This window comes from Scyliorhinus canicula, chromosome 12 (assembly GCF_902713615.1).
Source record: "Scyliorhinus canicula chromosome 12, sScyCan1.1, whole genome shotgun sequence".
Lineage (NCBI taxonomy): Eukaryota > Metazoa > Chordata > Chondrichthyes > Carcharhiniformes > Scyliorhinidae > Scyliorhinus > Scyliorhinus canicula.
The window spans coordinates 128,046,752-128,118,840 of NC_052157.1; the positions used below are offsets into that span (position 1 = coordinate 128,046,752).

General features: G+C 49.7%; 1 long non-coding RNA gene across 1 annotated transcript; it reads right to left on the bottom strand.

Moving 5' to 3' along the window:
* Positions 1-11,873: 11,873 nt before the first annotated feature.
* LOC119974449 lies at positions 11,874-18,351 on the bottom strand. Its single transcript, XR_005462505.1, has 3 exons — positions 18,163-18,351; positions 15,333-15,434; positions 11,874-12,151 (listed from the first exon to the last, which is right to left on the bottom strand). It is a non-coding gene; the product is annotated as an uncharacterized LOC119974449 (long non-coding RNA).
* Positions 18,352-72,089: the final 53,738 nt, after the last annotated feature.

Here is a 72,089-nt window from a genome sequence, read left to right on the forward strand (position 1 = left end):
TACACCTTGTTAAGGCAGCACGTGGTCCAGTGGTTAGCACTGGGACTGCGACGCTGAGGACCCGGGTTTGAATCCCGGCCGTGGGTCACTGACCGTGAGGAGTTCGCACATTCTCCCCTTGACTGCGTGGGTCTCACCCCACAACCCAAAAGATGTACAGATTAGGTGGATTGGCCACGCTACATTGCCCCTTAATTGGAAAACAAATAATTGGGTACTCTAAATTTATATTTTAAAAAATACACCTTGTTGCGTTCTGCTCAGAGGTCCCCGTCCTTAACACTTTGGACTGTCAGTTTAGACCCTTCAATCACTGCAAGCAGCTGCTGTCAATCTTCCTGTACCATCTTTTCATCACTTTTATCAAATTAACCTGTAATCTCCCTTGTTCATGTGTCATTCTCCCACATTCCTCGCTGAACCAGGATATCCAAAACTGTACATATCAGAGTGCAGCTCCTCATCCAGCCACCCCTCTGGTGCTGTGCTCCTTAGTAACTCTGGAAATATTTGCCTCATTTATCCGCTTGTGCTGTAAACTTAGTTCAACTCAATCCCAGCACTGATTGCCCACTCAGGTCACTCTGCTCGTCTAAATCTCTCCATGCAAATTACCCTCAATGTTTGATTCTCATAACTTAAGTAGCCTCTTATTTGTAGCTGAAAGCTTTTTCCACTCACCTGATGCTTCATCTGAAATCTCACTTGGGAGTGCGATGAAAAGCAGGCATTTGAGCTATTTTCAGGAAAAGATACATTAAAAAGACACATCTGCATCATAAGGACAATCTATCATGCTGGAGGCATATATGGATATATCAATGCATTAACAATCCTGCTGTTTTGCTGAAGGGGTGCTTCTATAACTATGATGATACTGCACTTCACCGTGTGTCACTGATGGCCTTTGCATGCTGTTTTTTTTCTTCACCTTTGCAGGTCTCTTCTGCCGATCATTTCACACCAGATGAGCAAAATCCGCGAAAACATTTTGCTGACAAAAGAGGGAGAGGACCTTCCTGAGCAGGCTGTGTAATCGTAGTGTGGCTAATTCGTGAGCTTCCCCTGGTGAAGAAGGCAAGACCTTCAGACATTACATTCTGAAATCAGCCATTTCGTTCTGCAGCAAGTGTTGTGATCAAGATAGGGAGCAGCTTTCAAGAAGGCCGGGCAACTGAACGGAGCCACAATGTTATCGCGGCATCGCAGGAATAAAAACTTGAATGGAGATTATTATGTTCGAAAAAAAAGGAGGACAATGTGGATAAGTCTCAATTGAAGCCTTCAGTTAAAAACGAAGCAAGAACACTCAACCTGGAGCATTGCAAATCTTTCTCTATTTATAATCGTTTCCCTGAGTGTGCTTCAGTGGGCTTGTCCCTCTAAATCTAATTCTGTTTTCTGTATGCTCCTTTGACTTATACTTGATTGGTTTTCCACTTAAAATGACTCGCTGCAGGCAACAAATAAATCTTACCTTCCCTTGTCTAGAAAATACCCGCAATTGGTGGGTTATTCACAGCAAAATAATAAGAAAAAAATAAAGAACCTGAATCGCAAGTTCACATTCCACACTTGAATGAATCATTTATGATTACAGCTGTGAGGCTTTTTTAATATTAATCCGATACGTTTTATTTTGTCTATCTATATTAATTTTGTTCTTGTATTTCCAATTCCCATCATTCATTACTTAAGCAGAATATATTTTGGTATATACTTAACATAGGTTTCACTGATCAAACTGAATTTACTCAATGTTTGTAAATTAATCTGATCGAGGTGTAATGAAATCTCTTCCAGTTAAAAATGTTGTTCCTGCCATTCAAACTGTTTATGATCTAATAATGTGTGGCATGTTCAATATGTCTTTCCAGCACATTCTGTGACATGGGCAATATGTCCAAATTGCAACAATTTCAGGTTATGTACAATATATTTACATTCAAACATGAAGTGGCAGATATAAATATATATAATGTAGGGTGCAAAAACAGTCCATTTGACCCAGCTGGTCCACGTCAGTGCTTACAGCACAGTGCTTAGGGCAGCAAGGTAGCATAGTGGTTAGCACTGTGCCTTCACAGCGCCAGGGTCCCAGGTTTGATTCCCTGCTGGATCACTGTCTGTGCGGAATTGCCTTTGGTGTCCAAAAAGGTTAGGAGGGGTTATTGGATTACGGGGATAGTGTGGAAATGAAGGCTTAAGTGGGTCGGTGCCGACTCGATGGGCCAAATGGCCTCCTTCTGCACTGTATGTTCTGTGTTCTATGTACGCTCAAAGCGGTGCATGGCAGGGAAACCCCCCGTCCCGATCCTGGCTATCAACTGGTTAGTTGGCTCAGGCTGAGACTCCAACCCAGCTGAGAGGAAGTCCTGCCTTCGAGAGGGGGAGGCCGATGGAGGAACAAGCAATGACTTCACTGCTGGAGGCGAGCCCATTGGGCACACACAAACAGAGGGGGAGGCCGACGGAGGAACAAGCATGGACTTCACTGCTGGAGGCGAGCCCATTGGGCACACACAAACAGAGGAGAGGCCGGTGGAGGAACAAGCATGGACTTCACTGCTGGGAGCGAGCCCATTGGGCACACACAAACAGAGGGGGAGGCCGGTGGAGGAACAAGCATGGACTTCACTGCTGGGGGCGAGCCCATTGGGCACACACAAACAGGGGGGGAGGCCGGCGGAGGAACAAGCATGGACTTCACTGCTGGGGGCGAGCCCATTGGGCACACACAAACAGGGGGGCGGGCTGGAGAGGTGACATTGGGCTGGTGGGTTGGTGGCATGGGGGAAGCGGTGGGATCGGGTCAGAGATGGAGGTGGTGTGTTGGGTCCCCTAGCTGGTCGCGTGTATGGGGGGGGGGGGGGGGGGGGGGTCCTGTGCGTTGCTAGGCCGTGATTTTTTGAATAGTTACTCTGGAGTTAGAATTGTTTTTTTCCTCTTTCAGACTAAATATCAGGGAAAAACTGGCAAATTCTTCTCACATTCGCGATTCACATTGCTTCTGTTGGATGGTTCCCATCCCAGGGCAATTATCCAGAGGAAGATGGCATTTCTGGGCAATTGCCGGGCAAACCCTCATGTGGGAACCTCCTCAAGGCATTCCCCAGCACATCATTGGGGTGTCCTCTAAACGTGACGCTGAGGGATCAGAAAAAGAGTTTGGTCAAAAATGCACTGTGTAAAAGGAAGCGAGAAATGTGAGAAGGTGTCTTGATTGTATGCCAGATCCATGGCGCCAAATAACCTCAGATGTATAGGCCGGGATTCTCCGACTGCCGCCGAGTCGGAGAATCCCCAGGAGGGGGCGCAAGAATCGTGCCCCGACGCCGGCTTCCTCATTGTCCGGCGCCGAATCTCGGGTGCCCGTGGGATTCCCGCCGCGACGGTCGGGGGTCATTGACAGCCCCCCCCCCCCCCCCCCCCCCCCCCCCGGTGATTCTCCGGGGCCGAGTGGCCGACGAGTTTGGCCGAGTCCCGCCGGCATGGGTTACTCAGGTCCCACACGGCGGGATCTGGAAGGGGAGTGTGTGGGGGCTGACCTGGAGGGGGGGTGACGGGGGGATCCGACCCGGGGGGGGGAGGGGGGCACGGTGACCTGGCCCGCGATCGGGGCCTACCAATCGGCAGACGGGCTGGATCTGTGGGGGCCTATTGTACTCCACGCCAGGCCCCTGTAGGGCTCCGCCATATTGCCCGGGAGCCGTCGCGGGGAAGGGAACCCCCGCGCAGGCACGGAAATCCGCCGGCCATTCCGCGTATGGGCAAACTTGTGCGGGCCGTACCACGCCGGCTGGAGCTGTGGGGACCACTACAACGCCAACCTAGCCCCCTAGGAAGGGGAGCATGCCCCATTATCAGGGACCGTTGACACCGGAATGGTTGGCGCCGCTTATCATACCGGCGTGGGGACATGATCCCATTATTAGAGAATGCCGCCCATAGTATTGGAATATGGTGAATGGTCAGGGGAACCTCTCTGGTTTTGATAAATCGGTATATCATTCTCTTTTTCTGAGGACAAGAATAGTAGCATAGGACAGAGCAAATAAGACCTTGTCATAGCACCATAATTAGCAATGGGGGTGTGGCAGAGGGGTGAAAATACCACTTCACTTTGCGTGAGTGTGGAAAACTGGCCAATGAGGATCAGAGGGCAGCAGAGCAGAGCTACTGATCAGCTGTTCTGGGGAAATTTGCATACGTGCAGTGCGGTCAGCCTAAGTTGAAGGTGGTTTGTGGAAGGGCTGTTGGCAACTGACAGTTAAACCCGAAACACTTCGAGAGTGTTTCCCACCCTACCTCCTCCTCTAACCAACCCCCCCACCCCACGGTGGTTGGGAAGCGGGAGCAGGGGCCTGTCGTGAACGTGAGTGAGTGCCTTTAAATTTGCTTAACTTTCAGCGGGAGCAGGGTTTGAGCTAATATCAGGTAAGCTCTTCCTTTCTTTTTCTTTTTCTTGTTTTTTTTTTAAATCTAGAGGTGATGTCAGGGAAGGCAGTACAATGCTCCTCCTGCAGAATGTTTGAGGTGAGGGACGCCGTCAGTGTCCCTGCTGATTTCATCTGTGGGAAGTGCACCCAACTCCAGCTCCTCAAAAACCGTGTTAGGGACCTGGAGCTTGAGCTGGATGAACTTCGGATCATTCGGGAGGCAGAGGGGGTCATAGATAGGAGCTTCAGGGAAGTAGTTACACCAAAGACTGGAGATAGATGGGTAACTGTAAGAGGGACTGGGAAGAAGCAGTCAGTGCAGGGACCCCCTGCGGTCGTTCCCCTGAGTAACAAGTATACCGTTTTGGATACTTGTGGGGGGGACGACTTACCAGGGGTAAGCCATGGGGTACGGGCCTCTGGCACGGAGTCTGTCCCTGTTGCTCAGAAGGGAAGGGGGGAAAGGAGTAGAACACTAGTAATTGGGGACTCAATAGTCAGGGGCACAGATAGGAGATTTTGTGGGAGCGAGAGAGACTCACGTTTGGTATGTTGCCTCCCAGGTGCAAGGGTAAGTGATGTCTCGGATCGTGTTTTCCGGGTCCTTAAGGGGGAGGGGGAGCAGCCCCAAGTCGTAGTCCACATTGGCACTAACGACATAGGTAGGAAAGGGGACAAGGATGTCAGGCAGGCCTTTAGGGAGCTAGGATGGAAGCTCAGAGCGAGAACAAACAGAGTTGTTATCTCTGGGTTGTTGCCCGTGCCACGTGATAGTGAGATGAGGAATAGGGAGAGAGAGCAATTAAACACGTGGCTACAGGGATGGTGTAGGCGGGAGGGATTCAGATTTCTGGATAACTGGGGCTCTTTCTGGGGAAGGTGGGACCTCTATAGACAGGATGGTCTACATCTGAACCTGAGAGGCACCAATATCCTGGGGGGGAGATTTGTTAGTGCTCTTTGGGGGGGTTTAAACTAATTCAGCAGGGGCATGGGAACCTGGATTGTAGTTTTGGGGTACGGGAGATTGGGAGTATAGAGGTCAGGAGCACAGATTTGACTTCGCAGGAGGGTGCCAGTGTTCAGGTAGGTGGTTTGAAGTGTGTCTACTTCAATGCCAGGAGTATACGAAATAAGGTAGGGGAACTGGCAGCATGGGTTGGTACCTGGGACTTCGATGTTGTGGCCATTTCAGAGACATGGATAGAGCAGGGACAGGAATGGTTGTTGCAGGTTCCGGGGTTTAGGTGTTTTAGTAAGCTCAGAGAAGGGGGCAAAAGAGGGGGAGGTGTGGCGCTGCTAGTCAAGGACAGTATTACGGTGGCGGAAAGGATGCTAGATGGGGACTCTTCTTCTGAGGTAGTATGGGCTGAGGTTAGAAACAGGAAAGGAGAAGTCACCCTGTTGGGAGTTTTCTATAGGCCACCTAATAGTTCTAGGGATGTAGAGGAAAGGATGGCGAAGATGATTCTGGAAAAGAGCGAAAGTAACAGGGTAGTTGTTATGGGAGACTTTAACTTTCCAAATATTGACTGGAAAAGATATAGTTCGAGTACATTAGATGGGTCATTCTTTGTACAATGTGTGCAGGAGGGTTTCCTGACACAATATGTTGACAGGCCAACAAGAGGCGAGGCCACATTGGATTTGGTTTTGGGTAATGAACCAGGCCAGGTGTTAGATCTGGAGGTAGGTGAGCACTTTGGAAACAGTGACCACAATTCGGTGACCTTTACGTTAGTGATGGAAAGGGATAAGTATACCCCGCAGGGCAAGAGTTATAGCTGGGGGAAGGGCAATTATGATGCCATTAGACATGACTTAGGATGTGTTGGTTGGAGAAGTAGGCTGCAAGGGTTGGGCACACTGGATATGTGGAGCTTGTTCAAGGAACAGCTATTGCATGTTCTTGATAAGTACGTACCAGTCAGGCAGGGAGGAAGGGGTCGAGCGAGGGAACCGTGGTTTACCAAAGAAGTGGAATCTCTTGTTAAGAGGAAGAAGGAGGCCTATGTGAAGATGAGGCATGAAGTTTCAGTTGGGGCGTCTGATAGTTACAAGGAAGCGAGGAAGGATCTAAAGAGAGAGCTGAGACGAGCAAGGAGGGGACATGAGAAGTCTTTGGCAGGTAGGATCAAGGAAAACCCAAAAGCTTTCTATAGGTATGTCAGGAATAAAAGAATGACTAGGGTAAGAGTAGGGCCAGTCAAGGACAGTGGTGGGAAGTTGTGTGTGGAGGCTGAGGAGATAAGCAAGATACTAAATGAATACTTTTCGTCAGTATTCACTCAAGAAAAAGATAATATTGTGGAGGAGAATGCTGAGACCCAGGCTATTAGAATAGATGGCATTGAGGTGCGTAGGGAAGAAGTGTTGGCAATTCTGGACAAGGTGAAAATAGATAAGTCCCCGGGGCCGGATGGGATTTATCCTAGGATTCTCTGGGAAGCCAGGGAAGAGATTGCTGAGCCTTTGGCTTTGATTTTTAGGTCATCATTGGCTACAGGAATAGTGCCAGAGGACTGGAGGATAGCAAATGTGGTCCCTTTGTTCAAGAAGGGGAGTAGAGATAACCCAGGTAACTATAGGCCGGTGAGCCTAACGTCTGTGGTGGGTAAGGTCTTGGAGAGGATTATAAAAGATACGATTTACAATCATCTAGATAGGAATAATATGATTAGGGATAGTCAGCATGGTTTTGTGAAGGGTAGGTCATGCCTCACAAACCTTATCGAGTTCTTTGAGAAGGTGACTGAACAGGTAGACGAGGGTAGAGCAGTTGATGTGGTGTATATGGATTTCAGTAAAGCGTTTGATAAGGTTCCCCACGGTCGGCTATTGCAGAAAATACGGAGGCTGGGGATTGAGGGTGATTTAGAGATGTGGATCAGAAATTGGCTAGTTGAAAGAAGACAGAGAGTGGTAGTTGATGGGAAATGTTCAGAATGGAGTTCAGTTACGAGTGGCGTACCACAAGGATCTGTTCTGGGGCCGTTGCTGTTTGTCATTTTTATAAATGACCTAGAGGAGGGCGCAGAAGGATGGGTGAGTAAATTTGCAGACGACACTAAAGTCGGTGGAGTTGTAGACAGTGCGGAAGGATGTTGCAGGTTACAGAGGGACATAGATAAGCTGCAGAGCTGGGCTGAGAGGTGGCAAATGGAGTTTAATGTGGAGAAGTGTAAGGTGATTCACTTTGGAAAGAATAACAGGAATGCGGAATATTTGGCTAATGGTAAAATTCTTGGTAGTGTGGATGAGCAGAGGGATCTCGGTGTCCATGTACATAGATCCCTGAAAGTTGCCACCCAGGTTGATAGGGTTGTGAAGAAGGCCTATGGTGTGTTGGCCTTTATTGGTAGAGGGATTGAGTTCCGGAGCCATGAGGTCATGTTGCAGTTGTACAAAACTCTAGTACGGCCGCATTTGGAGTATTGCGTACAGTTCTGGTCGCCTCATTATAGGAAGGACGTGGAAGCCTTGGAACGGGTGCAGAGGAGATTTACCAGGATGTTGCCTGGTATGGAGGGAAAATCTTATGAGGAAAGGCTGATGGACTTGAGGTTGTTTTCGTTAGAGAGAAGAAGGTTAAGAGGTGACTTAATAGAGGCATACAAAATGATCAGAGGGTTAGATAGGGTGGACAGCGAGAGCCTTCTCCCGCGGATGGAGGTGGCTAGCACGAGGGGACATAGCCTTAAATTGAGGGGTAATAGATATAGGACAGAGGTCAGAGGTGGGTTTTTTACGCAAAGAGTGGTGAGGCCGTGGAATGCCCTACCTGCAACAGTAGTGAACTCGCCAACATTGAGGGCATTTAAAAGTTTATTGGATAAGCATATGGATGATAAGGGCATAGTGTAGGTTAGATGGCCTTTAGTCTTTTTCCATGTCGGTGCAACATCGAGGGCCGAAGGGCCTGTACTGCGCTGTATCGTTCTATGTTCTATGTTCTAACTGCCCATATTATATCTTGTTTGGATCGCTACCCCTTGAAGTCAATGGGCCTGAGGTACACTTTTTTCTGTCAATCTAGAGTACTTGTTGGAAAATAATGCATTACGCAACAAACATTTGCCTCTGGGAGTGCAAAGTTGAAAAGTTACCCGTCAAGTTTCCCAACAACCCCCGTTGGGCACAAACACAAAGCAGATGCCAATGAATGATAGGCCCATAGTTGGGCGATCACAAACAATCCTGTCAATTTGCACAGGTCCTTGTTTGGGTTGATGCCTCTGCTTAGTTTAAATAAGGTCAACTGTGTGACTGGATGAAGAACAGGGGAAAGTATTATCGAGATGGAGTCCTGGAGAATGATGCAGATTTCAGTGATCTGTGTTGAACCAATTGCGGACACGAATGGAGTGGTAGCATTTAGGAGGCTAAGAGTTGGAGGGTGTGGATATGTGGGAGGAGGAGGAGGTTCAGAGGTAGGGAGGTGGAGCATGAGGGATTGATTTGAAAAGAAAGAATATGGATATTGAATTGGAAATATAAAGGGACAGGGAGTTAGTGCAGGCCCGTGAAGCTAGGGGGCTGGATTCTCCGTTCTGGAGACTAAGCACCAAGCCAGCGTGAAAATGGTGGGGTGAGATTTTTCCGACCCCGCGCCAAGTCGGAGAATCGCCGGGGGGAGGGCGGGAATCACGCAATTACACTCCGATGCCATTGGTGCTGGCACAGTCAGCGCGGCGCTGGCCAGAGACCGCTCAATTTCTCCGCTCACAATGGGCCAAGTGCCCGCCAAGGTAGTCCGAGTCCCGCTGCCGCCGTTCTTGTATGATCCTACCCGAAGGGACCTCACCATTCATGTTGCGGGGGTGGCCTGGTGGGGGGAGGGGAATCCGACTCCAGGGGGGGGGGGCCCTCCACGATGGCCTGGCCCACGATTGGGGCATACTGATTGGCGGGCGGCCTTATGCCGGTGAGGGCCTATGTTCCTCCGCGCCGGGCCCCTGTAGCTCTCCACCATGTTGCGTCGGGGCCAGCGTGGAGAAGGAAACCCAAGCACATGCGGGAACTTGTACCGGCCGTGGTGCGCATGCGTGGATCAACGGCGCCCGTCCTGACGCCTGTTTCGGCAGCTGCAGTTGTGTGAGTCGCTCCAGTGCCATGCTGGCCTCCTGTGCGGTGCAGGATTGCTGATCCTAGGGGCCTGTTGATGCTCCGGCGTTTACGACGGCGTCAGCACTTAGCCCCAGGATCAGAAAATCCCACCCGTGGTGTTTTACAGCAGGAAAACTGGTGCAAAATGGCCACCCTGCTCCGGGGAGGGATAGCAGCCAGGCAGCGTAGAGCTCCCGGCTCTAGCTGCCGATATGGCCTGGAGCATTGCTGGATCCATGGCCATGTATGCGCATGGCGGCGGCCTGCAGCGGCCTTACGGTGCTTCATGGCGGATGCAGCCCGCGTACCCGGCCCACAAAAATAGTTCCCCCCTTCTGGCGGCTCAAGCACCCCGTACCGCCCACACATAGTGCCCACAGCCCCGAATAATGTCCCCCCTGCCCGCGGATTGAGTCCGCGGCCGCCACGCTGAGTTCCCGATGGATGAGACCATGAGAGTCGCATGCCATCGAGAATTCAGCCAGTTGGGGGCGGAGTAACGTGGGGCGGGCCTCAGGCAATGGCCTAAGGCCGTTGATAAGGCGCACGGCGTACTCTAGTTGGGGGAGTAGGACATCATTGGGGGATAGGTGTGGACGACTGCATTTAAATTGGGGTTTGTGGAGGGCAATTGATTGGAAGGCAGGGAAGAGAGCTTTGGGATAATTAATCCTGGCACAATAAAACTGTCAATAGCTATGCAGGTCAGCTCAGGCACAAACACAGCGCTCATTTTGCATACAACGTCTGACAAGGCTGTCATTCCCTGCAGATATAGTCTACTGGCTTCTGGGGCAGAATTTTCCAGTTCCGCCAAATGTTGGATATGTCAGATTGAGTTGTGTCAATTTTTCTAAAATTTGAGAAGCAACCATTGCTAATTTTCCAGGTTGGCGTTACGACCACCTGAAAGATCAACTAAAAGGAGGCAACACGGTAGCATGGTGGTTAGCATAAATGCTTCACAGCTCCAGGGTCCCAGGTTCGATTCCCGGCTGGGTCACTGTCTGTGCGGAGTCTGCACGTCCTCCCCGTGTGTGCGTGGGTTTCCTCCGGGTGCTCCAGTTTCCTTCCACAGTCCAAAGATGTGCAGGTTAGGTGGATTGGCCATGCTAAATTGCCCGTAGTGTCCTAAAAAGTAGGGTTAAGGGGGAGGGGGGGTTGTTGGGTTACGGGTATAGGGTGGATACGTGAGTTTGAGTAGGGTGATCATGGCTCGGCACAACATCGAGGGCCGAAGGGCCTGTTCTGTGCTGTACTGTTCTATGTTCTATGTTCTATGAGGCTCCTTCTGTTCATGTAGGTGCCCTGTACTGGAATGTCCTTTCCAAAATCATCAGTGGCAGCTGCTTCTGCGAGACCATAGACACCTCCCTCCTTAAAGGAAAAATGTTGGCGCCACCTACTTCTACATCTTGTCTCACTCTTACATACAAACATATTAATTAAGAGCAGGAGTAAGCCACTCGGCCCTTCGAGCCTGCTCCGCCACTCAATAAGATTAAGGCTGGTCTGATTGTACCCTCTACCCCAAATTCCAACATGCTTACCCCTGATAAGCTTTCATCCCCTTGCTCATCAAAAACTCAGACACTGCTTCCATTGACTTCTGATGAAGCGAGCTCCAAAGACTCATGGCTTCCTGAGGTAAAGAAATTCTCCTCATCTCTTCTTAAATGGTCGACCACTTATTTTTGGACAGTGACCCTGGTTCTGGATTCTTCCACAAGAGAAAAGATCCTTTCCTGATCCACTTTTAAGACACGTTAGGATCTTACGGCTGGGTTTTCCGCTGGCCTCCAGCTGCAACCCCCCCACTCGGCGTGGTTTCCATGGTTTCCAATAGCAAAGGTGGCTTATCATTGGCCACCTGTGGGATCTTCCAGTTCCACCATGGCACTTTGTATAACTCGCCTGCTGTGGGGGTCAACTTCACAGGACCAGTTGGTGGGAAGGGACAGAATATCCTGCTCACTATATTTCAATTAAGTCACTGTTGCTCTTCTAAACTCCAATGGATACAAGGACTTGGAGGAGAATTAAGAGTTAAGGAGCATTGGGGGATTTAATATTTCAACATAAGAAGGCAACAAGCAGTATTAATTAATCTTTGAAATTATTGCTACAGTTTGGAAAATGCCACAAACGAAAATAAAAATTGATTGATGACAGGCTTCAGAGGTTATTTCTCCAAACATGTGTCTTAGTGGGTTGAGTAAATGAAATGTGAGAATTCTATTACTGAGGCTCTCTCTAGCTGCCCTTGGGAATGCAGGTCCTAATGAGGCAGTTGCGTTTGTAGGAATCACCAGCTACGATGGAAGGATTTTTATTTCTGTACAAAAGCTCTTTTCAATTGAGAACAATCAGCATTGAGACATTGTTTCCTATCTGTAGTTGTGGGCTGGTGAAGATCTTGCTCAAACTCTTCCCCCTGCTGTGAAATGTCGCCTTGCTCTGGAGATGGAAGTCCGGTTCCTTTTTCGTCAAGGCCCTCATCAAATTCAAGAAGTAGCAGTCCTTTAATTTGACAACATTGTGTAGCACGCAGCAAACTATTAGAATTCTGGATAGTCTTAGATGACTCTCCCATGTTTCTCAGGTACCTACAGTGAAACTTCAGAACGTCAGTGCTGCCTTAATTTCAGGGTCACCTTTTTAACTACCTAGCTATATTTGAGTTTATTAAATCACGATAAGACAATATGTTCACCCCAGATGCCTCTTCAGTCAGAGGCAGCATTTTAAATGCCATTACACCACAAAGTTCCCTCTTTTTCCCAGTGGCAGTAAATCTGTGTGTGGCCACATAACAAATTAAGACTTTTCAGGAGACATCATTGTTGGGTTTGGGGTTCTTGCGTGGTTCCATTAGACGGTGGAAATTCTGGTCTGCCGATTACTCACCATTGAATGGTGAGCCCAGCCTTTGGCGTTGTCTATTATACTGTTTCTCCTTGGAGAGGTTGTGGGTGGGATTCTCCCATGCTGTAACTATTGTTGTGAAAGTGACCATAAAACTGTTAGACCACCCAACCCCTCCTAGCTACAGCCAGTAATATCTGCCACATTGACAAGGAATAACTGCGTCAGGCAAGTGAGTAACACAACAGGAGGCATGCCTTCATCAATACCTCTGCTGAATGAAGCATCGACCTGACCGAGCACCCTGGACGGGATTATCCCATTTGGTGGCAGAGTACCCACGCCGTCGGAAATACCATCACGTTTCACGACGGTGTGAAAGGGCCGCTGGGAGTACCGATTCTGGCCCCTACAGGGGGCCAGCATGGCACTGGAGCGGTTCATGCCACTCCAGCCTCCCATCCCGGCGTGAACTGTGCACTGCGGGATCTGCCACCGGGCCACGCCACCCCGACGCCAGCACACAATTCTAATCAGCACCATTGGAGCTGGGGCATTTTGCGCGGCGCCGGTCGTGGGCCGCTGGAGGCGACGGGTCGTCGATTCTCAGCCCGAGATGGGCCGAGCGGCCGCTTTAAAAAGGCAGAGTCCCGCCGGCGCCGGCCACGCCTGGCCGCAGCCGGCGGGAACTCTGCACGCAGGGTCGGGGGAGGCCTGTGGGGTGGGGGGGGGGGGGGGGGGGGGGGGCTCCGATGGGGCCAGACCTGCGATCTGGGCACACCGATCGGCGGGCCGGCCTCTCGCTCCCCGCGCCTATTTTCTTCCACGCCGGCCCCTGAACTCCCGCGCCATGTTGTGTCGGGGCCAGCGCGTTTGGGGAGGCCACTGCGCATGCCCGGGTTGGCGCCGGTGCCGCTGTGCATGCGCGGATCCTGCGGCGCACAATTTGCGCGGGGATGGCAGGCTGGAGCGGCCAGGATCGGTACTCCCAGCGGCTCTTTCACGTCGTCATGTTTCATGACGGCGTTTCCAACGGCGTGGGCACTCTGCTGCCAAATGGGATAATCCCGTCCAGGGTGCTCGGTCAGGTCGATGCTTCATTCAGCAGAGGTAATGATGAAGGCATGGCTCCTGTTGTGTTACTCACTCGCCTGACACAGTTATTCCTTGTCATTGTGGCAGATATTCCTGGCTGTAGCTAGGAGAGGTTGGGTGGTCTAACAGTTTTATGGTCACTTTCACAACAATAGTGACAGCATGGTAGCACAGTGTTTAGCACTGTGGCTTCACAACGCCAGGTTCGATTCCCCGCTGGGTCACTGTCTGTGTGGAGTCTGCACGTTCTCCCCTTGTCTGCGTGGGTTTCCTCTGGGTGCTCTGGTTTCCTCCCACAGTCCAAAGATGTGGCTTGGTCATGCTAAATTGCCCTGAGTGTCCAAAAAAAGGTTAGATGGGGTGATTGGGTTACGGGGATAGGGTGGAAATGAGGGCTTAAAAAGGGTCGGTGCAGACTCGATGGCCTGAATGGCCTCTTTCTGCACTGTATGTTCTGTATGTTCTATGCCTGTTCCAGAAGCTTTCAGAGGGCAAACTGGAGCAGATTTCACAGCTTGTTGACAACCTCTCCTATGTGGCAGAAATGGTGACATGCGCAATCCTCTGAAATACACTGGTGGGTTTCAGAGCGTCTCTTAGCCCCTCCTGGAGATGCAGACTAAATGCTTCAGATATTGTCATACCTGCAATTGCTGATCCCTCGTTAAGTTATCTTCCTTATCGTTGACTACAGTAAGAACTGCTAAAGGAACTGCAAAATCCTTTGCAGCAGCAGTATCACCTCCCTTATCATAGGTGGCACAGGGGTAAGCCCTGCTGCCTCACAGCGCCAGGGACCCGAGTTCGATTGCAGCTGGCTTATCACCGCAGGGCTTCGTTGCAAACAATTATTTTGTGCTAAGTGGAGTTGTCCCATCTCCACTTGCGAGGAGTTTGCATGTTCTCCCCGTGTCTGCATGGGCTTCCTCCAGGTGCTCCCGTTTCCTCCCACAGTCCATAGATGTGCAGATTAGGTGGATTGGCCACGATCCTTGTGCTAGGTTTTGGGGATAGTGCGGGGGAGTGGGCTCAGGTGATCTTTTGGAAGGTCGGTGTCGACTCAATGGGCAGAATAGCCGCCTTCTGCACTGTCGGGATTCTATGATTCCATGATCATGGCATCAGAGAGCGGCCTATGCTTTTGGCCCAACACTTGAGCAAAAAATGTCTTCAGGGGAGCAAAAATTGGATGGAAAAATAAGCTGCCCCTGCATGTTTACACTTATTATTTTATGTCTGTAATTTTCTTAATTAATTGTGAATTGTTAAACTGCAGTGGGGTGGTGACATTTAAGACTCAATTTCTAGGTGATAATAGGGATTTTTGAAACCTCAGGTTTCATGACTTTCCAAATCTGTAGCATTTTCATAAGTCTTTAAAGCTCCGACTTGGCATGAAACAACTAAGTCAATTTTTAGCGATTATTACGTATGTCCTTCTTATATTCTCCAAGGAAGTCCTGTTGCAGTATGGAGCCACCTTCTCCGTTTGCAATGCGGTGATTACTAACTTAGTGCAGATGTTTATTTAACAATATTTATAGAGGGCAAGTCCCAAATCAATGTGTCAGAACTGCATAGGACATCAATCACTGGGACAACTCCACTTAGCACAAAATAATTGTTTACAACGAAGCCCTGCGGTGATAAGCCAGCTGCAAGATGCAGAGATAAAACAAAATATTCATGAATTTAACACTATAGGGGTGATTCAGCAGTCACAGGCTGCAAGGCAACCTGCAAATGTGTATGCGGCAGAAAGGCTACCCTGCAACACTTAATGAGATCTACATTTAACCACACTCCAATTGAAAGCATTGTACAAACCTTCTGAGTGCTTCACATGTCAAATTAGCTAACACTTGGCCAGTTATTGACTCTCAGCTGGACTTGAAGTTCGATACAGGACAGCATCCATCACCCCTGTAGCTGTAGAGTGAGAGATTAATCAGTCTTTGGACAAATTAAGCTAGTCACTGGGAAAAGAGATTAAAATATTTTTTAAAAACCCTTACATTCAGCCTCTTTCACCCCAAAACACTTTGCATCTACTGAAATACTTTTAAGTATAATCACTGTTGTATTGCAACCAACTTGGACACAGCAATGCCCTACAAACAGCAATTAAAAACTGAGGAGATAATTTGTTTTGGTGTTGTGTGAGAGATAAATATTGAGACATCAGAGAATTCCCCAGCTGTTCTTCAAACAGTGCCATTGGATATTTTACAACCACCTGAAAAGGCAGAGAGGGCAATCGTGTGAGACCTCCCAAGATATGGCACCTTCAATGGTGCACTGATGCCGGTGGACATCTCTAGAGTGGAGGCTTGAACTCATTGTCTTCTAAGTCAGTGGCAAGAATGTGATCACAAAGCTGAGACTCTCACCTTGCTGACTGACTCTTCTGCGTCTGCATGATCTGGTATTAAAGCTGTAGCCTTAGCTAGACAGAGTCAGGGGCCTAACAATTGAGGTTAATGTTGACCTTGTTGGTTACTAGCAAGGTCATTGCTACATTGCAATTTGGCTTCCAGTGTCCTTGCTGCAGGTGGCAGTGTTCCACCCTGCTGACCTAGATAGTTATCCTGGGTCATTAGCAGATAGCGGTGCCAAGATTTGCAGATAGGCTGTAGGGCCAGTTTAACTCCTTGCATCTTGCACTGACTCCATGAAGCAGTATTGTACTTGAGGTGTCTTTAAAACAAGTTTACTTTAAGATTAATGGTGCAAATCTCCCAAAAGTGGTCTCTGGCAGGAAATGAGGTTCTATTCCGGCTGGATGGATTGCTGGAATCCAGAGCGCAATCCATCCAGACTTAGAATTTTTTTTAGAGCCAAGGTAGATTGGGACTTTCAGAAGCTGGCTAGGCTGGATCCTCAGAGATCAGAGCGCCATTTTTAAAGGGCACCCCAATCTCAGAATAACCCGACAGCAACCCCTCGCAAAATCACTGCCAATGCCACCTTCCCCGAGTTGCTCGCAAGCCCCACCCTCAAACGTTAGAAAGACACCCCCTTAAATACTGGCAACCCCTCCCCAAGTAAATAGCACCCCGTTATGGGTTGTCAAATGCCCCCTCTCAGGCTTTTCCCCTTGGAAGTGCCAACCTGGCGCCATGGAATTTGAGGGGTAGCAAGGAGGTGAGTACCCTCTCTACACTTACCTTTGGGTCACCAAGGGAGGGTTCTCCAGTGAGGTGGGGATCGGGGGTGTGGACACGGGCTGGTCTGGAGCGGCTCAATTTGAGGGTTTCCCAGGATGGGTGTTGAGTACTGCCTTTGAAAACTTTTAATCTCTCTCCCAGTATGTCAAGTTGAAAGATCTTTCCCTTGGTGGTCTCCAAAGCTTTGATGTCTCTCCCAGCAAGCCAATATCAATGATCTGTCAGATGAAGGTAAAAGTCTTCTCTCTGTAGCCTTCGAACGTTTGATGTCAGGGTGCTGGGGCAGCACTCAGACTGAGCACCTGATCTTTCAAGGAAGGGCTACAGAACAAAGTTTTAAAAAAGCTACCGTTTGAAACAAGACTTGCTCAAAAGAGGAAGAACTTCAGCGTTAAACCAAACAAAGCCAATCCCTCCTTTGAAGTAGATAGGACTTGTCAATCAAGAGGCTTACAAAAAGTAATGGATCATGAAATTGAATGTAGACAGTGGGACTTCTCGTTGGGGGAGGGGGAGGACGGAAGTATCCCAGGAGGCCATAACATTCCACTTGAATCTCACTAATGAGATTGAAATAATCTTTATTGTCACAAGTAGGCTTACTGCAATGAAGTTACTGTGAAAATCCCCGAGTTGCCACATTCCAGTGCCTGTTCGGGTACACAGAGAGAGAATCCAAAAATGGATGCTAATAAGGTCTGATTCCTAATATCACCAGGGGTTGCCGGTCGAGAGAGTAGCAATGGGTTTGACACCTGGTGAAAAATCCCATTTTGGGCCTCCCGCCCAATTCAATGGGCAGTGGGACCCCATGCTAGGGCTAACAGCCCTGGAGAATAGCTCCCTAAAAACCTTCCCAAATCCTGAAATGTAAATATTCCTGAACATTTCAAGAAAAGGGCACTGTACTTAATTATACAGTAGATGCTGACTTTTTTTTTAAAAGGCACTTTAAGAGCACCTATTCCTATGATATAGATATAGAATTTACAGTGCAGAAGGAGGCCATTCGGCCCATATTCGGTCCTATGGATGCACATAAACTGGCAAAAATGAAACTAAATGCAGAAGTTTTTTTTCATAGAATTTACAGTGCAGAAGGAGGCCATTCGGCCCATCGAGTCTGCACCGGCTCCTGGAAAGAGCACCCTACCCAAGGTTAACACCTCCACCCTATCCCCATAACCCAGTAACCCCACCCAACACTAAGGGCAATTTTGGACACTAAGGACAATTTATCATGGCCAATCCACCTAACCTGCACATCTTTGGACTGTGGGAGGAAACCGGAGCACCCGGAGGAAACCCACGCACACACGGGGAGGATGTGCAGACTCCGCACAGTCAGTGATCCAAGCCGGAATCGAACCTGGGACCCCGTAGCTGTGAAGCAATTGTGCTATCCACAATGCTATCATGCTGCCCACGAATATTTTTAATGAAATATGGGTACCTAACGAGGTTAGCACACACAATGCACACACACTCACCTTCAACTCACTGAAGATAAAAGAGCTGTCTGAAAGAACCTGGTGGAGGGCTGACTCTCCATATTCCCTGTTTCTGTCTCCTGCTTTCCTAGTGCTCAATTCGATTGAATTGGCTCTTCTGAGGACAGTGAACTATAAAATACATTTGTTACAGGGTTTGTGTTTGATTCCTTGCTTCAACACATTTATATAGCTTCTACCAGACAGGCCTGAAACAGTGCGCAGTCATCTGTGTGATGGTTTAGTCAGTGCCTTCAGACAGCTGCTGGGAGGGAGTCTTACTGTCGTCAAAGTGACAATTCTGAATTGGAAGCCAAAAGCTAAGAACGGTTCTCTTCTCTCCATTATATCAGCAAGAAGGTTCGCAGTTTGCTGCATATTTGTCTTCATATTTTCCTTCAGGGACTTGGCTGCTGGTTGCTTTGGCAGACAATTTAAATGTATGAAATATGGAGACGCATTATAGACATGCAAAGTGTTTTTCAGTTCTGTATTGTCACAGGATTATCTTGGGTGCCAGCATCTGGCACTTCCCCCAATTGGCCACGTGTGTCAGATTTTGGCAAGTCCTTTCAACAAGTGGGAGATCAAAGTTAATCCACATTCTGTTCTCATCCAATGTCCACAAAAACATGGAATCAATTTTAACACTGCGCAAGTGGGTGGGGGGGTGGGCGGTCAATGAGTTAAAAACTCATCTGTGGGGCAAGAGATTAGACTTGTTAATGCCAGTATTTTGTGTTTAGTGTTTTTACAGTTTATTTTAGAGTTCTAAAATGGCCAGGAAAAATGTGTGGGGCAAATTGCACTTGTGCCATTTTGGTGAGGGCATTAGAATGCGTGCAGAGAATGCCTGCTTCATGGAAGCGTGTAAGTAGATCCTGGCAATACTGATTTGATGCCAATGGCTTCAGTTTGGAACTAAACACTCCAGCAAATGCACTTGCTTAACATTGCACAGCTGAAAATGCATTCAGCAGCGGGAAGGATCCCTCACAGCACTCTTTAAAGGAATCAATTACTTACAGGCTAATTGCAGGTTGGCTTTTTTTGTTACCTATTGCTAAAATTGTCTGGTGCGTTCAACAGTTGTTTCATGTTGAAAAAAACATCACCAGAGAGTGCTGTGATGGGCACTGATGGATCTTTTGGGACCACAAGTCTTCCATACAAGCTGGTTGCTCCCAGACATGGGTTAACTCACAAACATTCCCCTTGGCATATAATGTGACTTGAGAGACAATTGAGGTCACACTGAGCAGGGAAAGCTCTTCAAAGAGGGAGAAGGAGGGAGAGAGTCAACTTGGCAGGAGGCTAAATATACCTAGCATGCTCACAAAAATGCTCCTACCTCCATAGATTTAGCTCCGGCTGTATGCAGCAATTATTTATATGAACAGGTAGAACAAAGCTGATGGGCTTCTTCTATTTCATCAGATGGTAGTGAGTTAATTGCATGGCCCACAGCCATGTTGATCAATTATGGCTTCCAAATTGGTTGTGGAATAAAGTATTAACAAAACTGAGCCTACAGATTAGATTCCAACTATAGAATATTTGTTTCAGCCAAAATATAAAGTTTCTTTTTATAGTTTCAGCTTCTCTGCTCAATTGTCATATTTGAAAACTTTAGAGACAAAAGCAAGATAAACGCAGAAGTACAATTTTGACAAATCATCAATCGGTTCATTTTCGGACATGAGGTAATAGCTCTTTATTGTGGTACATCTACTCTCATATCTCCCAGCTCTAGGTTGGTAATTAATGTGAGTTGGGTGTTTTGCCCGCCAGCTGCAGAGTCAGCGAGAGCCTCTTGTTGTCTCCTTTCGGGAAGGCCTATTTGTATGTGGCCAATGTTGGGCATCCCCGGGATCAAGGGCCCTGGGAGCAGAACCTCTGCCCCTTGAGAGCTGCGGGCCAATGAGACACCCTCGGACGTCCATTGCAGACAGTGTCAGTAGAAGCATGGCAGCTACTGGCAATGCAATCAGGGAGAAGCCTAGAATATCTGAAGGATAATAATAATAATCTATATTGTCACTGCAATTAAGTTACTGTGAAAAGCCCCTAGTCACCACATTCCGGCGCCTGTTCGGGTACTCAGAGGGAGAATTCAGAATGTCCAAATTACCTAATAGCATGTCTTTCGGGACTTGTGGGAGGAAACCGGAGCACCCAAGATGCAGGCCACATGATCAGTGAGGGTGGTACGGGAGTCAGCTGCAAATGCAGGGCATGGTTCTCAATGAGCATGCCTTCCAGATTTGACCTTGCAACCCCCAGTCCACCCTCACCCAGCTGTGGCATGGATCCCTCGGCTATTCTACGCCTCTCACTATGTGCGTTTCCAGCAGCGGAAACAACTTGGCACTGCCTGCGATGGATGGTGGGTCACTTGATCAGGCACTAAGTACCTTTGAATGAGGGACTTTCTATGGGATCTGGCAAGCAACTCTGATAGAATTTGCTTTCTGGGCTTCCCGTCTGTGACTGCGCACCATGCCACTGGGCAATACCAGTGGTAGTGGGTTGAGGCCCTTAAGAGGCCATTAATTTCCCAAAGAGTCTTAATTGTAGGCAGGCCAGGCAGGCTGGCCATGAAGCTTTCCACCCCAGATTTAATCTGGACAGAAAGCGAAAGGGGGCAGGGCCCCCATACAGCACCCTCCTGACTGATTAAATGTTCTTGCCTGCCTCCAGTTTTGGCTCGTGAACCAATGAATCTTATTGGTTCCAATGGACTCCAGTTTCACCCTGCAACTGATGTGGTAGACTGATGCTAACTCCCAAAGCAGTGAGAAAGACTGATATTTGGCCATATCTCCTGAGGAGTGGAAATCACTATCAGGTTGCCGCTCAGCTCCTAATCCCTCACCTTGCAGCAGAACTAGACATTTCTTGCCCAGACCACTGAATGGAGCCACTTCAGAAATGCAGAGGTTATCTGTTCTGGGAGTCCCTCCTTTGCAGTGCAGGGTTTTAGGGCGAAGTGAAGCCATTCCACCTTTTTATGACGGTAGTTGCCATATTCCAATAGGTAGAGAGTTTACAGGTCCCAAAGCCATATTGAGAAGCTATGGGGACTGGCTAAGTGTTTAAGGGCAGCACGTGTGCGTGTAGGGTGACAGTGGGATTGATGAGGGGATAGGTTTGCAGGTGAGGGGGTAGGGCACAGGTAAGTGGGTGAAGGGGTGGGATGGCTGGTGGGTGGGTGAGGGGGTAAGGTGGCAAGCAAGAAGCTGAGGGGGCAGGGTGGGCCGGCTGGTCCAGGGGGGGTGGGGGGGGAGTGAAAGGGGAAGGGGAAGTCTGAACATCAGTAGGGTAAGGCGGGTCTCGGGGGAATAGTTGGGGGAGGCCAGGGGATCAAAGGGGCCTGTCACAGGGGTAGTCAGGGGGTCAGTAGTTTAGTTATCCATGAGTTATAACTAGGTTTAATCCTTCTAACCTTTCCTTGGTAACTATTCTGGTGAGTGAAATGGAGCCATCCAAATTCACCGACTCTGTCAAAAGTTTGGAGTGTTGTAGATGCATGGGAAGTCCATCGGAAGCCAAAACTTTTGGACTTCCGGGATACCTCCAGAGTACAACCATCTGGAGATCAGGAGTTCTGCGTCATTATAACTAATGTATTTTACTGTTGATTCATAGTCTGAGAATCCGATGATCAGATTCTGGCGTTCATTTTTAACCCAACTGTCTCCGAAAAATCAGAACTTGGTTGGAGGAGTCCCCAACACACATGGATTAATGATCAAGGATTTATATACAGCACTGCAGTTCTCTAGAGAACATGTGGCAATGCCAGGGTCATAACAGAGTCCCAATCCCTTCTTAGTAGAGACGATAAGGCCTCTGTACCTCTTTTGGATGGTCAGGCTATTGCTATATTGGAGCCTTAGTCTCCATTGTGGAACATCTTCTTTATCTGGTTTCATGCAGGCTTAGGGATCAATTTGAGGGAAGCATTAGGCAGTGATTTAGAGATATTCTTGATGTTAACTGACAGGTTGGCTGGTGGCTAAAACAAGTTAATGCCAACCTCTTTGGAACATAAATGTAAAGGTGTAAAGATGCACTTTCACAGACTTCATTAGTGAACACAGAAGGTATTTATGAATAGGAATTGTACAGTAGCCTCATGGCTGTAGTGAGTTCCCAAAATATCTCTGCCTCGGAGCCTCTCTCACCATGGGGTAATTCTACAATCGCAGTCCCAATTGGCCATGTGACCGTTACTCTGCTGTGTTGCCCTTAAAGGGACAATCACCACAAAAGGAGCGGGATTCTTCATTGCCCGAAGCCGATATTATAATCGGCAATCGGGCGGAGAATCCACTCCGATGCCTAAATCAGGGGCGGCGGCAGTTTGACACTGGTCAGCCTTGCTCTGCCTCCTTGGAAGTGGCATCGTGCGGCGCACGCAGTTGCAACAGCGTTGGTGCATCATCAGCAGGCCCTCCAGCGATGCCCCCCCCCCAATGGGCCGAGTTCCCGACCGCGCAGGGTCTCAGTGGTCGGGAACCCAGCATGGCTGCTGTGGGCAGTGTCCAGTGCCGCCACACTCAGCTGGGATCCATGCCGTTGGCTGGGGGGACTTCTGCGAGGGTTGGGGTGGCCAGGAGGTGTCCTGCGGGGTTGTGGATGGCGGGTCGTTGTCATACGCATGGGGGGGGGGGGGGGGCCAGGGACACGGCCATTCTCCGGATGTTTTCGACATGGGAGCCGGGAGTTTCACATGGCGTTGCTACTAGCCCCTCACAGGTCCTGGAACCAGTCAGGGTTCGGTGCCGATTTAGTGGTCATAAAATGCCCGCGAATTCTCCATTTGAGCCGGCACTTAGCTACTGAAACGGAGAATCCAGCCCAAGGTTTTCATTTTGGAACATCGATAGCCCAAATTTAAATGACAACAATATTTAGCGCCTAAACCTGAGTGCCAAAAAGCACTATGGAGCCAAGAAAGTAACACCCCACAGCCCTCTCAGAGAGAAAAATGTCCAAAATTCTTCAGGGACAATTGGTTGAAACACATGGGCAGCAGATGGGAGATAAAATCCTACTTAGTTGTAGGATAGGTACCTGGAAAGATAGAATCACTGCCGTGCAGAAGGAGGCCATTTGACACATTGAGTGCGCACTGACCCTCCGAAAGAGCACCCTACCTAGGTCCACGCCCCACCCTATCCCCACCTAACCTTTTGGACACAAAGGGGAATTTAGCATGGCCAATCCTCCTAACCTGAACAGCTTTGGACTGTGGAAGGAATCCGGAGCACCCTGAGGAAACCTACGCAGACACAGGGAGAAAGTGCAAACTCCACACAGTTGCCTGAGGCTAAAATCAAACCGGGGTGAGGCAGCAGTGCTAGCCACTGCACCCCCTTATGTATTAACTTATTAGTGATTCACATGAGGTGATTTTCTGAGGTCTAGCTTCTGGCAGAAAGCGTTACCCTTTGGTTGTCAGAAATTCTAGAGGGAGACTTTATGGTCAGAAAGTTAAAATGTTGGGACATCATAAAAAGCACCGGCTTGACTTTCTGACAGGCATGATGAGCGGGCAAGCTTGGGACCTCCTCAAGATCCCAAAAGCAAGTGTGAAACCATGAGCCTGTGAGCCTGCAGATTCGTCCAATCATCTGAGGAGCAATCGGTGCGTGAGTGAGTATTTGGAAAACTGCAGTTTGCTTCTGATGAATGCCTCAACCACATTTTGGAATTTCATGCAAGTGCCATACCTAATCCAAGCAGCCGAAGGTACTTATAAACACATCATATGCTTTATGTGTTCTCCAGGAGAGCAGATTATAGACTCCTCTGCTCTGAAGATCACACGTCTTATTTTGCAAACACAATTGTGGAGATGAAACAAAACAAATTTCTTTCATGATTTATTTATGCAGAAAATACACTGACAGACAAGCATGAAAACAGCACAAGTGTGATAAATGAACCGTGAAAATTTTAATCAACTACAAGTGTATTCGATTTATGCCTGATTAATGGAATAATCATTTGTATTGCTGGTTTCCGAATAGGCTGAGCAAACTGTAGGTGACAGTGTTGGCTTCACCTTGGGTTATAGAATTTGCACACTCAGCAGGAATCCAGCCGAGTTCACACTAAATCAGAAGCTGGAAGGCAACCGTTATTAAGCATTAAATGTTAATACTGTGCCCAATGGACTGCGGAGCCTGTGTGTAAGCTTTGTCTGCTGCACAAACAGCTGGGCTAATGAAGGCAGACACGCTTAACTGCACTGGGCAAACAGCATAAGAGGAAGAACAAAGTTGATGACAAATGAACACAGTTGTGTTGGAATGTAAGCAGGCACTCTCATGCTGAAAGCTGAAAAAGCTGCATTGACTGGGGATTAGCCCCCTGTCTGTGTACGTTTCTCACGGAGGCGTGCACTTGCGCTGCACTGGGAATCATAGTCCAGGAGGATTGAACCACTCCAAGGACTGGGCTGATATTTCTGCAACCAGATGTAAAGGAGTTGGACTAAAGCCAGCCCACAGTGAAGTGCATTGGAGCAGGCCTCCAGTTGTTCAACCTCTCTTTATTTTTTCTTAATTCAGAGCCAATTCAGTGAACCCAGCAGAAGTAGCTCAGGATTGTTGCGCTCAGCTTTCATTTATATAGCGCCTTTCATGACCTTGGAATATTCCATACTGCTTTTATGGCCAATTAATCACTTTTTGAAGTGGTATTATTGTCATAGTGCAAAAGACCTGACAGCCAGGCTGGTGGGGAGGCAATGACTCAGTGTGGTATTTGATGCGATCATCAATTCGCGCGAGACAGAGAGTTGAAGTGAACTGTGGCTTTAATCGACTAGAACAGTGCCTGCCTGCGACTGCTTTGCTACTGAGAGCTGCCTACAGGGCTACTGCTCTTTATACCTCCCCCAAGGGGGCGGAGCCAGGGGCGGAGCCCACAAGGGCACCAACATGATACATTCCAGGTAATATCGTACAATGGTCCATAGGTGGAGCTCACATGGGCAACAGCGTGATACAGTGTAATACAGTGGTGAATGGTTAGTACAATACGTTCACCACAGTATTGTCACTGCAAAAATAATCCAGAGACCCAGCGTAATGTTCTGGGGGCCCATTTTTTAAACCCACTGCGGCAGGTGTGGAATTTAAATTCAATAAAACACCTGGAATTAAAATTCCAATGATGACCATGAAGCCATAGTTGATTGTTGTTAAAAACCCATCTAGTTCTCCTTTAGTGAAGGAAATCTGCCCTCCTTACCGGGTCTGGCCGGCCCACTTGTAACTCCAGATCCGCAGCGATGTGACACTTAACTGCCCTCTGAAACGACCTAGCAAACCACTCAGTTCAAGGGCTATTTGGGGTGGGCAACAAATGCTGGCCTTGCTGGCAATGCCCACACCCCATGAAATAATTTAAAAAACCCTGTAAAGCCTCACAAATGGCCTCACAAGATCAGGGTGATCTGTTTGAAAGGAAGGAGGTGAGAATACAGCAGATGCCCTCTCAATTCCGGAACTGTTCCTCGATCTTGGAAACTACACATGTCACTGCTATTTAAGAAAGGTGAGAGACGGAGACCAGGGATTTATAGACGAGTTAGTCCTACAAGGATAGGGTGATTGAACTCTCGGCAGGATATTACGGTCCTGCCAAAGTAAATGGCAATTTAAATGGCCTGCCGAATCTGCGAGGCTATGTGGGCAACAGAGGGGGGTTGTCCAATATAATTGGCTGCCCCTCTTCCGCAGCTTCATCCATGGCTGGGTGTCCCTGGAGAGGGAGCAAGCGGTGTCCCCAGGCACTTAAAATAGTTTGAACTTAAAATAGATCAAAGTCAAGGAATGGGATGAATCCTCAGGGTTCAGGGCTCAAAGCTTGGTGGCACGGGATCAAGAAGCAATGGGGTTGCTTCTCTGCCGGGTGTTGGAACCAACAATTCTACGGACACATGCCTGTAGGATTAGAATAGCGGTTTTAATATACTTACAACAGAGCCAGCCTGTTAGCCGCTGAACTTTCGGTGAACTGGCCGGCTGACCCTGTGGCACTGATCTTTATACAGCAGCTCCCGGGGAAGGATTCCTGGGCGGAGCCAAGGGAGAAGCCCAGTACATAGACATAGAACAGTACAGCACAGAACAGGCCCTTCGGCCCTCGATGTTGTGCCGAGCAATGATCACCCTACTCAAACCCACGTATCCACCCTATACCGTAACCCAACAACCCCCCCCCCCCCTTAACCTTACTTTTTAGGACACTACGGGCAATTTAGCATGGCCAATCCACCTAACCTACAGTTCTCGAGCATTCCCAGAGCCACTCCCCCTGGTGGTCAGGTAGTGCAACTGCACTTACAATATAGACACATATATATACAGATTATAATCCCGTGTGAATCCCATTCACCACATTCACCCCCTGTGAAAATAATCGAGTCCAGCGGGGGTGGTGGCTCACAGAATTAGTCTGTCCGGTGGACGAATTGTTCTTTTCGATCTGCGGAGCACCGGGGTTGCAGCCTCTTGATGTGGCTGGGTGGGTGTTGAGAGCTGGGGTACGATGGCAGGCTCCGGGGCGGGTCTCGTCCGAACTTTATACACCTCTGGCTCGACCGGAGACTGGGGGCGGGCTGGTTCTGGTGCATGGAACCGGTGGGGTGAGCTTGCGGGATCGGGGGCGCGAGGGTGCGGCAGCTTAGGGAACGGGGTAAGGGGTTCCTCAGTGGGGGTGGGGAGGGGGGGGGGCTGGATCCAGCGGGTGCCAGGTCCCTAAGGGATACTGTGTCCTGGTGACCGTCCGGGAACTCCACAAATGCGTACTGGGGGTTGGAATGGAGGAGGCGCACCTTTTCAACAAGGGGGTCAGTTTTGTGCCCCCTGACGTGCTTCCTCACGAGGACCGGGCCTGGTGTCCTCAGCCACGCCGGAAGTGAGACTCCCGTGGTAGTGCCCCTAGAAAAAATGAAGAGTCGCTCGTGAGGGGTTTGATTTGTCGCTGTACAGAGGAGAGGTCTGATTGTGTGGAGCGCGTCTGGGAGGACTTCTTGCCATTGGGAGACTTGGAGTTTTCTGGACCGGAGGGTCAGCAGGACGGTCTTCCAGACCGTCGCGTTCTCCCTCTCCACCTGCCCGTTCCCCCTGGGGTTGTAGCTGGTAGTCCTGCTCGAGGCGATGCCCTTGTCGAGCAGGTACTGACGCAGCTCGTCGCTCATAAAGGACGAACCCCAGTCGCTGTGCACGTAGCTGGGGAAACCGAACAGGGTGAAGACACCATGCAGGACCCAATGACTGTGTGGGAGGTCATATCAGGGCATGGAATGGCAAAAGGGAATTGGGAGAACTCATCGATGATGTTGAGGAAATAAATGTTCTTGTTAGTGGAGGGGAGTGGCCCTTTGAAATCGATCGCAAGGCGTTCAAAGGGCCTAGAAGCCTTGACCAGGTGGGCCCTGTCTGGTCTGTAGAAGTGCGGTTTGCACTCTGCACAGATCGGGCAGTCCCTGGTGACCGCTTTTACCTCCTCGTTGGAGAAAGGCAGGTTTCGGGCTCTGATATAGTGGGCGAGCCGGGTGATCCCTGGATGGCAGAGGTCAACATGGATGGCTTTCAGACAGCTGATCTGCGCGCTGGCACATGTCCCGCGGGATAGGGCATCCGAGGGCTCGTTGAGCTTCCCCGGTCGATATTTAATATCGTAACTATAGGTGGAGAGTTCGATCCTCCGCCGAAGGATTTTATCATTTTTTATTTTGCCCCTTTGCGAGTTGTCAAACATAAAGGCAACCGATCGTTGATCGATGATGAGGGTGAACCTCCTACCTGCGAGGTAGTGCCTCCAGTGACGAACAGCCTCAACGATGGCTTGTGCTCCCTTCTCGACTGAGGAGTGTCGGAGTTCTGAAGCGGATAGGGTACGGGAGAAAAATGCAACGGGCCTCCCTGCCTGATTTAAAGTGGCTGCTAGAGCTACCTCTGAGGCTTCGCTGTCAACCTGAAAGGGAGTGGATTCATCCACCGCCCGCATGGCTGCTTTGGCGATGTCCTCCTTGATGCAGCTGAAGGCCTGGCGCGCCTCAGCAGACAGGGGAAATCGTGTGGCCTTAAAGAGTGGGCGGGCTTTGTCCGCATATTGAGGGACCCACTGGGCGTAGTATGAGAAGAACCACAAGCACCGTTTGAGGGCCTTGGGGCAATGAGGGAGGGGGAGTTCTAAGCATGCGGTCCGGGTCTGGGCCCAGGACTCCGTTCTCCACGACGTAGCTGAGGATGGCCAGTCTGTTTGTGCGGAAAACGCATTTCTCCTTGTTACAAGTGAGGTTTAATTTTTGTGCCGTTTTGAGAAAACGGTGGAGGTTGGCGTTGTGGTCCTGCTGGTCATAGCCGCAGATGGTAACATTGTCCAGATACGGAAACGTGGCCCGCAGCCCGTACTGGTCCACCATTCGGTCCATTGCTCGTTGGAACACAGAAACCCCGTTAGTGACGCCGAAGGGAACCCGGAGGAAATGGAAGAGGCGGCCATCGGCCTCGAACGCCGTGTAGTGGCGGTCCTCCGGGCGGATTGGGAGCTGGTGGTATGCAGACTTCAGATCCACCGTGGAAAATAGCCGATATTGGGCGATCTGATTAACCATGTCTGCAATTCTGGGGAGGGGATACGCGTCTAGGAGCGTAAAGCGATTTATGGTCTGGCTATAGTCGACGACCATGCAAAACTTTTCCCCGATCTTGACGACCACCACCTGAGCTCTCCAGGGACTATTACTGGCCTCCATGATCCCCTCACTGAGCAGCCGTCGGACCTCCGATCGGATAAAGACCCTATCCTGTAGGCCGTATCGCCTGCTGCGAGTAGCTACTGGCTTGCAATCTGGAGTGAGATTGGCGAAGAGAGGAGGGGGGGGAGATGCGCAGCGTGGCTAGGCTGCAGATAGTGAGTGGGGGCAGGGGCCCGCCGAAGCTGAGGGTGAGTCTCTTGAGGTTGCACTGGAAATCCAGGCCTAATAAGAGTGGCGCGCAGAGGTCAGGCAGGACATAAAGTTTAAATTTAGAATAACTAGCGCTTCGAATTGTGAGCGTAGCGACGGTCCATCCTTGGATTTGGACTGAGTGGGAGCCCGAAGCGAGGGTGATAGTTTGGCTCACAGGAAAAATAGAAAGCGAACAGCGTCTTACCAGCTCTGGATGTATAAAGGTCTCGGTGCTCCCGGAGTCAAAGAGGCATGGTGTGCTGTACCCGTTGATCTGGACCTCCGCCATCGAACTTCGTAGGTGCTTGGGGCGGGATTGATCCAGGGTGACCGTGTTGAGTTGCGGGCCGCGTGGTGAGTGCCCGGGTAAGTCGTATTCTTCAGATGAGCTTTCGGAGCATGACGATGCAGATAGGGCCCGTGGATCGCATGTGGTGAGCGGGGAGGAAGATGGCGGCCCCCATGAGTCGCACATGGCCGGCCGCATGGTGGGGGTTTGCCAAGAAGGCGGCCCCCATGGATCGCACGTGGCGGGAGGGGGCGGAGTCGGGGCGTAGGCCGCAGTGTTTCGGGCCCCGCGGGCCCGCTGTTGTTGGGAGCGATTTGTTCTCTCTGCAGAGGAGTTAAAAACTGGGGCCTTTTCGCAAGGCACACTCTGGCAGAGTGGCCTTTCTTCCCGCAGCTGCTGCAAGTCACAGATCGGGCTGGGCAGTGCTGCTGCGGGTGCTGGCTTTGGCCACAGAAATGGCAGGCTGGGGCAGCTGAGTAGCTGGCTGGAGCAGCTGAGTAGCTGGCTGGAGCAGCTGAGTAGTTGGCTGGGGCAGCAGAGTAACTGGCTTTGGCAGCGCGGTAGCTGGGGGGGCCGTGCGGCACAGGCCTGGGGGGATTGTTGGTCGGGGGTCCACGATGAGGTTGCGGGGTCTGCGGGAAAAGGATGTGAGGCTGCGGAAGGAAACTTCCATAGTGGTAGCAGCCTCCACAGTAGTTTCTAAGTCCTGGGCCCCCTTTTCTAGCATCTTTGGCGCACATAGTTAGACCTAAGGCCCACTACGAAAACGTCCCGCACAGCAAGCTCCCTATGTTCAGCCGCGGTAACGGCTTGATAATTACAGTCATTGGAAAGATTGTTCAATTCCTGTACAAACTCGGCAAACGTTTCTGTAGGCCGCTGACGGCGAGTCGTAAACACGTGGCGTGCATAAACCTTGTTAATGGACCAAACATACATTTTGTCCAATATTGCCAGCGCTGCGGTGTAAGAACCGGCCGGATTCAGCTGTGTGGAGATTCTGTGGCTTACCCTCACGTGCAGTAGGCAGAGTTTTTGTTCCTCCATTGTTCCGGCGGTGCTGGCTTCTGCCAGGTAGGCTTTAAAACATCTCAGCCAGTGGGAAAAAATTTCCTTAGCCTCTGCATCCTGTGGGTCGCGTTCTAGGCGTCCGGGCTTGAGGGCTGCTTCCATGATTTCTTCGACTGTTTCCTAAGTATATTAAATTGTTGGAACCAACAATTCTATGGACACGTGCTTGTAGGATTAGATTAGCGGTTTTAATATACTTACAACAGAGCCAGCCTGTTAGCCGTTGAAATTTCGGTGAACTGGCCGGCTGACCCTGTGGCACTGATCTTTATACAGCAGCTCACGGGGGGGAGGAGTCCTGGGCGGTGCCAAGGGAGAAGCCCAGTGCAATTCTCGAGCATTCCCAGAGCCACTCCCCCTGGTGGTCAGGTAGTGCAACTGCACTTACAATATAGACACATATATATACAGATTATAATCCCGTGTGAATCACATTCACCACACCGGGACCCCAACGTCTGCCCGTCAGGATCCAGTAGCCCCCTCAAGCTGTCCAGCTGACCTTAGCCAGTGGGCTAAGGGAGCACAGGACCCTCCTTTAGGGACCCCCAGTGGTAGTGAACTTAAGGGAGTGGAATACACAGATGGATGGCTACAGGTAAGTCTAAGTGGCAGAGGGCATAGGCCGGATAAGTCATATTCTGGAGATGGGAAGGCACCTGAACTGTGAGCGTGGGATTGCTGCTGGCAAAGCTTTGGGACTGGCTGCTTGCAGGTGAGGAAGACAAGTGTATCAGGGGAGATAGTGATGGTTACCAGATGCGGCACCAACCTGACTCTCTCTCTCAGTCTCTCTTTCATGTCTTGCAGGATTCAGAGTGATATCGGGATGGAGCTAAAGTGAGGTGGCTGCAAGGAAAGACCCTGCAGAACAAGACCAGGGAGCCACAGTGCTGGATCAGAGGCGAGAGGTCACACCAGCCATACAGGGTGTACGAAGACACTGAGGAAGACCAAGGATCTACCAGACTCATGTGTACTCCATGGAGGTGTCCGATACCATCTGCCATCGAAGGCTCCGTCTTACGGTGGAGACTGTACGGCGTCTGTACCATGTCCTTGCGGACTTGGCACCATGTGGCGGTGGAGGCCACCCGCTCCCTGTGACTGTCAAGGTCATGGCAGCCCTCAACTTCTTGCCACAGGGTCCTTCCAGGGCTCCACAGGAACCTCTGTGGTATTTCACATGAATCCATCCATAACTGCATCGGTAAGGTGGCGAATGCTCTGTATGCACAGGTTCTGGATTACATCCGTTTTTGACCTGGACCAGGCCCAACAGGCTGAGAGGGCTACAGGCTTTGGGTGCATAGCTGGTGTGCCACAGGTGCAGGGGACGATAGACTGCACCCATGTTACCCTCCACTTCCAGCCGCACCAGGGAGATCCTGTGTGAAGGGCAGCATGGTAGCATGGTGGTTAGCATCAATGCTTCACAGCTCCAGGGTCCCAGGTTCGATTCTCGGCTGGGACACAGTCTGTGCGGAGTCTGCATGTCCTCCCCGTGTGTGCGTGGGTTTCCTCCGGGTGCTCCGGTTTCCTCCCACAGTCCAAAGCTGTGCGGGTTAGGTGGATTGGCCAGGCTAAATTGCCCTTAGTGTCCTAAAAAAAATAATGTTAATGGGGGTTGTTGGGTTACTGGTATAGGATGGATACGTGGGCTTGAGTAGGGTGATCATTGCTCGGCACAACATTGAGGGCCGAAGGGCCTGTTCTGTGCTGTACTGTTCTAATTCTAATTCTAATTCTAATCTTTTCATCAACCGGAAGGGGTTCCACTCCCTCAATGCCTAGCTGGTGCTCAACCAACAAATGTGCTTCGTGCAAATGTCTGCCTGTTTTCCAGAAAGCGTGCATGACAGCTGCATCCCCGGCCAGTTTCAGATCCCTGAAATCTTTGCAGGACATCACAGGCTACAGGATGACTCCTTGGGGTCAAGGGTTGTCCCCTCAGGTTGTGGGTCATGATGCCAGTGCAGAGGCTAGAGGTCACACCAGCCATACAGGTTGTATGGACCGCTGCGGAGATCAGGTACAGTGAGCCGAACAGTGCGACCCGAGCTGTCATCAAGCGGTGCACCGGCCTGTTGAAGATGCAGTTCCATTGCATTGACAGGTCTGGTGGGGCCTTTCAATGCAGCCCCTAGAGGGTCTCCCGCATTGTTGCGGTCTGCTGTGCACTCCACAGGCTGGGCCTGCAGGGGGAGCAAGGAGCTTTTCTGAGCGCGATTTCGAGGAGCGGCACGTGCCCTTAGATGAGGGGGATGTACCTGAGGATGCCGTGGAAGAGCCCGCTGAGGAGCCTGAGGATGGAGGCCAGGTGGGGATGAGGGTGCACATGGGCAGGAAGGGTAGAGACACCCTCATTGCCTCATGCTTCCTGGAGGAAGGCTATCTCACTGTCCGACATGACCAGACCACCCCAGGACATCGTGACCCCACTGCGAGCCGGGGATGAAGTTGGCCGAGATATTTATCATCAGCATGCTGGGGAGTCCTTGAGTGCCTGTTAACTGGTCAAGCAGGAGGTTGATGACAATTTTCAGTGAGGAGTTGTCTGTGATGCTCCTCAGCTGTTGCTTATGTCTGACTCTTGTCTGCCTTTTGCCAGCACGCTGACTCCCCGGCTCATGACTGAGTGAAGTTCTGTGCATCTAGGGTTCACTGAATTCTTTCTGAGTGCTAACACGGTGAATGAAACTTCCGTCTGGCAGGCAAGGAGACCCACTGAGAACACTTGCATCCCGATGGGGTGAAGCTATACCATTGGGAGGTGGGTTAAAGATTCTAAGGTACCTGGATGGGGCATAGCTGAGTCCTGGAATGCAGCAGACCACCAACTGTCCAATCCTTGGGACGTTCCTGCCTCCATTTGATGTGCATCAGAAGTAGTAATCCCAGGTTCAATTCCCGGCTTGGGTCACTGTCTGTGCGGAGTGTGTACGTTCTCCCCGTGTCTGCGTGGGTTTCCTCTGGGTGCTCCGGTTTCATCCCACAGTCCAAAGATGTGCAGGTTAGGTGGATTGGCCATGCTAAATTGCCCTAAGTTGTCCACAAAGGTTAGGTGGGTTATGGGGATAGGGTGGAGGTGTGGACTTAAGTAGGGTGCTCTTTCCCAGGGCCGGTGCATACTCGATGGGCCAAATGGCCTCCTTCTGCACTGTAAATTCTATGATTCTATGATTCTATAAGATTGCCCACCGAGGTGTACGTTTCTGCGCTGGTGGATGGTGCGGGTAATAACTTTGATGCTTTTCCGAGGTCGTGTTGAGGGTGGGTGGTGCGACACTGCTGGGGGAGGGCCAGGCTCATCAGGTGATGTTCCTTAGCTCAGTACATGGCCAGACCAGTGGTCTGGGATACACAGAACTCACTTGAGATTGGTCATCTGGATGAACCTGTCATGGCTCCTCACTTTTCTGTCGCAGGCCCACGTCGCTCTCAGTGCAGACCCACTCCCGCTCCTCCGCTGTGAGCTCCAGGCTGCTTTCTTCAAAAGGAGCCAGGATCTTCAGCTCGGACATCTCACGACCCATCTTCCCTCACTCATGGCGGTTGTGGACGAGCCTATCCTGCAGAAACACAAATTAGAATAATGTGAGCTGGCTGCCTGGCAGGCCAGATGTCGATGGCGCCTGGTATGTGTGGCCACTGTGTGTAAGAAGGGACGGGTTCTGAAGAGAGTGCCAGGGAGTGTGAGGAAGCTGTGGGTAGTCGGGCGCTGGGCCCCTGTTAGGTGACAGCACATGGGGCCCAGGTGATATTCTGAGGGGTGACGGCAAGGTGGAGTGCAGAGAGGATACAGGACCACTTAACCTGGCAGAACAGAGTAGGTCATTTATCGTCTTGCAGCATTGCACCTCCATCCTCTTGTGCAGGCTGCTGTCACTGACCGGTGCTGCAGCCAGGTGGGATCTGTTATCTTGCTGGAGGATCTGCTGTCACCCCGATGGTTTTTTGTTGCCCATCTCTCCTCCATGGCATCCAGCATAGGGATGAGGGCTCCCTCTGCGAATCGTGGAGCCGTGAATCGTGCTGCCATTCTCTGGCCTGAATGAGAGCACATGCTGCGGGGCCATTTAAATGCTTAAATGTTTTAAATTATTAAAGTGCTCAGATGACCCACAGGGGCGGACGAATCAGACGCTTCGCGCCTCAGGCACACTGTTTTTCACCTGGGGATCTTTTTTTTCCCTGAAGTGTCGAAAGATTGCGGTCTCGATCACGCCACCGGTGGCCGATGGGACATGCAGCGGTTTACGTGCCGAGATTGACACTTTACCATTTTTGGGGAAAATTCCACCCCGAGCATTAAATTGCAAGAAGTGATCACATAAACTAGGATTGTATTCCCTGGAATTTAGAAGGCTAAGAGCGATGTGATCAAAGCTATCAAGATATTCAAGAGAACAAATACTCTAGCTAGAGATAAACAATTTCCGCTGGTGGCGAAGTCTAGGACGATAGGAGTAAAATTAGGCAACATTCCTATCTGTGAAAGGTGGCAGTAACATGAGAATTCCTTTCACAAACAGTAACTGACACGGGGATAATTGTTAATTTTACATCTGAATTTTTGTTGACCATTATGAGGTCAAATAACATGAGGTCAAAGATAAGCCATGATCTCATTGTAATAATAATAATTTTTATTAGTGTCACAAGTAGCCTCACATTAACACCGCAATTAAATTACTGCGAAAATCCCCATGTCCCACACTCTAGCACCTGTTCGGGTACACTGACGGAGAATTCGGAATGTCCAATTCACCGAACAAGCACGTCTTTTGGGACTTGTGGGAGGAAACCGGAGCACCAGGAGGAAACCCACACAGTCACGGGGAGAACGTTCAGACTCCGCACAGACAGTGACCCAAGCCGGGAATCGAGCCCGGGTCCCTCGCGCTGTGAAGCAACAGTTCTAACCAGGGGTGGAACAAGCTTGAAAGCCTAGCTGGCCTATTCCTGTTTCTATTCCTATGCTTTTAAGTGAAGTTCCCCATTGAAAAGTTACCATGGTTTCTTTTATAGCCACCTTACAGAGCAGACACCGCCTCAGTTTAACATCTCATCCACTAGATGGCACCTTCAACAGTGGATGACTCCCTCTGTACTGCACTGGATTATCTGCCTTGATTCTGTGCCCAAGCAGAAGTTTGTTAAAATGCTTTTCCGATATGTTTTGCGTGAGCATGGGGACTGTTAGATTGGCAAGGGCTGGGGAATTTGGAGAGCAGTACTTCTAAAGGATCCCTGCTCCAATTTAGAGTTAGACCTTTATACTATATGATGAGAAATCTGCAAGCCACGGAACAGAGGATGACCAAGGAGGATATATAAGACTGTCACAACAAGTTTGGTGTTTTTCGAAAAGAAAGTCACCATATTTTGGACTGGAAAGAACTTTCCTCAGTGTCACCATGTGTTGAAGCCAAAGGCAAGAAGTGGCAAACTGAGTCAATGCTGTCTCTCATGTCAGTAGGTCTTGGAAAAGATGAAGAAGAAGAAGGGGCTGGATTCTCCATTCAGGAGACTATGGTTGAATTCTCCAATTCTGCGGCTAAGCGCCGACACCTGCGTGGGAACTGTGGCATTTTACGACACCAAAACCGGGGTCGAACCCTCACTGATCCTGGGACCGGTGAGGGGCTAGCAGCCGCACCGGGTAAAACTCCCAGCTGCTGCGGCAAAAGCAAACGGAGAATAGCCGGGTCCGTGGTCGCGTATGTGCACGACGACGACTTGCAACGGTCGCGCTACACAATATGGCGCCGGCCGTACGGGGACCCGCCCTACCAAATACTGCCCCCCTGGCCACCCCCCTGGCCACTTTCTGGCCACGCCCACCAATCCCCCCAGCTCTCACGGAAGCCCACCCCCCCCCAACCAGCAGCATGGCTCCCGGCCAACTGTGGCGGCGCTGGATACAATCCGCGGCCACTATGCTGGGTTACCGACTGCTGAGACCACACGTCAACTGCGCGGTCGGGACATCGGATCATCGGGGTCGGAGCTTCAGGTCAGGGCCTTCTGTTGAGGTGCCAACGCCATTTCAACGGCGTGCGGCGCATGATGCGATGACGCCATGCCAGAGGGGGAGGAGAATAGAAAACCGGCGTCAAATCGGCGCCCCCCCCCCCCCCCCCCCCCCCAATTTGGGCTTCGGAAGAGATTCTCCGCCTGATCGTCCATTATGATTTCGGCACGGGCAACGGAGAATCCCTCCCTATGTTCTCCGGCCAGAGTAGAATCGCTCCTGTATGTGCTGGCACTAGGTACAGCATCCAGGAGTGATTCATTCTCCCTTGCCGTGCAAATTTATGCATGGCGGGGAGCTCAGAATCCCATTATCGGGCCTTCATTTTGAGTGGGCGGCCCAATAACAAGGTCCGCCAGCTGCCCCCCCCCCCCCCCCCCCCCCCCTCTGACAACCTGGGTTCAATTCGGGCCTTGGGTGACTGTTTGCATGTTCTCCCCTTGTTTTTATGGATTTGCTCCGGGTGCTCCGCTTTCCTCCCACAGTCCAAAGATGTGCAGGTCGATTGACCACACTAATCCCTCAGTGTCTAGGGATGTGCAGGTGGTGTTGTGGAGATAGGGGTGGGATGTTTGGAGGAGTGGACCTAGGTCAAGTGGTCTTTTGGAGGGTTGGTGCAGACTCGATAGGCCGAAAGGCCTCCGTCAGCACCTGTAGGAATTGTAGGAGTCACACATTATCCTGACTTGTATATTTATTATCATTCCTTCATTGCCACTGGGTCGCATCCTGAAATGTCCTACCTGACAGCAATACAAATTGTTGCAAAACATGAAGGAAGCCCACGATCACCTTCTCAAGGACAACTAAGGATAAGCAGTTAGATCTGGCTTTGCCAGTGGTAGCCACATCCTAAGAAATAATATTTTATCATTTGAGTTAAGCATTGAATGAAAAGAATATGTTGCACATTAAGATCCTTAACAAGGAGTCCTCACAGGCACTAACAAAATTAACGCTCAGTTACAATACAATTTACTCAGAGGATCTACAAATAAATGGCTATGTTTCAATTCATTGGCTTAGCTCTACATTTCTAAATTCGGTATTTAAAATGTAAAGAAAATCATTTTAGGTAATGGATGATTTTTCAATTAAAGAAATCTGTTTGGAGTGTAAGATCCAATTATTCAGCTGGTCTCCTTTGGAACCTATTACTGGCATGTTGCTGAATTCATACCACGGCCTGTATGGTATAGAAAGCAGGATAAATTATTTCCAGACAGAGAAAAGCAAAAAATGTCAGGAAGCATAAATATAGTTAACTCTTGATTAGTTTGATGCCAAACACTCTAAACCTGGTGTCAAATAAACCACTAAGTTAAAAAATAGCTTATAACTTGTATCAAATAATAAACCACCGCTTGTGATTTTTTTTTCTGATTTATCCAAACAAAAATTTTTAAACACACTTGGAAAAAGAGATATTTAACACCTGTCAGTACCCAATCTCATAATAGTCGAGAGCTGAACGAATCCAGGTGATTATTTTGGCTGGGAATGCAGGAATTATGCAAGTTTGGCAAAAGCCTCATTCCTAGCACAAGCTCAAGTGGGCCAACTTAACAGTTACATTATTGTCTGTCTGCTAATAGTCCCATAATGAACAATCAGCTAGCTTTTTACTGTAATGGAGGATCTCAAGCTGATTAAAGCACTTGACAGCACCTCAGGATTTAATCAACTCCCTGTCCCCTACTCTGGAATAAAACACACTGAAATGTTAATTATAATGATAGTGACACACTAGGAAATTAAAAGGAAAGACTTGAAGGGAGAAAGCACACAGTTTGGTGTATTATTACCCTGTGATCTCGGACTTACCATTAATGAAACTAATAGTACATCATTAATAAGATACAAAGCCCCCAAACTTAGGGGAACATTCAAACACTTGAACTGTTAAAATGCCAAATACTTAACATGACAAAAGCTATTTGTAGAACTTTATGATTTCTTGCAATCAATATTCGGAAAGAACGAGGCATCATTTTGTAAAAGAACAGTATTGATCCAGTTTTTATTGTTATGGAAGATGCGTTATTTGATTATAATTACCAATTAAAAGATGAACATTAAACAATACAACTCAGTCGCACTCCTTCCCTACAACATTTGCAGCAAACACCAAGCTCTGCAGCTTGTTTGCTTCTAACTCCACTAATCCCTTTATCCATGGATCCTGTGATTTACATAGCCGTGAAGTGAGGTTAAAGAGTGATCAACAGATGAACAGAATGACACATTTTATCTTCACTGTAGCTATTAAATTATCAAAAGGATTTTTTTTGTCAGAAAATTATGTTTCAACTGTGAACGTTTGGGAGAATGTTAGGTTTCAAATGTACAAGCAAATTTCATGCGTTTTTAACTGTAAGCTGCAGCAGCACAACTACAGAAATATAAACAGATCTCGCTCTCATTCTTCCTCCTCAAGAATCAGTGGAAATCCAGGAGGATTCCCAGCGCGAGAATTATAATATTCCTCTGTGGCATTGTGAGTGGCAGTTCTATATTACAGGGATGAACTATGCCCTGCTATTGTTTAAGTGTGTCTGGTAAACATGCAAAAATAGCAAAAGTAGATCGAATGCCTGAAGTCAATGTCATAGAATCATAGAGTTTTACAGCACAGGAAGAGGGCCCTTCAGCCCATCTTGTCTGTGCCGGCCATCAAAATCCTATCTATTTACAATGTTTAATGATGATTTAGATGAGGGAACTAAATGTAATATCGCCAGATTTGCAGGCGACACAAAGGTGGGTGTGTCAGGGTTGAGCCGTGAGGAGGATGCAGGGATGCTTCAGTGTGATTTGGACACATCGAGTGAGTGGGAAAATGCACGGGAAGCAGTATAATGTGGATAAATGCAAGGTTATCCACTTTGGTAACAGAAACAGGAAGGTGGATTATTATCTGATGGCTATAGATTGAGAGAGGGGAATGTGCAACCAGGTCTCGTACACCAAACACTGAAAGGAAACATGCAGATGTAGCAAGCTGTAAAGAACGCAAATGGTACATTGGACTTCATAGCGAGAAGATTTGAATACTGGAGCAGGGATGTCTTGCTACAGTTATACAATGCCTTGATGAGGCCACTCCTGGAATATTGTGTGCCATTTTGGTCTCGTTATCTGAGGAAGGATGTTCTTGCTATGGCGGAAGTGCAGTGAATGCTTACCAGACTAACTCCTGGGATGGCAGGACTGATGTATTGAGTCAGTTAAGTTCATATTGGCTGGAGTTTAAAAGAATGAGGGGGGATAGGTTCAATAGAATCCCTACAATGCAGAAGGAGGCCAATCGGCCCATCGAGTCTGCACTGACCCTCCTAAAGAGCATCCACTCCCCTGTCCTGTGTAGCACAGTAGTTAGCACTGTTGCTTCATAGCGCCAGGGACCCGGATTCGATTCCCGGTTTGGGTCACTGTCTGTACGGTGTCTGCACATTCTGCCCGTGTCTGCGTGGGTTTCCTTCGGGTGGCAACAGTTTCCTCCCACAAGTCCCGAAAGATGTGCTTGTTCAGTGAATTGGTCATTCTGAAATCTCCCTCACTGTACTCGAACAGGCTCGTGTGGCGACGAGTAACTTCATTGCGGTGTTAATGTTAGCCGACATGTGACAGTTTGTGAAGATTATGATTAATATCCTGTAGCCCCACCTAATCTGCACACTTTTGGCCACTAAAGGGCAACTTCTCAGAGATCTCATAGAAACCTATAACATTCTAACAGGACGAGGCAGGGTAGGTGCAGGAAGGATGCTCCCGGTGGCAGGTGACTCCAGGTGCAGCAGTCACAGTCTGAGGATATGGGATAGACAATTTTGCACCTAGAAAATGGTGAGCCTGTGGATTTTTTTACCGCAGAAAGCAGTTGAGGCTGAAATATTTTGGTCAAATTGTCCGATGACTAAGTGTTGACGCTGGGACTGAATCGTGAGTGTTCTACGTGGACAAAAACAGTGGCGGCCCCGGAGTAATTCAGATCCCATTAATGGGTGCCAAGTCAAACTCGCACAATTCCGCTGCATGGCGACCCTCATCCCAGCCAAGATGATGGTGCTGGTTCCGTTGGAGCATGCCCATCCCATTGATGGGTCGGCTGGGGCCAGAGGGTGCCTACAAGGGGTGGCCTAAGTTTCCAATGGGCAGTTGGCAGCTTGTGCAGAAGCATGGCTGCCTTGCAGGCTGCGGCAATGGCTGTCTGTGCACAGTCACCCCGACCTCAGGGCCCACCTCCTAGCAGCACCCCGCTACTGGCAGATGCCTCCTGGAAATGTTGGACACTATTTGTAAACCCTTCCCGCACCCTCAGCCGCCACGGTGCCTATTTCCCTATTTGCATTGCCACAAGTACTTTGTTTACTACAAGTAAACGGGGTGCTCCGGGCTTCTCCCACAGTCCAAAGATGTGCAGGTTAGGTGGATTGGCTATGCTACATTGCCCTAGGTGGGGTTAAGGGATAGGGTTCGGATTGGGCCTCGGTAGGGTGCTCTTTCAGAGGGGCTGAATGGCCTCCTACTGCACTGTAGGGATTCTATGATTCAAGTAAACCTCACTGTTGGCAATTCCTCCTGGAGGAGCATCGCGGAAAGCCCAGAAAATGCTGGGTCGGGCCCATTGATGATTCGCCAATGGACTTTACTGTACAATTTGTATGCCCACGTCAGTGTGCGGTGTAGAACGCATTCACGCCTCTGTTGAGGGACCGGAGCATGATATTCTGTATGCCAACTTCGGTTTTTAGCTGACGCCAAATGCTCCACCGAATCGTGTTTCCCAATTCCGGCGTCGGCTGACGGAGAATCCCGCCCTGTGCGTTTTCAAGTAAGAGTTAAATATAGCTCTTGGAGCTAAAGAGATCAAATGGTATGGAGGGGGGGGGGGAAGTGGGAACAGGTTACTGAATTCGATGATCAGCCACAATCATAATGAGTGGCGAAGCTGACTCAGATATCAGAATGGCTTACTCCTGTTCCTATTTTCTATGTTTCTATTCTAATCCCATTTTCCAGCACTTGGTCCAAAGCATTGTGTGCTCTGACATTTCAAGTGCTCATTGAAATGCTTCTAAATGTTGTGGGGGTTCCTGCTTCTACCACCTGAGTTCCAGATTGCCTCCACTCTCTGAGTGAAAATGTTTTTCCTCAAATCACCTCTAAATCTCCTGCTCTTTTTTTTAAAATTTAGATTAGCCAATTATTTTTTCCAATTAAGGGGCAATTTAGCGTGGCCAATCCACCTACTCTGCACATTTTTGGGTTGTGGGGGCGAAACCCACGCAGACACGGGGAGAACATGCAAACTCCACACGGACAGTGACCCAGAGCCGGGATCGAACCTGGGACCTCAGCGCCGTGAGGCGGTTATGCTAACCACTAGGCCACCGTGCTGCCCTAATCTCCTGCTCTTTACTTTAAATCTATGCCCCTTGGCTAATGACCCTTTTACTAAGGGGACAAGTTTCTTCCTATCTACCCTATTATATCCCCCATAAATTTGTACACCTTGATAAGGTCCCCCGCCAGCCTTCTCTGCTCCAAGGAAAACAACCCCAGCCGATCTAGTTACTCTTCATAGTTGAAACGCTCCAGCCCAGGCAACATCCTGGTGAATCTCCTCTGCACCCTCTCTAATGCAATCACATCATTCCTATAGTGTGGCGACCAGAACATCACACAATACTCCTGCTGGGGCCTAACCATATGGCTCCATCATTTTGGCCAGCACGGAAGCACAAGTGGATAGCACTGTGGCTTCACAGTGCCAGGGTCCCAGGTTCAATTCCCCGTTAGGTCACTGTCTGTGCAGAGTCTGCACGTTCTCACCGTGTCTGCGTGGGTTTCCTCCGGGTGCGTTTCCTCCCACAGTCTAAAGACGTACAGGTTAGGAGGATTGGCCATGATAAATTGCCCTTAGTGATCAAAATGGTGAGGAGGGGTTATTGGGTTACGGGAATAGGATGGAAGTGAGGGCTTAAGTGGTCAGTGCAGACTCGATGGGCCGAAAAGCCTCCTTCTGCACTGTATGTTCTTTTTCTATTTTCTAATCATAACCTCCCTGTACTTACATTCAAAGCCTTAGCTAATAAAGGCAATTATCCCATCTGCTTTCTTAACCATCTCATCTACCTGTGCTGCTGCCTTCAGGGATGCACCCCAAGGTCCAGTGAAGGTTCAATGACTTCATTTGGCTGGTGAGCATTAGTGAAAACATTTTCAAAGGACATCACCTACCCACTGCACCACCAGCCTCTCATGCTTTGCAATGTACCCCCGTCCCCATTGCTCACCTATCAGCAAGCCCCAGAAGTCAGGACTCAGGCCGAACATTCAGATATTCTATCTCATCCTCACACACCTTCCAATGATACGCTGCTATGGTAGGCACATCACCCAAATGCAGTGCAACACAATCATTGACTTTCTTTCCTCTTTCCTGCTGGACAAGGAAGGAAAGCAGAAATAGTGGTGAGGGGGGGGTCTGTCATGCTTGCATCTCTTGAAGCCTAGGGAGAAGATGGTGGTCCCAATCATGGGGCTAGCAGTACAGTCAGTGTGTTCAGCAGTACCATGAATACTCAGGACAGTCTTATGTCACTTCCCAATTCTCCCATTCTGCCTGCTGGTGTGAGGTGCAAGCTGCTGATGGTGTCCCCAAAGGCTTCTTGCTTTCCACCACACGCCAGCCCTTCCCTCACCCCAACCAGATAGTCTGCTTTCAGGCACCCAAGACCTGCCACCTGCCCACAGCACAGAATCACAGAACGGTCGCAGCTCAGAAGGAGACCATTTGGCCCACCATGTCTACAGCAGCTCTCCAAACGAGCATCGTGGCTAATGCCACCCCCCTGCCTGTTCCCCATGCCCGTTCACATTGTTTCTATTCACATAATCAGCTAATGCCCAGTAGCCTCAGGAAAGAGGGCGAAAGCAACACCACATCACTGATGAAGAAACAGCATCACTGAACCAGACACCGGTAGCCACCAGCTCAGACACTCGCACAGTGTGAACTTCAGAGGTTTATATCAAGTCAGGATAGCACATGGTGGGTCACTGGATATGAATGCAGCCAGAAAAAGGGTAAAGGACAGTTTCTGTGCAAATTGTTGCCGGTTTCTGCTACAGGGCTCTGAGGTGAGGAATTTGATGCACTGGAGTACTGGGCACACACATCAAGGTGCTGGGTGCATTGTCTGGCCTGCTGGTCAGCCCCCTGTAATTGTCAAGGAGAATGGAGGAATCTAACTCCAACTTCTCATGGGGTATTGCATAGAGCCTGGAATCCATTCATTCCACTGGAAGGGATGAGCAACTCCACGACAGCGATTGTGGACCTAGCCTCATGTAGGGTCAGGAAGCTACTATCACAGCTTCCATTGCAGCACAGGGCGAATCCCAATGTGCTGGATATTGCATCCCCCACTGGAGCAGCTAGCCATCGCTTTCCCACCCACTTCCAGCCCAGTCCCTAGGATATGGTAGTTGGGTCGGCACTGAAAACAGCAGCTTGCCAAAATGGGAAATTGAGCTGTCAACAAGCCAATTGATTTGAATTATATGCTGCCCATTCAATATAACAGTTGGCTTGGGCAGGTGGGCAAAACTCAGAGGGTTGTATATTTTATTAACTTTGTGGAAAAGGCAGGAAGGGGGTGCGGCTGAAAATGAATGAAATGAAAATCGCTTATTGTCACGAGTAGGCTTCAATGAAGTTACTGTGAAAAGCCCCTAGTCGCCACATTCCGGCGCCTGTCCGGGGAGGCTGGTATGGGAATCGAACCGTGCTGCTGGCCTGCTTGGTCTGCTTTATAAGCCAGCGATTTAGCCTTGTGAGCTAAACCAGCCCCTGCATCTTTTGTGTATGGGAGAGGTAGCACTGCACATTGTGAGACCCCCCCTCCCCTCCCAGATGTCATCCCCCTTTTCTGCCTCCCCACTTGGCCTTCAAGATCAACCTCCTCTCCCCCACCCTCACACCTCTCTCTAGCCTCCCCCCCATCCCTCCTTCCACCCGCCCTGATCCCTTTCCTGTCCAATATGCCTGGGGCATAATTTGCTGGGGACCTATCGGTCTTCTCTGTGGGTATCCTTGCAATCCCAGCAGGCATGGACAAAGTAGAGGTGGAGCGGATGCTACCTCTTGTGGGGCATTCTAGAACAAGAGGCCATAGCCTCAGGTTAATGGGTAGCAAATTTCAAACAGAGATGAGGAGAAACTACTTCTCCCAAAGGTTCATGAATCTGTGGAATTCGTTGTCCCAGAGTGCAGTGGAAGCTGGGACAGTGGGTAAATTTAAGGAGGAGTTAGACAGATCTTTATTTAATAATGGGTTGAAGGGTTATGGAGAATGGGCAGGACGGTAGATTTGAGGCTGAGATGAGATCAGCCATGATCTTATTGAACAATGGAGCAGGCTTGAGAGGCTAAATATTTTGTTCTAAGAAAACTATTCTGTCTAATTGTCTAATAGAAACGTACAAGATAATGAATGGCTTGGATAGGATGGACGTAGGGAAGTTGTTTCCATTAGCAGGGGAGACTAGGACGCGGGGGCACAGCCTTAGAATAAAAGGGAGTCACTTTAGAACAGAGATGAGGAGAAATTTCTTCAGCCAGAGAGTGGTAGGTCTGTGGAATTCATTGCCACAGAGGGCGGTGGAGGCCGGGACATTGAGTGTCTTTAAGACAGAAATTGATAAATTCTTGATTTCTCGAGGAATTAAGGGCTATGGGGAGAGAGCGGGTAAATGGAGTTGAAATCAACCATGATTGAATGGTGGAGTGGACTCGATGGGCCAAATGGCCTTACTTCCACTCCCAAGTCTTATGGTCTTATGGTCTTAATTCCACCTTCCAGTTCTTGGTCTGTAGCCCTATAGGTAACAACACCTCAAACACAAATCTGGTGTTCTAGATTAATAAGGGATTTTTTGATTAATAAGGGGATCAGGAGTTACGGGGAAAAGGCAGGAGAATGGGGATGTGGAACATATCACCATGATCGAATGGCGAGCAGACTCAATGGGCCGAATGGCCTAATTCTGCTCCTATATCTTGTGATCTTACGGTTAGTGCAGTACTGACTCTCCTTCCAGGGGTGTGGGGGAAGGGTGTGGGGGAAGCCCGGTCTGAAGCTGGCCGAGAGCATCCTGCAGTGTTCTTTAGTAGAAGTCAGGAGTCTTCCATCAACAATGTTGCAGCCACTATGAAGGAACGCTCAGCCAGGCACTCATTAAGGCCTCATTAAGGCAGGCACTGTGAAATGCACAAAGGTGAGTAGTTAACTTTGGTTTGTATAATTGGATGTGTTCTTGGAAAATGTTTCAGTTGATGGCGTTTACTGAAAGATTTTGACCTTGAAGATCAGACGTCACAGATGGGAAGGTGGGGAAAAATGGAGCCATGCTGGTGAATGGATAACATCCTAAAGGAAGAAGTCAGGCATTCACAGACAACCGGTCCTAAGCAAAGGGATCCTGGATGTCATCCCTGTCTTCTCCTCTTCCTCCTCCCCCTCCACCTTCCGAAACAGTCTCGAGATGCCTGGTGCTATTAACTGCGGCCTCATAATTTCAAGGTTGTGGCATACACAGCAGATGCACAGCACACTTGTGCAGACACCTTTCTTCGCAATGGGACACCATATGGGTCATGCCGGAAGTGGACTGAAGTGCTGCACCACCATTTTCTGATTTTGGCCATTGCAGAGTGTTGGCACCAGTGGCTCTACGGAGCTACATTTTGTGACCTTTATATTCCTATAGAAAATAGCCACTTAAAAACAGAACGTCCTCGGAATACACAGATCAGCACCTGCAGGGGAAAGAAGTAGCAGATTTTCATGTTTTCTGAGTGAATATCCACTTCGGGCAATCCACTTGATGGCATCGCTGAGATATTTGTATGCCTGAGTAACCATACCTTTGGACGCATTCACAGGACTGCTTACAGTTATGCTTTCAGAGTGAAACATGAAGAAGACATGCCAGGCTGTTCAACAACTATTGTGCTCTGATTGGCTGCACCTGCCAAAATACAACCATCCATATCTGCAGGCCCTGGTGAAGCCACCTGGCAATATGCATGGAAATTCTCTTCACAAGATCCAAATCAGAAAGCCAGAGGGAGAGGTTACCATCTGCTGCGAGGGCATTTGTAACTAACATGGGTCTTTGGGTTGGCATAGCGAGAGATAGTAACAATCAGCTGTAGCCTGAAACTCGGAAACCTACTGCAGTAATGACCATGGGCATGGTGCTACAGAGTGACGAGGCAACTGCCTTCCTTGCAAACAATGTTCACACTATTACCTCCAGTATAGCCTCAAAAAGAGACTCAGTCCTTGTCTTATATTGCTTGTCTACAGACATGTGTTTGAACCGTGAGTTTCTAACCCTTAATTTTGCCTAACATTTCTTCATCCCGTTCTCCTCTCGGCTTCACAAATTGTTAGAGGTGCCTTCTGAGTCTATCCAAAGGTTTTCAGAATTACTGCCCCCCCAATCTGAGCTCCTCCTACTTCAGGTATCTAACAGAGCATTGGCGACCATGAACTTCCATTAGACTGGATACTCTTGGGCAAGTACTGCAATGGTTTGGCACTGCCTTCTGCTGTATTGCTGACTAGACTCTTACTGCCTGTCCTTTGGCACATTGTAAGATTTACAAGCTGATAATCAACCCTTTTGGCCACATTGTGAACCCACCTTCCATAGCCATCAAGTCCTGAAGTCGGATTTGAACTCAGAACCTCTGGCCTAGAGTTCGGGATGCTATCGCTGTGCAATGATACCTCCCCCGATCTGACACTACTCTTTAATTGTTCCATTCCTTCCTAATTATTCTGCTCCAGCACTTGCTTGCACCTAAAGATATGCACATAAACTAAACCAAGAAGATTGCCAGCAAACAGCACTGTGCGACTTGACTAAGTCTTAAACCCACCATTAGCCATCTGGGTCGAAGCTGCATCCACACTGGAAAATCAAAGCTGAGGAGTCAGCAGGGAAATGGGCAAGAGCAACTTGAATGGAAGCAACGCTGACTTACACTTTGTCCATTGCTGGAGCACAGCCAATGGATGATCACAACGAGACTTATCCCTTCACATTCATTCCAGCTTTTCAAACCAATACTGATGAATTGTCTGGGGATGTGTGGTAGCTGGTTTGTCTGAAATTCAATCTGCGCAGTGTATAAATGAAAAGCGACATGGTGGTGAACCAACCATGTCCCATTACCCAAGAGGATTATGTGCCTATCATAATCAGAGGAGACAATTGCTGATTTTTTTTTTCTCACCGGGGTGAGGTTTGAAAAACTGTTTGTACTACAAGGTCTAGACAATGATTGACATTGTTACATAAAATCAGTTTGCCATTACATCTGCTGAAAACATTGAGCTCACAGATTACCGCTGTTACACTTAGGAGAGCAGAGTTAATGGGCCAATAGAAAGGCAATGGGCTCGATCTTTCATTTATCATTGAAGATATTTATGTGCATAATTCCGCATACCGTAATTAGTTTACAGTATCAGAAAGATGTTTTACAAAATGAAAAATGAATGAAGTTATGCTTTTGGGAAGCATTGCTTTCAATAAATGTAGCTGAGCATTTGGGTTGAGTGTGGATTTGTCCCTCCCCCACATACCAGGTGATTTAAATATAATGTGACATACGGCCCCTAGTTAGAAAACTCAGACACATTCTTTACTGGATCACTAGAGAAATAAATAACGAAGAGGCAGATTCTTTTTACCTACCTGACTTAGAGAAATTAATGCCTTGTAAATACTCCTGAGACGCTTGGAGACCCAAACCCCCCCCCCCCCCCCCCCCCAGCAATTGCAGTAGATAATTCATTTGTGAGTTAACTAAAAGTTCCTGAAAACCTACATGCCTGCTGGTTTACCCACAGTCATTTTGGTTTTAGCTTCAGCAGCAAATGATATGCTGTACAATTTCCACTCAGCAGCCTGACCAATGGAGCATCACGAGTCATCGCTAACATAGCAGCTGTTAAAAGGCTTAAACCCTGCATTTACAAGAGCAGGTCAGCAGAAGCTCAAGACTATTTATCTGCTCGCTGAACAAGATAACACTTAATCGGAAGCAACAGGTCGGAGCTGAAGGAAATCTTAAGCTTGTGACTCCATTTTAAGAGGACACACCACTGTCATGGGAGGAAGCAGTATGAAAGGATGAAGCTGGAAGTCTCCCTTAAGATCGAGGCTTGTAATAATACATGCTGATTATGTTGTTTTCCTCTGCTGACACATTCAGAGGCATGCACTGATCAACAACATCCCACGCATTATGTCACAAAACAATGTCTGCTTCAAGGTGGTCCTTTGAGGCAACATTTAGACTTGTTGGCAAGGATATTCCTGCATGATCCCACCCAATGTCAGATGCAGAGATCGTCTTCCTGGTGTGTGGCATCTGAAAGAGGAATACATTTCCTAAAATAAGTAAATGTAGCTGGGGTTCAGGGTGCGGATGGATCTGAATCCGTTGTGTGGGTGGAATTCCCACCCCTGCTTCTGCTATGCTGGTGTTGGATTCCCCTTTCTGTCAGTAATCACGTTGCGTCAGAACATACAATGTGATAAACCCAGAAAAATCTGATTCGATGTGTGCAGATTCAAAATAGGACCTCTAACTGGCCACCCCCGCCACCTCCCCCCACCCCTCCCTCCACCGCACCCCCACTGGGGCTGGTTTAGCTCGCTGGGCTAAATCGTTGGCTTTTAAAGCACACCAAGCAGGCCAGCAGCATGGTTCGATTCCCATACCAGCCTCCCCGGACAGGCGCCGGAATGTGGCGACTAGGGGCTTTTCACAGTAACCTCATTGAAGCTTACTCGTGACAATAAGCGATTTTCATTTTCATTTCATTTTTTCACCCCTCCCTCCACCCTGCATCCCCACCCACGCTTCCCAACCCACTTGCTTCTATCTTGGAGATTGGAAGCAATGGTTAAGTTTCATGCCAAGTTCCAAAATGAGTGGAGTTTCTTTTCATACCAATAAAAGCAGGCCTCCCATGTAGCACAGATGTAGTTACTCAGAGGGATCTGAGGTGTTATCTGTGTTGGTCTATCGTCGACTGCAGCTGGATGCAGTAAAACGAGAAACAGGCATGAGCCATCTCACAGGTTAACTCTTCACGCTTTGGGATCGGGTAGTGCTCGCGCATGATGTCCCGATTCAGTTCTTTGGGATTAATGCAAATGGGGAGTTCACCAGAGGGCTTCTTGACGCAGACCATGGAGCTGACCCAGTCTGTTGGTTCCGTGACCTTTGAGATGATACCCTGGTCTTGGAGCTCTCGTAGCTGCGATTTCATACGATCCTTGAGAGGGGCCGGCACCCGGCGCGGTGCATGGATGACTGGGATGGCATTCGGTTTGAGCAATATCTTGTAACGATATGGGAGCGTGCCCATTCCATCAAACACGTTGTGGTATTGCGTGAGAATGTCGTCTATCTCATCCTGGAGATTTACATTTGGTGAGGCAGTCGCCGGTTTCGAGGACATGGCATGGACGCACTGGACCAGATTTAGGAGTTTGTCAGGATCCACAGCGAGGATTGAAAGGCGGTTTGCAGGCATGGTGGAGGCCAGCTCGCGGGTGGTGATTATACCCACCTGGTATGGAGACTCGATGCAGTCAGCATCGGGGTCGGTTGGGCTGTCGGGATCCGAATTCTGCATGCCTTGTTGTATGCAGCGGACACGTCTGCGCTGCAGCTGGGATCACTGGCTGTTGGTCGGTCGAGCGGACCTGCATAAGGCCGCATAATGCCCAGGCTTTCCACACTGTAGACATCGCCTTCCTTTGGCTAGACATTGCCACTTTGAATGGGCGGAGCCACAATTTGGACACGTCATGACGCTGATGTCAGCGCGTTCCGTGCGCCATTGCGCATGCGCAGTGCGGTCGGCCGACTTTTGCACATGCGCATTGGGGTCTTTGGCCTCGTCGTCCACCCGGTCATGGCGCACATGCGTAGGGACCCAGGAAAAGCGCGCGAAACGGCCGCTCTCCTCGATGCACAGGCCTTGCATTTTTGCGATGGCCTGTACCCTTTCGGCCTCGTGGGAGACTAGTTTTGCATTTTCTGCTGCCCTGATGCGGGAGTAACGATTCCTGGCATGCTCATGGACAATGCATGTTTCGATGGCGACGGAGAGGCTCAACTGTTTGATTTTGAGGAGCTGCTCCCACAGGGAGTCAGACTGGACCCCGAAAACGATCTGATCCCGGATCATGGAATCAGCCGTCGAGTCATAATTACATGACTGCGCTAGGATGCGGAGATGGGTCAAGAAGGACTGAAAAGGTTCATCCTTACCCTGAAGCCTCTGTTGGAAGATGTACCGTTCAAAGCTCTCATTCACCTCAATGTCGCAGTGGTTGTCGAATTTTAGCAGAATCATCTTGAACTTCGTCTTGTCTTCGCCATCGGCAAACATGAGCGAGTTATAGATGTGGGTGGCGTGGTCCCCCGCAGTCGACAGGAACAGCGCGATCTTTTGGGCATCCGATGCTGCCTCGAGGTCGGAGGCCTCGATATACAGGAGGAACTTCTGTTTGAAGACTTTCCAGTTGGCGCCGAGGTTGCCGGTGATCCGGAATTGCTGAGAAGGTTGGATCTTTTCCATGCCGCTGGATGGCTGCGTGCTGGTCATTGCAGATTCACTTGAGGTAGGTTTGTTAGAGTTAATAGCTCTCTGGTACCATGATGTGTTATCTGTGTTGGTCTAACATCGACTGCAACTGGATGCAGTAAAACGAGAAACAGGCTTCCGACACAGGAGATGGTCCAACACTGTTTTATTGAACCTGTTGATTGCTGTACATAATCTGCTGTGGGTTGACACTCTATTAACCTAACTGATAACCTCCTACTGGCTTGACCAGACTAGCTCTCTATCACATGGTGATGATGTTCATTGGCCTGTGCACTGCGACTATCTCCCTAGCGTGTCCTGTGAGAGAGAGAGAGCCTTAATGCCCGGCATTATAGTAGTGGTGTCCTGTCTGGTGATTGGTTGTACTGTGTCGTGTGTGTTCATTGGTTATCCTGTGTGTCAATCACTGCCTGTCTCCATCTCATGATATACATGAGTAGATATTATGACAGGATCTGAAATAAAAACAGAAAATGCTGGTAGCAACTGTGGAGAGATAAACAGAGTGAAAGGCCAGAATGCTTTGGCCCCCAATGTGACGGGACTATCGCAGGGATCATAGAATCCCTACAGTGCAGAAGGAGGCCATTAAGCCCATCGAGTCTCTGAAAGAGTACCCCTCACCCGCCCTATCCCCGTAACCTAGTATCCTCACCTAACCTTTCTCGATACTAAGGGGCAATTTTAGCATGGCCAATCTACCTAACCTATACATCTTTGGACTGTGGGAGGAAACCGGAGTACCCAGAGGAAACCCACACAGACAGTGGGAGAAAGTACAAATCCCACACAGTAACGCAAGGTGGGAGTTGAACACGGGACTTCGTGGCGCTGTGAGGCAGCAGTGCTAACCACTGTACCACCGTGCCACAGGAGATTCAATGGTTTAGACAAATGTCCATTGATCGCCGGTGGGACTGGACAATCCTGGTGACAAGGCAGGACTGGAAATTCCCTCCCAGTGTTTCATGTCTAACGTGACTCTTCGGAACGCAGATGGATCTCATCTATACCCAGGCATATATATGGTGTGGGCGAAATAGTGAAACATTTCACAGAATATGTGGAGGCTTAAATTATGTGTTTGTCTTGTGTTCTACAGTCGGTCCTATTCCTTTTTTTGGGACAAACAGTATACTATTTGGTCACATGTATTCTAATATAGCACCATTATGCCATATTGTCACAGGACTGAAGAAATGATTAGTGCTTTGAGCTGCAGGGTAATTTTTCCTGACACCTATAATTGTTGGTGTGTTGTGATATTCTCATGCACTCAGCCTTTGGCTGAGTGACATGACAGGCAGAAATAAATTGTTTATCCAAGGCAGCTTTTCACTTTATGCACATTTTTTATTTTGTGAAGTACTTTGGGAATATGAAATTACATTTCAAATGGTGCAGCCTAATGCATTTCACAACATTCTGTCTTAATTATTCATGACCGTCTGTCATGGCTGTAATTTCAATTGTCTCAATCTCAATAACCAGCAAATATGATACAACGATTGGGAAAAATATATCACGCAGGCATGAAGGACTTGTCAGCAGTCGTGCAAGGAAGGGAATGGAGCTCCTATCCCCAACAAATTATAGCTCGCTGAAGGGCACTTTAGCTGGAAAAATAATCCTGCGCACCTAACAGGTTCGAAGAACATAACTGCCAATCCTAGAAGCTTAAAATTAAAAACAGTGTGAACATACTAAAAATACACTGCAGATATATTAACCTGTATCATTTTACAGATGCTGAATGATATGGCGGATCATTTTAGAATTGCAAAAGTAACTGTTTGATCAAGCAAGGGAATAGTAGCATAGATGAAAATAATCTATATATATATTTGCATGGATTGATGCTGGCTTTAAAATAATATCACAAGAAGCAAAGGATCGGCTACTTAGCATTCTGAGGCCATCAACCTCCTTATGAATATTATGCTTTGTTTTTTTTTATTACTTTTTTCTCTAGTTCCGAGCATATTTAACAAATTACATTTTGCAATGGTTACCAGAGAGTGTGATTAAATACAGCTGGGAGGTGATTTGTTTTTAACAAGATAATGCAACACTTAAGATTCAACTAACTTGCTTCTTTCTCTCTTCACCAAACATCTCTGCAAAAGGATTTTGTATCACCAAAAATCTATAGTTCACATGATTATGGCTAAATCGCACAGTATATTCTCAAAATTCTCTTCTTTTGCAAATGATACAGAGATCCTTACTTTTTAAATTACACCATTGCTCAGCAGTTCTTATTTCTGGCTTCTCTCTCAAAAAAAAACAGGTTAATAAAATAAAGTCAACTTCTCCCTACTGGGCAGAATATATTGCAGCGTAAACTAGCAGTGCAAAAAAAATTCAAGTCCACAGCCATACTTGTCACATTGATAAAGTTAGAAAGCTAAATTCTCAGCTCGGCAATGGAGGTAAAATTTCAGGCATTCCTATTACTGCTTGCCGCTGAACACTGTTGTTTACTATTCTGGCAGACAACAACCCGATTAATGTTTGCCTCAAGGGTTGCTCTGGGATGTTGTGCTGTTCTGCAACTTGGAATGATTGGAGGTGTGTTTATTCCTACAGCTTTCTGCTATGGTCGGCTCTTGTGGACCCGGTTGTATAGTAGATTCCGTGTCTGGACAGCACTTTCTGAGCAATCCCAACTGTATAATAGCTACACTAACAACTAACCTAAGGTAATCCATCGATCGTGTAACATGGCTCATTTACTTGCCAGAAGCAACATACATTCATATGCAGGAACCATCCTCGGCAAACAGAAGGAATATATTCAACGTTTTTTTTTAAACACCCGCAAGATAAATAAAAACAATTGAAACAATAGCCTTATTTATTTTTATATTTTTATTTGTTGGAATTATCCTACCTCATGATAAAATTCCCTTGTCCAGCTGGAGAGTGGCGAAAGAACCTCAAAGCTTTGGACAACGGTAAGTGCAGCTCCACATGGAGCATAAAATGTGTTGAAATGGATAGTTTCAACACCACTGAAAAATCTGGGTGGCTTTTGAGTATCAAAATCAATTTAAAAAAATTATTATTCCATGGGATGTGGGCAACGCTGGCAAGGCCAGCATCCGTTGCCCAACCCTAAGTGTCCTTGAACTGCCACTTCAGAGGGAAGTTAAGAATTAAGCACATTGCGATGGGTCTGGAGTATATGCGAGACCAGGTAACAGACATTAAGGAGACAGATGGGTTTTTGTGACAATGGCTTCATACACATCATTAGACTTTTAATTACAGATTGTTATTGAATTCCAATTCCTCCATCTGCCATGGTGGATTCGAACCTGGGTCCCTTGACCCCCAGATTACTATTTTAGTGACAACATCACCACGCCAATGTCTCTCTCAATTCAATCCATGGCTGCTGGCAGACAGGAGAAATTGACTCTTGCTGTTAAGCAAACACGAGGGAACAAATTGCAAAAACATAAATTGAAAAATGAAGTTGTGCATTGGTGTTCAAAAGCATCCTACTTTATTTCGTTGGCTGGTAGTTAGAAAGGTTTGTGTTAATGTTCTATAATGTGTGATGGTATGAACTGAAATGATTTCATTACTTGCTGATGATAAAATTACGATGGAGAACAGATAGCTACGGTAAAATAAAGCTTCACAGCCGCACAAACATATTGTTGGTATTTGGAATAAGTCTTTTCGGCTACCAATTTCCATTTCAAACGCTGGATTCTCTTCTTAGATCATCATGTGCCAATTGTGGCATTGAACGTAACTGGTTCCAAGTAGGAAAAAAATTCTCTTCACCCACTGGGTCAATCAGTAGTGTAACACAGGCGCTGGTCAGTCAGCTCACCAAGATCAGGTCACCCACTTGCCTGACGTCCTGGTGCTTCTGCCTTTTCCTTCCAACTGTTGCAAAGACGAACTCTAGGGAGGTGAAATTAAAGGAGGAAGAAAGACAAGCAGAAAAAAAGGAATGTGAAAGTATCTAAGAGAAAATGGTAACGGGATACCAAGAAAGAGACACAAAACACCAGTGAAACAGATAGAAATTGAGGTAATGCAGATTAAAGAAGGGAATGTGAGGGCCACAAGGAAATAAAACAGGTTCCCATGGCTGTTCGTAATAGGTAGAGGGCAGATCATATTCAACCAGCTGAGACCTGCAAATCCCAAAATAAAATGTCTACTATGAGATGTGAGTCCATGATTGGACAGAACAATCCTGAGTGTGCTAATTGCTATATTAACAACTACTCTAAGATAATGAATCAAACTTGCAACTTGGCTCACTTAATTGCTATTAGCGACATGCATTTATACGCAGAGACCCATTCTCTGCAAACAAAAGGAATATGTTCAAGCCTTGTACCTTTTTTGAAATACCCGGAAACATGGAGATCCTATGGTTCTCTCATTGCTTTCTCCTTGGACATCCCTCAACCAATAATAGTCGACTTTTAAACCAATCAGCACCCCTTTTCTCTTGAAATATAAATTGTGGCGTTTGTTTGAAATTTGGCATTCCTGCACTTGTCATGATGAGTATAGGACGAAAAGTTTTGGCAATATGTCTCTCTTTTCAACAATATTCAAATTCTGTACGACCAAGCTCTACCTTAGAGGGCAATGGATGCTTAGTCGTTGAGTATATTCAAAACTACAAGCCATGTATTTTTGGTTGCTGGGTGGAATGTGAAGTTGAAGTAGAAGATCAGAATAATCTTATTAAATGGCTTGCGAGGCTGAAAGGCTGAAACTCCTTTTCTGATATCTTAAATTCTTTTGAGGAAATTCCACATTTATCTTGAAAACCTTCAGATCAACAATGCAAAGGTCTTCATTTGAACGGTACAAAGAAATAACATTGAATTTAGAAACAGCACCAACTCATCCCATTGATTAGTCTACCATTCGAGAGGTGAGTAGAGTATGCTATTGTATATTAGCTAACAATACGATGTCATCCAGAAAAAGGATGACTGTCATGCTAGGAGAGGTCTTGAATGAGTATTTTTCTTCAGTATTTACAAACGAGAGGGGCCATATTATTGGAGAGGGCAGTGTGAAACAGACTGGTCAGCTCGAGGAGATACTTGTTAGGAAGGAAGATGTGTTAGGCGTTTTGAAAAACCTGAGGATAGACAAGTCCCCCGGGCCTGACGGGATATATTCAAGGATTCTATGGGAAGCAAGAAACAAAATTGCAGAGCCGTTGGCAATGATCTTTTCGTCCTCACTGTCAACAGGGGTGGTACCAGGGGATTGGAGAGCGGTGAATGTCATGCCCCTGTTCAAAAAAGGGAATGGGATAACCCTGGGAATTACAGGCCAGTTAGTCTTACTTCGGTGATAGGCAAAGTAATGGAAAGGGTACTGAGGGATAGGATTTCTGAGCATCTGGAAAAACACTGCTTGATTAGGGATAGTCAGCACGGATTTGTAAGGGGTAGGTCTTGCCTTACAAGTCTTATTGACTTCTTTGAGGAGGTGACCAAGCATGTGGATGAAGGTAAAGCAGTGGATGTAGTGTACATGGATTTTAGTAAGGCATTTGATAGGGTTCCCCATGGTAGGCTTATGCAGAAAGTAAGGAGGCATGGATAGTGGGAAATTTGGCCAGTTGGATAACGTACTGACTAACCAATAGAAGTCAGAGAGTGGTGGTGGATGGCAAACATTCAGCCTGGAGCCCAGTTACCAGTGGCGTACCGCAGGGATCAGTTCTGGGTCCTCTGCTGTTTGTGATTTTCATTAATGACTTGGATGAGGGAGTTGAAGGGTGGGTCAGTAAATTTGCAGATGATATGAAGATTGGTGGAGTTGTGGATAGTGAGGAGGGCTGTTGTCGGCTGCAAAGAGACATAGATAGGATGCAGAGTTTGGCTAAGAAGTGGCAGATGGAGTTTAACCTTGACAAGTGTGAGGTTGTCCATTTTGGAAGGACAAATATGAATGCGGAATACAGGGTTAAGGGTAGGGTTCTTGGCAATGTGGAGGAGCAGAGAGATCTTGGGGTCTATGTTCATAGATCTTTGAAAGTTGCCACTCAAGTGGATAGCGCTGTGAAGAAGGCCTATGGCGCGCTAGCGTTCATAAGCAGAGGGATTGAATTTAAGAGCCGTGAGGTGATGATGCAGCTGTACAAAACCTTGGTAAGGCCACATTTGGAGTACTGTGTGCAGTTCTGGTCACCTCATTTTAGGAAGGATGTGGAAGCTTTGGAAAAGGTGCAAAGGAGACTTACCAGGATGTTGCCTGGAATGGAGAGTAGGTCTTACGAGGAAACGTTGAGGGTGCTAGGCCTTTTCTCATTAGAACGGAGAAGGATGAGGGGCGACTTGATAGAGGTTTATAAGATGATCAGGGGAATAGATAGAGTAGACAGTCAGAGACTTTTTCCCCGGGTGGAACAAACCATTACATGGGGACATAAATTTAAGGTGAATGGTGGAAGATATAGGGGGGATGTCAGAGGTAGGTTCTTTATCCAGAGAGTAGTGGGGGCATGGAATGCACAGCCTATGAAAGTAGTTGAGTCGGAAACATTAGGGACCTTCAAGTGGCTATTGGATAGGTACATGGATTATGGTAGAATAATGGAGTGTAGATTAATTTGTTCTTAAGGGCAGCACGGTAGCTTTGTGGACAGCACAATTGCTTCACAGCTCCAGGGTCCCAGGTTCGATTCCGGCTTGGGTCACTGTCTGTGTGGAGTCTGCACATCCTTCCCGTGTGTGCGTGGGTTTCCTCTGGGTGCTCCGGTTTCCTCCCACAGTCCAAAGATGTGCAGGTTGGGTGGATTGGCCATGATAAATTGCCCTTAGTGTCCAAAATTCTACGATAATCTATGATTAACCTAGGACAAAAGTTCGGCACAACATCGTGGGCCAAAGGGCCTGTTCTATGCTGTCTTTCTCTATGTTCTATGTTCTTTCAGAAACAAAAGCAAATGCTGGAAATATGAAATAAAGACATAAAATGCTGGAAAACAAAGTTAACGTTTCGAGTTCGCATTACTTCTTCAGAAGACGTTATACAGACTTGAAACGTCAACTCTATCTCTCAAGATGCTGCCAGAACAGGTGGGTTTTGCCAACATTTTTCTGTTTTTATTTCTTCAGGAATGCCCGGAACATGCATCCAAATCGAATTGTGTGATGGGCAATATCAATGCACATTGTATATCCTTACGATTGAAGTAAGGATAAAGGGGTTAGGTGCCTGGGCGTAATGTTATGGGCCAGGGTTTAGAGAACCCCAAAGTGTATCATGGAGTTCACCTGACCCACAACGTTTAATAGATTGTGGTATGGGGAGCACACGGCCCATTCTACAGGTGTGGTACAGCAGAAATGGAAAAGTATTTTTTAAAAGCAAAACAATGTTTATTCTATGAACTCAAGTTAACCTTTTTAAAACATACAGTGAACATCTTAGCAACCATTAATTCAAATACAACACCCAAAGAATACAACACAAAGTATCCTTAATAACTTCCCAAACAACATCCAGAAGTCAAAAGAAACACCTTTTAACAGAAGCACATTAGGTTTACATGCACTACTGAGAACATTTATAATTCAGAATTCACCAAATGATCAAGAGACAGTCTTTTGATGGCAGAGAGAACAGCAGTACACCTGCTTGGTCTGGCTTCAGTTCCAACACTGAAAACGAAACTAAAACACACCCTGCAGCAAACAGCCTAAAATGAAAGTAAAAAGCTGACAGACAGCCCAGCTCCACCCACTCTCTGACATCACTGCAGTACTAAACACCCATTCCTTAAAGGTACTCTGACTACAGATATTTATACAGTAGTTCCCCTTTATAACGCGGGTGTTGGGGTCCAAGACAGCCACCCGCGTAGTATCCGAGCCGCGGATATCCATGATGGGGGTTTTAAATTTATTTAAAAATCTATACTAGCGCTTCCCATTGTGAGTCTACGGGGGGGGGCGGGGGGCGAGGTCAGACCCCCGTAGACTCACAATGGGAAGCGCTAGCATAGATTTTTAAATAACTTTAAAACTCCCATCGTGGATCCAATTAAAATTTCAGCGGCCGGCTCACTTTGATCCGGAGAAGGAAGCTGCTCTCACTGAAATCAGCCGGCCGCTGAAATTGACACTGCCGGCTGCTCTCTCCCTCCAATCCAACTTTTAAGTTTTAATGTTTCTGATTGGAGGGAGAGAGCAGCCGGCAGTGTCAATTTCTTTTTTCCCCTCCGGCTTGCCCCCTCTCCCCCCACATCCTCCAACTAGACCCCTCTCCCCCCACACCCTCCGACTCGCCCCCTCTCCCCCCCAACACCCTCCGGCTCGCCCCCTCTCCCCCCTCACCGTCCGGTTCACCCCCTCTCCCCCACACCCTCCGGCTTGCCCCCTCTCCCCCCACATCCTCCAACTAGACCCCTCTCCCCCCTCACCCTCCGGCTCGCCCCCTCTCCCCCCACACCCTCCGGCTCGCACCCTCTCCCCCCACATCCTCCGGCTCGCCCCCTCCCCACACCTCCAGCTCGCCCCCTCTCCCCCCAACACCCTCCGGCTCGCCTCCTCTCCCCCCAACACCCTCCGGCTCGCCCCCTCTTCCCCACACCCTCCGGCTCGCCCCCTCTCCCCCCACATCCTCCAACTAGACCCCTCTCCCCCACACCCTCCGGCTCGCCCCCTCTCCCCCCACATCCTCCAATTAGACCCCTCTCCCCCCACACCTTCCGGCTCGCTCCCTCTCCCCCTCTCCCCCACACCCTCCTGCTCTCCCCCACAGCGTCCAGCTCGCCCCCTGTCCCCCCACCCCTCCGGCTCGCCCCCTCCCCACACCCTCCGGCTCGCCCCCTCCCCCCCCTCTCCTCCCCCCCTCTCCTCCCCCTCCCCCCTCTCCTCCCCCTCCCCCTCTCTCCTCCCCTCCCCCCCTCCTCCCCCTCCCCCCCTCTCCTCCCCCTCCCCCCTCTCCTCCCCCTCCCCCTCTCCTCCCCCTCCCCCTCTCCTCCCCCTCCCCCCTCTCCTCCACCTCCCTCCCCCTCCCCCCTCTCCTCCCCCTCCCCCTCTCCTCCCCCCCTCCTCCCCCTCCCCCCTCTCCTACCCCTCCCCCCCTCTCCTCCCCCGTCCCCCAACACCCGCAGGGCCCCCCTCTCTCCCCCAACACCCGCAGGGCCCTCCTCTCTCCCCAACACCCGCAGGTCCACCCTTTCTCCCCCACACCCCCAGGGGGGTCTCCCCCCACACCCACAGGGGGGTTCTCCCCCACACCCGCCCACACCCGCTCTCCCCAACACCCGCCCCCCCACCTCTCCCCCCAACACCCGCAGGGCCCCCCTCTCTCCCCCCACACCCGCAGGGCCCCCCTCTCTCCCCCACACCCACAGGGGGGTCTCCCCCACACCCGCCCCCCTCCTCTCCCCCCCAACACCCGCCCCCTCCTCTCCCCCCCACACCCGCCCCCCCTCTTCTCCCCCCACACCCCGCCCCCCCTCTTCTCCCCCCAACACCCCGCCCCCCTCTTCTCCCCCCCCAACACCCCGCCCCCCCTCTTCTCCCCCCCCAACACCCGCCCCCCCCCTCTTCTCCCCCCCCCAAACTTCTCCCCCCCCCCCAACACCCGCCCCCCCTCTTCTCCCCCCCAACACCCGCCCCCCCCTCGGCAGTGTCAATTTCAGCGGCCGGCTGATTGTTTCAGTGAGAGCAGCTTCCCTCTCCGGATCAAAGTGAGCCGGCCGCTGAAATTGACACTGCCGGCTGCTCTCTCCCTCCAATCCAACTTTAAGTTTTAATGTTTCTGATTGGAGGGAGAGAGCAGCCGGCAGTGTCAATTTCTTTTTTTTCCCTCCGGCTTGCCCCCTCTCTCCCCCACATCCTCCAACTAGACCCTCTCCCCCCCACACCCTCCGACTCGCCCCCTCTCCCCCCCAACACCCTCCGGCTCGCCCCCTCTCCCCCCACACCCTCCGGCTTGCCCCCTCTCCCCCCCACATCCTCCAACTAGACCCCTCTCCCCCCACACCCTCCGGCTCGCCCCCTCTCCCCCCACACCCTCCGGCTTGCCCCCTCTCCCCCCACATCCTCCGGCTCGCCCCCTCCCCACACCCTCCAGCTCGCCCCTTCTCCCCCCAACACCCTCCGGCTCGCCCCCTCCCCCCCAACACCCCCCGCTCGCCCCCTCTCCCCCACACCCTCCGGCTCGCCCCCTCTCCCCCCACATCCTCCAACTAGACCCCTCTCCCCCACACCCTCCGGCTCGCCCCCTCTCCCCCCACATCCTCCAACTAGACCCCTCTCCCCCCACACCTTCCGGCTCGCTCCCTCTCCCCCTCTCCCCCACACCCTCCTGCTCTCCCCCACAGCGTCCAGCTCGCCCCCTGTCCCCCCACACCCTCCGGCTCGCCCCCTCCCCCACACCCTCCGGCTCGCCCCCTCCCCCCCTCTCCTCCCCCCCTCTCCTCCCACTCCCCCCCTCTCCTCCCCCTCCCCCCTCTCCTCCCCCTCCCCCCCCTCTCCTCCCCCTCCCCCCCTCTCCTCCCCCTCCCCCCCTCTCCTCCCCCTCCCCCCTCTCCTCCCCCTCCCCCCTCTCCTCCCCCTCCCCCCCTCTCCTCCCCCTCCCCCCTCTCCTCCCCCTCCCCCTCTCCTCCCCCTCCCCCCTCTCCTCCCCCTCCCTCCCCCTCCCCCCTCTCCTCCCCGCCCCCCTCTCCTCCCCCCTCCTCCCCCTCCCCCCTCTCCTCCCCTCTCCTCCCCCTCCCCCCCCTCTCCTCCCCCCGTCCCCCAACACCCGCAGGGCCCCCCCTCTCTCCCCCAACACCCGCAGGGCCCTCCTCTCTCCCCCAACACCCTCAGGTCCACCCTTTCTCCCCCACACCCCCAGGGGGGTCTCCCCCCACACCCCGCCCACACCCGCTCTCCCCCAACACCCGCCCACCCACCTCTCCCCCCCCAACACCCGCAGGGCCCCCCTCTCTCCCGCAAACACCCGCAGGGCCCCCCTCTCTCCCCCACACCCCCCAGGGGGGTCTCCCCCACACCCACAGGGGGGTCTCCCCCACACCCGCCCCCCTCCTCTCCCCCCCAACACCCGCCCCCTCCTTCTCCCCCACCAAACCCGGCCGGCCCCCCTCTTACTCTCCCCCCCAACACGCCGCCCCCTCGTTCTCCCCCCTAACACCCACCGCCCCCCTCTTCTTCCCCCCCCCAACACCCCCCCCCCTCTTCTCCCCCCCCCCAACACCCGCCCCCCCTCTTCTCCCCCCCCCAACTTCTCCCCCCCCCCCCCACACCCGCCCCCCCTCTTCTCCCCCCCAACACCCGCCCCCCTCTCGGCAGTGTCAATTTCAGCGGCCGGCTGAGTGTTTTCAGTGAGAGCAGCTTCCCTCTTCCGGATCAAAGTGAGCCGGCCGCTGAAATTGACACTGCCGGCTGCTCTCTCCCTCCATCCAACTTTTACGTTTTAATGTTTCTGATTGGAGGGAGAGAGCAGCCGGCAGTGTCAATTTCAGCGGCCGGCTCACTTTGATCCAGAGAGGGAAGCTGCTCTCACTGAAATAATCAGCCGGCCGCTGAAATTGACACAACTGACAGTTGGGGTCCATAAGCCCCCCCGCGGTATATCGCGAACCGCGGTATTGCGGAGCGCGGTATAACGGGGGACTACTGTATACATACCCATTTATAAACACACATTTCTTAAAGGTACTCTCACATTCCAGTAAGTTATTCCCTTAACTTATTGAGCCTTTGTGTTTCATTTAAATGAGCCAGCCATTGTAATTGAGCAGAGCCTCAACTAAGGGAATCTATTTGGATGTGGCACTTAAGGAGAGACTACCGGACAACTAAAACAAAATTGGGTTACGTTTGCCTTTGAGTGCCATCAGTCCGAGCATGGATAAACCCTTTCCTTAGTGTCTCTTATGAACCCTGCTCCTTACCATCCTTGCCTATTGTTCCTCTCTCCCATCCCCACACCATCCCCACAAATAGCAGGAAATTTCCTCCATCTGCAACAAGCAACTGGCAGGCTTTCATTAGTCATTGCCACATGACAATGTCCTCTCAGCATATCAGCGACATGCTGAGAATGCCAATAAATTACTTAAGTATACTGACCTTGCATAGTCCAGTGAGGCCAGCCATTCATGTGAGGCTAAGATTGCTTAATCAGCCCCACGGAGACTATCCTTTATGACGGCAGCTAATGCATAATTGATGAAGATATTGAATGAGAGCAGTGGATTACAATTTTTTAAATATTCCCTCAGAGAGCAGAGGAGCAACTTGACATATTTTTTCCTGGAGCCTTCAGGAAGTGTTTGTCTGTGCTAAACAGATATTGACCCCACTGGAGCAATCAGGGATGATGTAGGCAAGAATTGTCATGCAATTGGACCTGATGTGCCCAATGCTGGAGCAATGCATTTCAGGTCGGCAAGGATTGGTGTTCTACCCCAAACTGCTACACTTTCAGGATTTAAGGCAGAATTGAAATTTGTGCCATTTCTGAGCCAATATACATTACATGTGATAACAACATCAACAGAGACTTAAGAGTTCATGATTATCAATGATATTATGCAATAATCTTTTCATTCCTACTCCTTATAGCTCTGGAGTACCAAAGGCCTGTGTTTCTCAAACTAGATTCTGAAGAACAGATCAAAGATCAGCCTATCGCACTAATCCCCTGTGGCCATTGAAAAGTTCCTCCCCCACTTCACGTAACATTGAGGAATTTGGTCTGAATACCACTTCTGCCTGTTGCCCTGTGATTACCTGAACAGCACAGTATTGTGTGCATGTCTTCTGAGAAAAATGTTTCATTAGACCTTCTTATTCACAATCTGCTGGCTTTTCCAACCAGCACATCGGACAACTACTTACAAAGACACAGCGAGCAGAATGTTTCTATTTCAAGCACTAAGTGCAGTGGCAAGTGTGGAAAACAGTGTTTACCCTCTCAGCTGCAATGTACCAAGGTCAACACTGTTGAAATGGTGGCCAACATGGAGACCTTGTTCAAGGACATTGGACATTGGTCCTGTATTGCTGCAGGAGCAGCATTGCCTTCCTGTAGCCCTTGGTGGCATCAATCAGTGGCCATGTGATAGGTGGGGGGGTGGGGGGGGGGGGAGCAGCTAAATCTCGGTCCAGGTGCCCTCTATCCTCAAGGAGTTAGCCAGGGGTTCTTGGACATCCATAGGGAGGAGGGTCAACAGGTGAGCACCCTAGAGCCATCCACCCAGGTGACTCTGGGATGGCAGCCAATCTCAATCCCCTTTCCCGTGACTCCACCCACTCTAGCTCCACGGGTCAAGGTGGGTGGACCTCCTCCATAGCAGGAGGCCCAAAGGAAGCCTCATGGGGGCCTTCCAGGTTTTGGCTTTCCAGAGGATACCTGCTGAAATCATTACAGACAACGGAGTGTAGCAGTCAGCGGGCTCCCTCCACCTCCCCAGTGGATGTTGTCCTCCACCTCCGGGAAGAACCTGCTCATTCAGGTTCTGGTCAGGTGCACTCTGTGCACCACTTTGAGCTACATTAGGCTGAGCCTTGCGCAGGAGGAGGTGGAGTTAGCTCTGCTCAGTGGTTCGCTCCAGAGTCCCTACCCTATCTCTGTCCCCAGTTCGTCCTCCCATTTTTGTCTGGTCTCGTCCAGTGGTGTCCGAGCTCTGTCCAGCAACTGTCCAGAAATTTTCCCACATAGTCCCTCCTCTTTGCTGCTTGTGCCTATCAGGCCCTCTGGCAGTGTGGTTTCTGGGGGCTCGGGGTACCCTACTGTCTCCTTGTGTAGGAGGTGCTTTATTTGGAGGTGTCTCATTTCCTGTCCTTTTGTTAGTTTCCACTTCCTCGTCAGTTCGTCCAGTGTCGCCAGTCTGTGCCCTACGTAAAAATACCCTGACTGTCAGTGTGCCCCGTCCTGCCTCCATCTTTTGAAGGTGGGGTCTGGCATGGCTGGGGGGAATTTGTGATTGCTGCAAATGGGGGCCATGGGGAACATTTTAGTTAGCCCGAAGTGTTGCCTCAGCTGGGTCCACGTTCTCAGTGTGGCGGCTACCACTGGGCTCGTTGTGTATCTTGTTGAGGGGGATGAGAGTGCTGCTGTAGCCAGGGCCCGGAGAGTTGTTCCTTTACAGGAGGCCTCCTCCAACTGTACCAACTCGGTGTCGGGTTTGTGTACCCATTCCCTCACTCTTTCTGCCATTGCTGCCCAGTGGTAGCATTGGAGGTTTGGAAAAGCAAAGCCCCTTTCGATTTTCCTTCTTTGCAATATCGGTTTGGGAATTCTCGGGTTCTTACACCCACACAAATGCCATGATTAGACTGTCTACGTTTTGGAAGAAGGCCTTGGGGATGAAGATGCAGTACGTTCACCTTGATCGTCTGCACTCTCCCCACCAGGGAGAGTGGGAGTGAGCCTCACCTTTGAAGGTCCTTTTTTACTTCCTCCACCAGGCTAGTCAGGTTCCACTTGTGGATCTGTGTCCAGTCTCTGGCTATCTGGATCCCCAGGTAATGGAATCTGTTCTGGGCCGTTTTAAACAGGAGCCCTTCCAGCTCTGTCCCTCCCCCTTTTGGGTTCACTGGGAATGCCTCGCTCTTGCCCAGGTTATGTTTGTAGACTGAAAAGGTTCCAAACTCTTTCAGGATTTGCAGTACTGCCTTCAGCCCCCCCCTGTGGCTTTGAGACATAGAGGAGCAGGTCATCTGCATAGAGTGAAAATCTATGCTTTCTGTCTCCTCTCCGGATGCCCTTCCAGCTTTTCGCATCCTGCAGGGCTATTGCCTGGGGTTCAATCGCTCGCCCGAATAAGAGTGGGGTCAGGGGGCAGCCCTGTCTTGTTCCTCTCTGTAGCTGGAAGTATTCAGAGTTCGTGATGTTAGTTTGGACGCTCGCCTTGGGAGTGTCGTATAGGAGTCTCACCCAGGCAGTGAATCCCGCTCCTTGCCCAAACCGTTCCAGTACCTCGAGGAGATACTTCCATTCGACTCGTCGAAGGCCTTTTCTGCGTCCAGGGAGACAATCACCTCTGGTGCTCTCTCCCTGGATGTTCGCCACCTGATGTTCGCTGTGAGCTGCCTACCCTTGACAAAGCCCGTTTGATCATCTGCGACCACCTCTGGTACGCATCTCTACAGCCCTTTTGGCCAGGATCTTTGCGAGTATTTTCGTGTCCACAATCAGCAGTTAAATGGGTTTATATGATCTACATTCCGTCGAGTCTTTATCTTTTTTGAGTTTCAGTGAAATTGTGGCCTGCGCCAGAGTGGGGGGCAGAGTGCCCCTTGCCAGTGAGTCCGCGAACATGTCCCTTAGGTGTGGGGCCAGGACTGGCGCAAATGTTTTATAGAAGTCCGCCGGGAACCCGTCGGTCCCGGTGCCTTCCCCGCCTGCATGGAGCTGATGCTCTCCATGATTTCTCCCAGGTATATTGGTGTTTCCATCTCCCCCCATCTGTCTTCCCACAACTGGTAGTTCCAATCCGTCTAGGAACTGTTTCATTCCCACGTCCCTGGTAGAAGGTCTCAAATGCCCCATTGACCTCCTTTGGTTCTGTTACCAGTCTGCCTCTGCTATCCTTTACCTGCGCTATTTCCCTCGTGGCTGCCTGCTTTCTCACATGGTTAGCCAACAGACGGCCAGCCTTGTCTACTTGTTTGTCTGACGGAGTTGGTACACTGCTTTCCTGGTGGATAGCAGGTTAAAGTCCATTTGCAGCTTTTTCCTCTCCGTCAGCAGCTCTACGGTCGGGGCCTCGGAGTATTTTCTGCCGACTTCCAGAATGGAGACAACTCATCGCTGCCTGGCCACCCTCTCTTCCCTATCTCTGCTTGCGTTGTAGGCATCTCTCCTCTAATCACGGCCTTCAGTGCCTCCCAAGACATGGTGGGCGAGACCTCCCCGTTTTGGTTGTTACTAACGTAATCGCCCATGGCCCGCGATGTTTTTTGGCAGGAGGCCTTGTCAGCGAGAAGATCTGTATCCAGCTTCCAGGTGAGGCGCTGGGCACGGCCTATCTCCAACTTCACTTCTGTGCATTGTGGAACATGGACGGAGATAATGATCACGGAGTATTCCATCCCCGTGATCCCTGGAAGCACCGATTTCCCCACTGCAAAGAAGTCGATATGGGTGTACACCTTGTGCACTTGTGAAAAGTTTGAGAATTCCTTTTCTCCCGGGTCCATTTCCTCCATCTGCTTCATGAAAGCTCCTAGTTCTCTCGCCATGCCATCTTTTTCCGTGTTCTAGGGTTTGATCGGTCGGTCAGTGAGTCCTGGACGCAGTTAAAGTCGCCCCCCATAATCAGTCGGTGTGTGTCAATGTCGGGGATTTCTGCCATGGTCTTCTTTATGAATTCTGTGTCGTCCCATTTGGGAGTGTATACATTTACTAGTATGACCAGTGCCCCTTCCAGACACCACTGACCATGACGTACCGTCCTCCTGGGTCCGTAACTGTCTTGGTTTCTATAAACCTCGTCCTCTTGTTAATTAGTATTGCTACCCCCCTAGCCCTCATCCCATAATATGAATGGTATGTCTGTCTCACCCAGCCCTTCCTTACCAGCAGTCGGTCCTTCTCCCTCATGTGCATCTCTTGTAAGTAGATTATGTCTGCTTATAGGCTTCTTCGGTGGGCGAAGACTTTGGATCTTTTCACTGGGCCATTGAGTCCCCTTACATTCCAGGTAGCAATTCTGGTGGAGTGTTTCTGACCCCCACCGGTCCTGCGGGATCACCCATACTTACCTAGTGGACGAGCCCCTGCACTCTGGGCTTTTCCTTTGTTAGGGGGCCGTCCAAAATGGCCACGGTCGCTGCTCTCCCCATGAGGTCGGGCCCCAGCGGTGTTTGCCTTTGTCCAGGGGGCACCCAACATGGCCGCCAGCTCTGTGTACGCCACGTGGCTGTGCCCCTGCACTCCGGGATCTCCCTTCACCCTGATGCCCTCTCGAGTGGCTGTTCGCGGCGCCATATCGGTTCTTCACCCTGCTCCATGCCTGCCGAGGCCTGCGTCTGTTCTGTTTCTCTACCTCAACCTTCTCTTTGCTTCTCCTTTGTTTTGCGCTCGCCCCGGACTCCTCCAACATGGCCGCCAACAATGTGTACGCCACGTATATGCGTCCCTGCACTTTGGGGTCTCCCTTCGTCCTGAGGCCCTCCAAGTGGCTACTTGCAGCGCCATCTTGGTGCCTTGCCCTTCTTCATGCCTGCTGAGGCCTGCGTCCATTCCGTTTCTCTTCCTCAACCTTCCCTTTGCTTCTTTTTTGTCCTGCGCTCCCCCCCCCCGACCCCTCTCCCCTCCCCAGCCCCTGTCCCTCTGTCCTCCCGCCTGTGTTCTTCTCCCCCTTTTGCTCCGTTCCCCCCTCTCTTTGTGCCAGGTGCTCCCTCTCCCCTGAGAGGTACACCGCAGCCCTTCTTGCTTTCTGCCCTCCCGTGTTAGCCCTCCTCACTGGTACGGTGGCTCCCCTCCAAGTGCTTGTCTAGCCCTGGCCCTGCTTCACCCGCCTCCTTCCACCCCTTATCTCGCCCTCCTGCCTGCTTATCACACCCTCGCTCCCCTTGCTTTGCTCCCCCTCCTCACATTGAGGGAAGAGACAAGTCCAAAAACAAGGCAGCACAGTCCCCCGTAAATTAAAAACATATGCAAAGTGTTCATGGTATTATTGTCTCTGTTTCGATCCTTTTTTCCGCGCCTGCAGCTTTAATCGTTATCGCGATTGCTTTTCCCCCAATTTGTTTGTTTTAATGAACTCATCAGCCTCTGCAGGGGTGTTAAAATACAATTCCTTCCCCTTGAGTGTGACCCAGATGTTATTGAGGAATAACATCCCAAATCACGTCCTACGTTTGTCGAGTGCTGATTTTGCTCTATTGAACTCGGCCCTCTTTTTCGCTAGGTCCGCCCTAATGTCCTGGTACACCCTTATCTTATGCCCGTCCCATGAGCATGATTTTGTCTGACGGGCTCACCTTAAGATTTTGTCTCGGATCTGGCACCGATGCAGCTTCGCGATAATCGCTCTGGGCTGCTCCCTGGCTTTGGGCCTGGGCTGAAGCAACCTATGTGCCCTGTGCATTTCTGGGGGATTTGGAAAGTCCTCCCTCCCACTAGCTTGCCCAGCATTTGGGCGATGTATCTTGTTGGGTCTCTATCCTCTATCCCCTCTGGCAGGCCCACTATTCTGAAATTTCTGCCATCTGGACCTGTTTTCTTGCTCCTCCACATTCCCTCTTCGGCTCCCCTCGGCCGTCACCAACCTTCTCACCTCGGCTTCCAGAGCTACAATCCTGTTGCTCTGGTCCGAGGCAGCTTTCGCCAACTCCAGGATAGTTTTCTCCTGTGCCTCCACCTTCCTTTCCAGGCCTTCTGTGGTGCACTGCATTGTGTCTGTCATCTCCGACAGCACCTCCTTCAACATCGTGTGGATCTCCGTCCTGATCGCCTCCTTCGTGGCATCTCGCTCCCCTTTCAGCGTCCTGCTTCTGCTCCGCTGCTTGATTTGCCGGCTTTTCCCCCTCCTGGTTCACCTGAACCTTCGCCTCGCCTCGTGTGGCCGCCTGTCTGCGCGCCTGCAGTTCCTGCCCCTTTCCTTCGCTGCTGCTCCTAATATCTCACTGTCCCCTCTGTTTGTTATTGCCAGGCATGGTCCTTTCTTGCGTCTTTCGCCTTTGGATGGATTTTGGTGGGCTTTCTAAGCCGAAATTCCCGATAAATTGCCTCTGATGGGTTCGTTTGGGAGGAGAGCCAGCTGATGTCCGTCTGCTCAGCGCATCGCCGCCACCGGAAGTGATGTTGCTGAATTTCTGAGTGTATGTGTGGTAAGATCACCAATAAGTGCAAGTGTCGAATTGGGCCGGTTTAGCTCAGTTGGCTGGGCAGCTGGTTCGTGATGCAGAGGGAAGCTAACAATGCAGGTTTCATCCCCGCATCGGTTCAGGTTATTCATGACGACCCCACCTTCTCAACCTTTCCTCTCGCCTGAGGTGTGTTGATCCTCAGGTTAAATCACCATCAGTCAGCTCTCCCCCTCAAAGAGAAAGCAGCCTATTGTCATCTGGGACTATGGCAACTAAATCTCTGTCTAGTATTACTTATGTGCACGTACCTTGCCACTTGTGCTGAAGCTATGGGCCTCTCAGCCAAATTATGGTTCTGGCGCTCGTGCCTACACACTTGAGAATGTATCAGCTTTCTGTTGTCTGTTCGGCAGCCGCAAGGCTTTGTTCACAATGTAATGCTGTGCATCCCCTCACCTAAACGCTCGCCAAAGTCAGTGGTGCGAATTAAAAATGGCAATCTATTGCACTAATTGAAGCCTTTGAGCAAGCTTTGGAAGTACAAATGGTACTGAACACTATGCTGAGGGAAGCAGTTGGATGGGAACGAGAATGCACTGAAGGTGATGTGTGCTCTTTATTATCACATACACACCACCTTGAGGGTATCATGCTGTGTGAGCCTGTTGCAGTTCGCTAGGGCCAGCTACAAGGGCACAATGTCTGTGTTCAAGAGGAGGCATTGTAATCTCTGGCAGGCAAGTGTTAGAAGATCATCATGCGCAGGTGGTCCACATTCATAGAAAGGTGAGGGTGAATGCAGGTCAGCATCCCTAATGGAGATGTCATGCAGGTAACATTATTGACACAACTGAAACTGGACTGGGACAAGGAGAGTCTTGACAAGATCAGCATTGGAAAGTGAAGTGCTTCTTCAGTTTGCCAGCCTCTTATTCTGGCCCAAAGTTGGTAGATGTCACTCTCTTGGAGACTTTCTCCCCTCAGGCAGAGAGGTCATTTCATCCCCCGTGCCACTCCAGTCATGTGTGTGAGTCTTACCTTCCCCATTACTCCACCCCACCCTCCACAGGGAAGCACTCACCCTGCAGAGCCCCTTACTATGCCTCTGACCACTTCCCCTATTCAGGAGTGCACGCCTCGCTCTGCAGCAGACTCAAAGCTGTCATCACTTTACCATTGGCGTGTTATGTAGAAGCTTTCCCATTAACCCCTCCCCCCTGAAAGCGATGTGGTGCTGGCAGCAAAGCCTGGCACTGAATCCGAGGTGCTGCGAGTGCTGCATGATGTGAGATGGCGAATGAACCTCGATACAAGGGCAGAACGATGGCATGGTGGTGAGCACTGGTGCCGCACAGCGCAAGTTAACCGGGTTCAATTCTAGCCTCAGGTGACTGACTGTGTGGAGTTTGCACTTTCTCCCCGTGTCAGCGTGGGTTTCCTACGGGTGCTCCGGTTTCCTCCCACAATCCAAAGATGTGCAGGTTAGGTGGATTGGCCATGATAAATTGCCCGTTACTGTCCAAAAGGTTCGGTGGGGTTACTGGGTTACGGGGATAGAGTGGAGACCTGACCCTAGGTAAGCGCTCTTTCAGAGGGTTGGCACAGACTCAACGGGCTGAATGGCCCCCTTTGGCATTGTAGAGGTTTTATGATGACCTGAACGAAGTGCATGTCACCAGATGCACATCGCTTGTATACCATTGTGAAACACGTCGAATTGTCCTATTTTGCCAGCGTGGGGGAGGGATGATTCTGGCAACCATCCCTTTTTGGGTCTATTCATGACATTAAAACTTATGCTAAATACATTCCCAATGATGGATGGCGGCAAAGGAGACCCACCATTGCAGGCTTGATGGCTCTATCATAAACTGGAATTATAAAACCAACTTTCTCGCTCTCGCAATACTGTCCGTTCTCGTCTGCCATGGGCTGGTTCGGGAAATCTGGGCTTAGGTCAGGACAGTGTTCTTCCAGGATCATAAAAGTGGTCAGAATTGTTGGAGAGTATCCAACATGCCAGTTATTGGTATTGAAAAGAGGAGCTCTTTAT